This window comes from Trifolium pratense, linkage group LG4 (genome assembly GCF_020283565.1).
Source record: "Trifolium pratense cultivar HEN17-A07 linkage group LG4, ARS_RC_1.1, whole genome shotgun sequence".
Taxonomy (NCBI): Eukaryota; Viridiplantae; Streptophyta; class Magnoliopsida; order Fabales; family Fabaceae; genus Trifolium; species Trifolium pratense.
The window spans coordinates 53,243,332-53,315,420 of NC_060062.1; the positions used below are offsets into that span (position 1 = coordinate 53,243,332).

At 32.1% G+C, this 72,089-nt stretch overlaps 3 protein-coding genes and 1 pseudogene across 6 annotated transcripts; 1 reads left to right on the top strand and 3 right to left on the bottom strand.

Annotated features, from left to right (window-relative positions):
* Positions 1-5,132: 5,132 nt before the first annotated feature.
* LOC123924449 (inorganic pyrophosphatase TTM2-like) lies at positions 5,133-14,639 on the bottom strand. Of its 3 annotated transcripts, none has more exons than XM_045977342.1 (13): positions 14,410-14,639; positions 13,365-13,490; positions 12,917-13,274; positions 12,188-12,302; positions 11,753-11,948; positions 11,543-11,656; positions 11,270-11,443; positions 10,947-11,141; positions 8,789-8,902; positions 8,598-8,719; positions 8,339-8,465; positions 7,934-8,206; positions 5,134-5,896 (listed from the first exon to the last, which is right to left on the bottom strand). In XM_045977342.1, exons 3-13 carry the CDS (start codon positions 13,272-13,274, stop codon positions 5,717-5,719), a joined length of 1,968 nt encoding a protein of 655 aa, XP_045833298.1. In that variant the 5' UTR covers positions 13,365-13,490; positions 14,410-14,639; the 3' UTR covers positions 5,134-5,716. The 3 variants fall into 3 exon arrangements, with proteins under 3 accessions (XP_045833299.1, XP_045833298.1, XP_045833297.1); XM_045977341.1 differs by having other exon boundaries at positions 13,365-13,496; XM_045977343.1 differs by lacking the exons at positions 13,365-13,490; positions 14,410-14,639 and adding an exon at positions 12,609-12,657 and having other exon boundaries at positions 5,133-5,896; positions 12,917-13,095.
* A 3,927-nt stretch (positions 14,640-18,566) lies between these two features.
* Positions 18,567-24,860, bottom strand: LOC123924450 (ASC1-like protein). The gene is made up of 7 exons (XM_045977344.1): positions 24,386-24,860; positions 23,069-23,298; positions 22,768-22,923; positions 22,210-22,395; positions 20,133-20,317; positions 19,586-19,649; positions 18,567-19,031 (listed from the first exon to the last, which is right to left on the bottom strand). Exons 1-6 carry the CDS (start codon positions 24,527-24,529, stop codon positions 19,624-19,626), a joined length of 927 nt encoding a protein of 308 aa, XP_045833300.1. The 5' UTR covers positions 24,530-24,860; the 3' UTR covers positions 18,567-19,031; positions 19,586-19,623.
* Positions 24,861-29,168: 4,308 nt separating this feature from the next.
* Positions 29,169-58,049, top strand: LOC123924451 (protein PHYLLO, chloroplastic). 2 transcript variants are annotated; one of them, XM_045977346.1, is made up of 27 exons: positions 29,169-29,600; positions 30,563-30,771; positions 31,288-31,405; positions 31,621-31,737; positions 39,072-39,161; positions 40,603-40,662; positions 40,753-40,821; positions 41,571-41,675; positions 41,755-41,949; positions 43,879-43,977; positions 45,057-45,623; positions 45,764-45,988; positions 46,254-46,556; positions 47,661-47,728; positions 48,622-48,780; positions 50,654-50,779; positions 50,864-50,995; positions 51,117-51,234; positions 51,973-52,128; positions 53,277-53,519; positions 53,639-53,806; positions 53,945-54,088; positions 55,187-55,648; positions 56,757-57,050; positions 57,129-57,286; positions 57,400-57,507; positions 57,610-58,049. In XM_045977346.1, exons 1-27 carry the CDS (start codon positions 29,250-29,252, stop codon positions 57,854-57,856), a joined length of 5,091 nt encoding a protein of 1,696 aa, XP_045833302.1. In that variant the 5' UTR covers positions 29,169-29,249; the 3' UTR covers positions 57,857-58,049. The 2 variants fall into 2 exon arrangements, with proteins under 2 accessions (XP_045833302.1, XP_045833303.1); XM_045977347.1 differs by lacking the exons at positions 29,169-29,600; positions 30,563-30,771; positions 31,288-31,405; positions 31,621-31,737 and having other exon boundaries at positions 39,072-39,187.
* A 14,036-nt stretch (positions 58,050-72,085) lies between these two features.
* The window catches only part of LOC123922897, a 5,085-nt pseudogene continuing 5,081 nt past the window's right edge, over positions 72,086-72,089 (bottom strand).

A 72,089-nucleotide genomic window follows, 5' to 3' on the forward strand; every position in this document is an offset into this window, starting at 1 on the left:
CGTTTTCAACCATCAGATATAACTAATGGTCAAGATCTGCTAAAATTTAAAAGGAGAACATGTAAAATTGTCCACTTCTTATTGTATCTCTTTCTCTTCTTGTACCCCGGTAACTTCAATATTTTCATTCTACTGCGGACACAAACTGTGAACGCCCAAACCACTGACACCGACTATTCACACCACCGACCGCGACCACCACCACCGGAGAATCTTATGGATATTTTGTTAGTATTGAAATCAAATGGATATTATTAATCGTTATTACTTATAGTGCCATTGGTTATGATAAAATGATAATTCATGGATTCAAATCTTTATTCAAATGGCAGAACATTTTTTAATGATTCTATCATGTAATATTGACGGTATCTATATTTCTCTGTTCGTGAAATGAAACAATTATTTTTGGAAACCGTTTGAGTTGTTTTCAATGGTGGTGTGAATAGTCGGTGTTGGTGGTTTGGGTGTTCACCGGTGTCGGTGGTAGTTTGGAAATGTTGAAGTACAATGCTAGAGGTTACTGAGGTATGAAGAAGAAGAGAAGGCAACAAGATCCTGTGCGAACAATTTTACATATTACCCTTTTTAATTTTAGCATATTTTGACCATTGATTATATCTGATGGTTGTAAATAATTTTTTTTTACTCTCTCACCGGTGAGGGACCTATTTGCTCCCTCACCCTAGCATTCACCATATATATATATATATATATATGTGTGTGTGTGTGTGATGGGATGGTTAGGGAAAAAAATAAATCTAGGAGTAGGTGGTATTATAGCCCATATTTCTTTTATTGAATATTTAATGCATATGTAATTAAATATATATAGTTTTGCGGATGAAAAGTACAAATGTTTAGTTGGCCTAGTGGTAAGTTAATGGAGTTTTATATGTGGGTTGTGTGTTCAATTCCTTCCAGCAACATTTGGCAATTTTTGTGACATTTTAATTCGAATATAAACCGGTCCGGTTTAGCGCGGGCTACACGGTTCACCGGTTTAACCGTAGACCCGGCCGGGTCACCTCGGGTTTCTCTTGTTCAATTGCTTAACCGGTTCTGCATGTTACTTGATCCGTCCACCTGTCCGGTTCCCGACCGGACCGGTCGGTCTGGTCCGGTTTTTAAAACTATGGTACAGATGACCATTGTGATGACATTCTATTCTTTGATACTTAAACTAAAGAAGAGATATCCGACTTTAATAAAAGACTAACTAACCACCTAATTAACAAATTAACTAACTTATTGAAACTCTAACCAACTATCATTACTCTTAAGTCTTAACATATATTAATGATGGCGCAAAAAAGAAAATGAAGTTGTTAAGATGAACCAAATTAACTATGCAATACTCATTTCCATAATTAAAATTGAAATGAGTATTGGATAGTTTAAATGAAGTTGTCAAGAGGAATGTTCCAAAGTAGTAAATGTTAACTGTAAAGGTAACAGTGTAATAAATCAAAAACGTAAAAGACTTAACTATTACGTGAAAAATTTAATGGGTCTAACTATTACAAACGCGAAACTTAAAAGATACATTTGACTTTTTTTTCTTCATTAATTCTGAAGTCAAGCTTTGAAAATAGAAATTGATTCACCGATGACAAATCTGGAGATATTTGATCAACGTGACATACTATATTGAGCTACGTCACCTTGACAAATCTTGTAACACTGCACTAAATGAAATTTTTTTTGGCAAACATTATAACAAATCTCACATTTGTTGTAGTAATGCTCGTTTAATAATTGTATTATATCTTGTCTTAATTCGGTATTTGGTAAGAGAACAAAGTCAAAAAAAATCCAGGCTACATATATAGGCTTGTTTTAGGTGTGTGTGTGTATATATATATATATATATATATATATATATATATATATATATATATATATATATATATATATATATACTTGTTAAAAAGTACACTACCTTTTCGACAATTTATTTATTTATTTTGATAAATGATTTTTGTACAACCAAATTTAATTAGACAATTTTTGCAACAATTTTTTAAATAGTTATTGTTGTTCAAATATGTGGTTAATTATGTTTAGTAAATAGTAACGGAAATATGAGATGCCAAAAATCATTGACCACCAATGCAACTTTATTAACCACGACTTTTTTTTACCGTAACAACATTAACTCATTTCGTTCATCAAAATAGTTTCAATACATGATGATATATAATCAAAATCTTGGCGACTAGCAAAGGGCAACACCGCTCTTGCTAACAAGTGAGCAACATTGTTGGCTTGTCTCTCCTGATAAAACTTATCCTAAAGTTTTGTAATAAACGTAAAGAAGCTTTGCACACGGCTAACATAGCACCAAATTATGTATGTAGATTTAGTTTACCACTAATGTCATCTACCACTAGTTTGCAATCTAGTAAGAACATTAGCAAAGCCTAAATTTCATAACCAAGAAATAGCCGCTTTCAATCTCATGCCTCTGCTTCGTATGGAAGTGGATTGCCATAACTCCATGTTGTTTGAGCACGGATGAAATTTCTTTTGTCATGTCTTAAACACATTCAGGCACCGAAACAGTTTTGCTCCTTAAATATCGGCGCGTCAACATTACATTTAAGCATACATTGCACCGGAAGTGTCCATATTACCTGTACATATGATGCACTAGCGCTAACACTTCTTTCCTCCCCTGGAACATTTATATATTAACCACGACTTGGAGTGTGGTTAACCATAATTTTTATATGTTCAATTTTTTGATGTCGTTATGCTATTAATTAAAAAGAAAAAAAAATCAAATTGCATAAATTATTTGTTACTACTTCTTTATCTTTTAACATTATATTCTAAAAAAATAATTCAAGTATATTGACAAAAAAAAACCCAAGAAGTATTGTCAAGTTAGAGATCAAATTTGAATACTCTTGAATGTGAATTTTATTTTAAATTTATAATAAATTTAGGGGGTGTATTGGATTAGGATTTTGACGGACAATTTTAACAAAAAAAATCTTGAAGATTTTAAAAGATTTTATAGGATTGTATAGACTTTTAAGACTTTTTAAAATACTTTTTTGCAATCAGGATTTTCCAATTTGGATTTTAAAAGACTTTAATGGATTTTATAATACAGATTTTTAAGATTTCAACTGACTTTATGAATTTTTAATATTGAAAAAAACTTTCCATTCTAGGTGAAAAAGAAAAAGAAGTGAATGAAAAAAAAATTAAGGTTGCCACACCAATGACTAAACCAGTTGAATGATAATTAACGTGAAAAAAAAACAAGTACATCCCTTCCTTTGATTTGGAGATACAGGGAAAAAAAAATTATGAATGGATCATAGATTCATAATATATAAGAAAGAAAGAAAGAAAAACAACAATAAATTGAAAAAATTAAAATCGATCATAGATTCATAATGTATAAGAAAGAAAGAAAACAACAATGAATTGAAAAAATTAAAATCGATGGGCAATAATATATATAAACAATATTGAGTACACTTGTATGCATGTCCATTGTCATTCAAAAGAAATCACCATGAAGAATTTTGAAAGAGATTGAACGGGAGTTGATGGTGAAAAGAAAATCAGAATATTGATAATGTTCTATTCTGTAGATAGAAAAAAAAAAAGTCTTGAAATATTATAAAAAGTCTCATGGGTTTTGGTGAGATTGTTGGAGGAGTGTTTTGTGTGTATTTTCAACTAAAAAGTCCATCAAAATCCATTGCAAAGAAGAATCCATCAAAATCCATAGACTTTTGAATACCAATAGACATTTTAAAAGTGGTAAGAAATCTCAATTGAATACCAACAGATTTTGTTGCCTTGAAAAAAAAATCTTAATTGTCTTAATTGAATACCACAAGATTTATTTAACTTTTCTAAAAGTCTTGATTGAATACCACAAAATTTTTTTATCATAAAAAAGTCTTTTAAAATCCTATGAAATCCTAATCCAATACACCACCCTTAAATGTTGCAAATTTTAATTAAAGAAACGATGAAAACATATACCATAACATTTATTTGTTTTAATATTAAAGGAATGATGAAAACACAATTTCTATGCATTAAATATGACTTAAATGTGATAATATATAATCTTGCTTGTGTGATCTAACTCATTAGTCATGAAAGGACCAAAACTATATAAAGTGTTCCTCAAGTTCATTCTTGGTATATCACATGAAGAGGGGTAAGAAAACTTGGTTTATGGTCAAACCTATTGAAAAACTTAGCTTTGAAGGATACTTGAAAGGGACAAAACTTTCTTGAATTAGTTGTGAGAAGTTAGAAATAAAGAAATGTTAAAGGCTCTAACTTGGATCCTACTTGAAGACTTCAAAACTTTTGACTAATGTCTAATCTTCAAAACTTTGACTAATGACTCATTGCCAGCCCTACCGAAATTAAACTTTTTTTTTAACAAACACCGAAATTAAACATTTTAAACCCCATATTATTTCACAAATAAATTTGCTCCGATGCTCCACTTTTTCCATCTTCATTTCTTGAATACAAATAATGTTATGATTTTTCAGTACAAATAAATTTCTGAATTTCTTTCTTCTTTGCTGCCCCTAACCCCTTCACATTATGTTGAAGTAGTAGTGAACTGCGTATTAACTCAAATCTCATGTTGCTGTATTATTAAGGATTTTAAGGATCTTCTTATTAATTTAGATAGAGCTAATGTAGTTTATATTTCGCATAGTTTAAATTTTGAAGCTCATAATATGGTTATTTTTCTAATCAAATTTGTTTACCATAAAAAAAAATGATATTATTGAGAACATCTAACATAGACAAATTGTGTAATCACATGTATGCATCAAATAGATCAAAGAATGTGTTTGTTGTCAAAGATAGCATGCACCAATATTGGCAGTTTCAAAATGTGACTTTTATTATCTACAAATTCTAACACAACTAACAGAAATGTCGAAATTATTAGGTCGAACGTCATGACCGGGATTCGAACCCCGGTCTCTCCACTTATGTGTGTAAGTTTCCGGTGAAGCCATTTCATCTATCTAAAAAAAAAATGTGACTTTTATTTAAAATTGGAAGTGGAACTCTCCTTATTTTTCAAAGAAAATGTGTATTATTATTTGAGCTTTTTTGTGACACCTTTTTATCCCCAGAAATATTTTTACAACATTGAAATCATGTAGACTTAGCAAATGAAAGGCGAGTCATCATTAGGAGTGAAAATGGACCAGACCGATGGACCGAGTTAGGTTTTGCAAAGCTCAAGCCTAATCTGGTTTTGTCATATTTATAGCATAATATTAACAATCAATATTGACAACAATTAGCACATGTAACAGCCCAGGCCCCACCACCTTAGGTGGTCCCAGCACTGTCACCTCACGATCTTCTCCACCCCCCTTTCTAGTGGAGTTTTTGCCTTCCGTTGAAATTGAACCATGTACCCTGGGGTTCAAGTACGTGTTCAATCCATTCCCACTATCAATTGGGCTACGTAGCTGTGTGTCACTATTGGCTGAAGAGATGGGTGTCACTATTGGTTATTCTTGGAATTCTTGATGAAGCAGATTTTGGTTCTGAGCTTATAGTTTATCTATGATTTTATCCTAGAAACTATTTATAATTCATGTTTTGCTAAAAAATGCATTCTACATAATCTGAAATGTCATGAAATAGAAGAAAAACAGACTAGCCTATATAGCATTGATTATATTTACAAAAATGAATTTCAGGTTGACAAACCCTTCATTAAGAAGATCCCCAAACAACCAATAGCCACTGCCACCATTACACTTTTCCTGTTGGTTCTTGTTTGATGATACTTCTCTTCCAAATTTCCACAGAAAAGATTATTCAAATTGTCTAACTGATTCATTATCTGACGTTGACCCTGTGCAATATCTGATATCTGAAACCAATAAAATCAATGAACAACTAATGCAGCATCATTATGCAACCATGTAATTCATAAAGGTTATATAAATTTATTAGGTGACACAAACAAGCACATGCTATATTGAACATTGCTATAAGACAAGAACAAATTCTCTTTTGAGAGAACAAGGTACATAAAAATCTAGCCTACATAAGCTTAGTTGATTTATTTATGGGTCATGATAACTAGTGCCCCGGGGCACTAGTTAAGGATACAAAAGGGGTAAATTTTGCATATGAAAACAACACTTTTTATATTTTACAAGCATTGACTATACAAGTTGTGTTAACCACTTATTTTAATTGTATTAACCACTTAGAAATTGTTGCAAAAGTTGTCAAATTTTAGTCATAAAGTAATACAACTAATTTACTTATTGTTTAATCATAATATTAAGATACTTATGGCACAACCAATTATAGATGTTAGTATGTTGGAGCCGGCAGCTGAAATTTGGCTTCTAATAATAATACGAAACACAACTGTCACTAAAGTTGAACAAGAAAATAATGTAGCATGAACAATAATTGTATGAAGAAATATAAATTTCTAAAGAAGAAATATTAATAATATTATAAGAGAAAGCTCACTATGTTACACTTCATTACTTGTATTGTTGTTGTTATCATGAACAAAGCCATGCTTAGTTTATATAGTGTTCTATATGCGATAAATTCAGAGAACAAAATTCCACGTAAATGTAAGCCTCCAACTTTGTTTCTTTCTTATTATTACTCCTTGGAGTAATTTGCATTTCTATTTTACTTATTTCCATATTTAGCTTTTATGGAAATAAGTTAATGCACGAGGATATGACACATGCACCTTAGGCATGTCAGAAAAGGGTCTATCATTGCTCAGTGGGAAAGGTTTGTGAAAAACATGAAGAAACCATGCATGGAATTTTGTGAACATTGTGTGTATGGCAAAGCACATCACTTGAAGTTTTCTAAAAGCAAACACAAAATCAGAGGATTGTTAGACTATGTGCATACAGATGTTTGGAGATTGATGTTACAAGCTACAGTGGCACTATCTACTACAGAGGTCGAGTACATGGCCATAACAGAAGGAGTGAAGGAAGCATTGTGGTTATGGGGTCTTCTAGATAATTTGGGGATTAAGCAAGAATATGTGGATCTGAGTTGTGATAGCCAAAGTGCGATTCACTTGGTTAAGAATCAGGGTCATCATGCTCGCACCAAGCATATCGATGTAAGATATCATTTTGTACGGAATATTTTGTAGGAAGGTCATATTTCTCTTACGAAGGTACACACCGATGAGAATCCGGCAGACATGTTAACCAAGGTTGTGTCAGGTAGTAAGTTCCAACACTGCTTGAACTTGCTTAGCATTATTCCATATTCGTCCAAAATTTGAATATTTCAAATTATGAACGAGGTGGAGAAAAGCTAAATATGGAAATAAGTAAAATAGAAATGCATATTACTCCAAGGAGTAATAATAGGAAATAAACAAAGTTGGAGCTTACATTTACATGAAATTTTGTTCTCTGATATATAGCATGACTTTGTTCATAATAACAACAACAATACAAGTAACAAAGTGTAACATAGTGAGCTTTCTCTTATAATATACTAATCTTTCTTCTTTAGAAATTTATATTTCTTCATACAATTATTGTTATGCTACAGTATTTTCTTGTTCAACTTTAGTGAGAGTTGTGTTTCATATTAGAAGCCAAGTTTCCGCTGCCAGCTCCCACATAGTAATTGAGAGAAAATTGACATGTCACACATGGTGGAAAAACCATCTAATATCCCTTCTCAGGAACACAACACTAAAGATGATACTAGAAATATGAAGCATCGACACTCCTCGGATTAGGCGTGTCTCAGTGTCGGACACACGGCGGTGTCCTACACCAACACATATGATTACAATGAATTATGTCACTTTCTGAAATTATTATGGTGTCAAAGTGTCACTGTTGTGTCTAATGTCTGTGTCAGTGCTTCATAGAGTAGAATCTGAAAAGACACATACCTCGTTTCTTAAAGGTGACTCCTTAGCTAATTGTGATGGCAATGAGGGATTTGACATAATAGATCCATTTAGGGAACCATTACTCAAACTAGTAATGAGGCAAGAGGTGGGAACAGAACCATCATAGGACTCAGCTTGCAGGTCCATATTTTGTTGACTTGGAGATTTTTCCTTGATGGTTAACTTTGTGTTCAGCTCTTCAATACGATTTGTAAACTCGTCCATTCTATCATGCAGGGATGAAATTTGTTCTGAAAGCTGAGTAATGGAACCCTGCCAAGTACCAAACTATTATGAAAATGCAGCTAAGAATCAAACAAATCATTGTTGAATAGACTGCTAGAAAGTAATATTTGAATTAAGAAAATTTTACAATTACAATTGCTAAAAAGTAAATGAACTTACTTGATTTTCTTGTTTTGTTTCAGAATCTGAATTATTATTTTCATGAAGTCCTCGATTGTTTGAAACGAATTCAGTTACTTTGGATTCATTCTCATCTTTTTTATTTGTACTTGAATGCGATGTATCACTGTTGAAAATTCACAATGGCCTTATTATTTGTTAAATGCAGAAGAAAAAAAATTTAGTATATACAAGATATTCTTATACCTTCTTAAAGTATAAGATTGAAAGTTATCAAGTATATATGGAAAATATTAACCTTCTTATACGTTTATGTCTAATGGGAACCCCGTCATTAGAGGTTCTAAAAAATGCTGCTTTGGGACTTGTTACCAAATCCTCATTAAGGTTGAGCTTAGTCTTTAAATCATCTGGCATGGCCTGTGTGAAATAGTTAGAAAGAGAATGATGATAAGGGACTAGATACTAGAAGACTAGAATATTTCATACCATTACAAGCTTTTCAAGTTGAATCTGCTCAATGTAGGTACGGGGAACGTACGAACCTTCCAAATCCAATTGTTGTGCTATGTATGTTACAACTAATCGATCTTTTCCCTGTACCTGTTTAATTACGCAACGTGTTATCAACCAAAAGGAAATAGATATACAAGTCAAAGAATAAATAAAAGCACAAACTGTGAAACCTGAAAGATGATATACATTGTTTTAAATTGCAAATCACACCATGTGATGCGGAAACTTTTGTAACCGCATCACGCCACCATTGCAATTTTTAAATCGCGAAATTTTCCTCAGCATAACGCTAAAAAGGTTCAAACAGAGATGGTGCAATGGCAGACTGGACCACAACAGTTTTTAAAGTCCTCATTGAAATTGTTCTTCATTCTTTCTCTATCATTCTTTAGTAGATTTAGAGGTGATTTGAAAATTTTAAGGGGACTTTAAGATCATAATGAGCTAATGATGAAGAAAGAATGTGTATTTGGTTTGACAAAAGTAGCCAATAATCTAACTGATATCAGATGAGCTTATTGCTAATGACGGATAAACTCGACAATTGAATTTGAACCGTCAGGTCAAACAAGCTAATGGCAGAAAAACATTTAGGGTCTGTTTGGTTAGGGGGTTTTGGAGGGGAGGGGAGGTGAGGGAATATTTTATATTTTATGTGTTTGGTTCATTTTTTGGAGGGGAGGGGAGGGAAGAGGAGGGGAGCAAAATACCTCCTAAACTCATTTTTTGCATTCCCCCAAATTAGGGGGATTTGGAGGGGAGGGGAGGAGGGGAGGTAAAATATGTTACTTAAATTTTTATTACATTTACAAAATTATCCTCAATCTTATTTTATAATTCCAAAATCAGCCTTATTATTTCTCTATATCATTTACTCCTATTTAGTGTACTGTTCTCTTATGATACAGTGCAACCTCATTCTTTTTGTTGTTAACGTAACTAGTATCCTTCCTTTTATGCAATTTTTTTTTATCAATACCTGCAAAAAAATTTACTATACGTACAGTAGTACTTGTTACGATATATACCAGTAATTATTAGAATGGTTGAGCTGCAATTCCTTTGCCTCTTTTTGTTATGATATGTTTATGTTTTTTCTTGTTTGTTTTTGTTTTATATTTTTTTCTATTTCTTTGAATTATAAACTATTTTGACGCAGTACGGAAGCGCTAGGTTAGCAAAACGCTAAACCTAATGGATAAAGACAAGCCGCAAACACAAACTTGTCAGAATAGGGTTTCGGAGTCCACCGAAAGAGTAATTTGGAATCCACCAAATTTGAGAAAAATCTCTGAATTTTTATTGAATCAAAAGGTTGCCTTCAAGGCTACAATAGTTTACCTTAAATAGGAGTGGAAAATAAAAATAACAAATCTCCTAAAAGATTGTAAAAGAAAATAACAAACCTAACTAAATAAAAATAATAAATCTACCTAAAATATAAAAATAACTAATCTATGTGAAATATAAAAATAAGAAATCTACCTATAATATAATAAAACTAAATCTATCTAAAATAATAATTACTAAAGAAACCCTCCTACATCATATTTTGTAGATGAATCGTCAAAATAAAAAATTGCTATCAACTGATAATTTGATTTGCAGAGGTTTTGTGTCAATTGAGTGTTCGTATTTAATTATTTTTTAAGTGAATAACTTTAAAATTATAAGATTATTTATAAAGTGAATAATTTTAAAACTATAAGACTTTTGTAAAATAATAAGGATAAAAAAGTAATTTAGTTTTAAAATCCCTCCCCTCCCCTTCTGAAACCAAACATACATGCAATTAAAATCTCTCCCCTCCCCTCCCCTTCAGTCTTTTGAACCAAACATATAAATAATTAAACTCCCTCCCCTCCCCTTTATTAAAATCCCTCCCCTCCCCTCCCCTCCCCTCCCCTCCATTGAACCAAACAGACCCTTATATGATTGTTTTATACAAATTAGAGTTTTTAGGCATTATTTATTTTATATACATATCACTTTTAAACAAATGATGCTAAACCATATAAAAGATACATGGAATTGCATCTAAACACCAAATCCAAAACAACAGAAAATTTCAAACAAATGAAAATCTCAGTAAATCATTTGATAGTAGTAAATAGACAAACACCAACATTACCTGAACATAATGTCGATTTAGTTGCTCAAGCCAATCAAGTTTAACACAAACCCTATCATCAGATAAGACATGACTGCTTCTTTTAAGGATAGTTGCTATTGTGTATCCAAGGGCCATTAGTCCACCAAGAAGACGCACACTGACCGCGAAAGTAATTCTTGGTGATATGACAAATGGATCATCAGTCACCCATTCCTTGAAGTACAAGCCATCATTAGTTTACACAAGGCAACAAGTCCCATTCTCGGCTTTTTGGATTTTAACATTTTAAAAATAAAAAAAAATAAAAATAAAAAAAGGAACCAGAACTTGATGAGGCAAACCTCAAACATGAGACTGTATTTCCCATCCTTATTTCGCATCCGTAAATATGATTGACAGCTCTCCGGATCTTCACCGGGTGGTAAAAGATATATGTCATAAGTTTGCTCAGTTGTTTCCTCAAAATCTTGGGAGATAACGGCTTTAATTTGATCCGCTGTTACGTTCCTGGTTGACTAGAACAAATTACAGCATTGATCACTAACAAGCATCAGAGATAACAGGAATTTTTATATTTGTGTACTTACAATAATGTTATCTGAGAACTAACTAACCTTTAATATGTAAGTAGGGCTTTGGAATCCAAAAAATGGATTAAACTTGTTGGTTATTTTTACGTGTGCTGTTTGGAGATCTGGCTCAATATAAGCCTTGTACATTGGATATACCTGCAGAAGAATAAATTGATAAATTCTGTAAAAACAAAATACTTTCCAAAATATCTTTTTATATAGCAATGAAGCGAATAAAAATAAAGCATGCACCGTCTCTGATATTTGATGGATAATTTCTTGAGGTTCTTGACCAGCACGTTGTATATCACGTATAACTCGTTTAACAAGGTCAAGATGAACACCGCCTGTTACAGATACTCGAAGGTCTAGTAGAGGTCGCAATCTCTCACTCAAAGCATAAATGCCCTCTATAATCACAACGCGAGAGCTCGGCACTTCAACCGTCCTGGAAATAAGATACATTGCAATCTAAAATTGAAGGAATAGCCTAGAATTTGCCTAATAAATTAAGCAATAGCAAAATACAGAAACACAACACACCAGTCCAATTCAAAAGTTTTTTCCTACTATTTTGTTTTTGTAGACTTGCATATCTTTGCATTACCTCTGACAAAATTAGTCAATGCTTTTTTATTTAATTAATGAAAAATATGCCAAAGTATTCAGAGGTATCTTAGGATTAACCTGTATCCTGTACGTGAACTGGATTTGAAATCGTACACAGGAACTTCAACTGGCTTTCCTGCCTTTAAATCATGTACATTTCTGAGCAACGTTTCATAGTCTGTTAGGCGAGGGTCTGCTCAAAGAGATATATTATCAATAACAACATTGCGAAAATATCATAGTAATAGTCAAAGTATGAAATGAAAGTGATTCACAGATATGTCATTCTGCGGATCAGGTATTGTTATCTTCCCAACAACATACTAACTTGATCAATTGAGAGCTAATGTAGGAACTTTCTCATATTAATTTAATCAAAATTTCACCACCACGGAAAATTTTGCTAATACAATTTTCTTATAACGTTGTTTCAACCAAATTAAAGCATCTTAGTCTAAGTTCCAGATTAAGAAGACTAGAAGCTTAACCATAAAAATACCAATTCCATCACTGTACTGAAGTTTTGGCACAGAATATAGGATGAAAATCTGCAAAATGAGATTGACATAAGTGTAGGCTCCCCACAAAATCTTTAGTCTCAGAAGCAAAAGGTTTTATTATCGAGTTTAAGTGTTCAACATGCATAACATGATTTACATTGCACTAATTTCACTCACTGTAAATATAAATCAGCAGTTTCCATAAGCATGTACTTTTTTATGCATTCAGTTAGACTATGCCTTCTGATAGTGCACTACAAAAAGAATGCTAGAGCATGACATAAAAGAAGATAACATAATGATTTACCATCGAAGTTTCCATCGACAATTCTACTAGAATCATTGTAATTGTCCATTGAAATGACCGCAACGTCAGGCATGGAGTTGAATATCTTTTCAGAAAACACAGTCTTTCCAGCCCCTGAAGGACCCCCCACCCCTATTAATATCATTCCATCATTTTTCTGGATCAACAGTTGGCATGCATGAAACACTATAAAAAAACCATTCTCAAATGATAGTTTGCTTTGGATTGGAGCAACCTCGTAGCGTTCACAGTCTTTCCTTTTAACCAAATGAACTTGCTCTTTTAAGCGATCAAGATGTTTTTGTTGTGAATCATCTCCAAAGGTTTCTTGTGCCATTGAAGGAATACTGATTTCCATCTAAACAAACCCACACACACACAAAACAAATACAACTAGTCTCAGAAAAATGCATTATACTCCACAAAAATCAACAAGAAAATGACTTACTAATATAGTGAAAGGAATTTGGATCCTCGGCTGCCGATATCTCTGCAGCTATGTCTGCAGCTTCATTGTTGGCTATTGTCTGCAGCTAAGGTGATGCAAAAGTTTCCATCCTTGGGTCAACACTTCCTAAAACTAGAGATTCATCAATATATGAAATAACAAAGTAATTTGTAAGACAACAATATAAAGTGTCGATTAACCTGTCCATATGATCCATAAGTACTATAAGTTATGTAAGTAATGACTAATTATAGAAAGTTTGGTTTTGATCAATATATCAAGAAGCACTTTTGAAAAAACAAATATTAAAATTGAACTTCACAATAACTATGAATAGCTTAAACAAAAGCTGCTTTTCAATTGTCATGAGCTTTATCATTTGACTTATACACAAACATCTTATATGCAACATTACCCAAAATCTTAAACAATACCTATACAAGACATAAAATGTAATGAAAATAAAAAATTTGATTCAAGGAGAAACAATCTAACTACAATAACAGCAATAGTGCACAGAAAAAGGGAAGGGACAAAACCCTGAAATGAAGTCCCACAAATCAAAGGCCACATTATGAAGCATCAACCAGACACGACACTGACACATTGACACTGGTAAAAAAATTTAAAAAATTGAATTAATTGATCGTAATCACATGTGCCTGTGTTGGATACCAACACGTGTCAGACACCAGACACACCTTCCATCCAAAGTGTCGGTGCTACAGAAGCCGCCACACACAATAGTTCTAAATTATTGTCTGGATGACAATTACAATTGTGGCCGCAATTGTGATCACATCGGTCACATTTTACTGCAAGATCAAGATTCGCAGTGTAAAAGCAGCCACGACCACAACCGCAATTTTGAACTGTGCCATACACCACAATAACATACTAACATCAACATCATGTAATGAAAATTTTGAAACTTTAACCAAATCATAGAGAAGTTAATGTGAATAAAAACAGATCCAACAAAGAAAATTGGTGATTAATTATAAAAAAAATAAAAATAAAAAAAAAAATAAAAAAAAAAACTAACCTCAATGAACAGTGAGCATTAAAGAATTGTGATGAATCTGCGTAAGATCAAAGGAGAGAACATTCTACGGATCATGATTCAAAATCCAAACTTCTTAGGACAATTTTGATAATTTTAAAGCAGTTATTATGCTATGAAGCTTTTTTACGTCTATGTAGTTGTGGAGGTTTGCATGCATCTAAGTCGTATTGAATAATTCATAAGGTGAACAACAGGGTGTAAGTGTAACATAACAGTCTCCAAACCGTTCATCCTAGCTATATTTACCGGAACTATGACTAAATATTAATTTACTTATCAAGATAAAAAAATATATATAATTTTTTTTTGTCAGTTGTGTAGTAGCTCGAGAATCAACTTAGTTGAATAAGTGAAGTGTCCGGAATTCGAACCTCGACGCTTATACATATAGTTTGATATATCTGTCAGCTAAACAAAGCTCTTAATTGTATCTTGTGGCCAAAATATTGGTTGAACTCTAACCCCCAAGCTTTACTTTTAATATTTTAGAAAAACAAAAACAAATAGAAAATTTCTCCTCCCAATTTTCTCAAAATCTTTTTTCTTGTATTTTGCATTAAACAATATTGTTTCATTTTCAGCATTAATTTTTGAAATTTAATTATTTAAAGCAAAGCAAAAAAATATTAAGATTAGTGATAGGTGAATATATTTTTATCTACATATATTGATTTTTGTTTACATATAGCTAGGGGTGTGCATGGTTTAAAAACCACACCACACCATATTTATGGTTTTGGTTTATATCCAAAACCATTTTAATGAAAAATTGGTTATTTTGCAAAACTAATTTGGATATGATTTATAATTGGTTCGGAACCAATTTATAACCGGTTTATAATAAAAAATAGGTTACTTATTTATAACCGATTCATCTTAAATTTTATTTTATTTTTTATTTTTTATTTTTTTTTAAAAATGCATTATTATAACTTTTAATTCCTATATATTTAAACTTTTTTTTTTACAATAATTAAGCCAATATTTTTTTTGTTTAATTGATTAAAAGAACATACTAGTATTTAATAATTATTGTTTATAGAAAAAACATAATTTTTCTTTAATTTTATGAATTATTGGTTTATAATGAATTCATAAGAGTTTTTTTTCTAAGCCCAACATATTTCAAACTAAGCCCAAAAAAACAGATTTTTTTAAGCCCAAAATAATTAAAATATAGATTTTTTTTTAAAAAAAATCATCAAAAATCTGTTTTTTATAATTATTTTTAAAATAAATAAATTTTGTTAAATAAAAAATAATTAAATATTAAAGGGTGGTTGACGGTGGCCGGCCGCCGGAGCGCCGCCGCCAACCACCGTGCCGGCCGCCGGAGCGCCGCCGCCAACCACCGCGCCAGCCGCCGACCGCCGCCGGAAAATCGCCGTCCCCCACCGTCCGCCGCCGGAGCTCCGCCGTGCTGGCCGCCGGTTGTCCGGCGTTGACCAATTCCTCCACCACCTTATTAATTATTTATTTATTAAATTATATAATTAATTGAATTTGGAAATTTTTTTTTTTTTAAAAAAAAAAAACTATTGGGCTTTTTCCTTATTGGCCCTCAATTTAAAAACCAATTATAAAAAATTGGATAGGGTTTAGAATTGGTTTTTTTGTATTGGATTGGTTTGGTTTTTTTTTAAAATGGATTTGGTTATTAATTTTGGATATGGTTTGGTTAATGATTTGGTTAAGGTTACTTGGATTTTTTGCACACCCCTACATATAGCTGATTGGGAGAAAGGACACATTTGCTTTTGTGAAAGATAGGATATAAAAACGCATTAATTCATGGAGAGGTTGAGGTGACAGAGGAAAAAGGTTATGATTAAATCTATTTTGTAAGTTATTCCGTCAAATGTCATGATTTACTTCTACCAATATACTATAATTATGAAAATTGAACGGATAATCAACTCACTTTGGTGGAGAGGTGGGGCGAATAACAAAGGCATAAAGTGGTTAGCGTGGCATCACATGGCTTATTTGAAAGCACTTGGAGGTATGGGGTTTTTGGCTTACATCTATTTGGAACTTTATGACGAAACCGGATACATTAGTGGCAAAAATTTACTTTCCTAATTTCTCTTTTTTGATTCTCATCTTGGAAATAACCCGAGTTATATTTGGCATAGTACTCTCTCCGTCCCAAATCATAACGAAAAAAACAAATTGCACTTTTGGCTACCTGACTTACACAAACTCGCGATTTTGGCCCCCTAACTTTCGTAATAGCACTTTTGGCTTCTAACTTTAGCCCATTTGGCAAAAGGTTGGCCCCCCACGGATTTTGACCAAGCCAACATACACGTGAACAATGACTCACATGTCATACCAGCACGTCTTGCCACATATGCTGACGTGGCATATGAGTCACTGCCCATGTGGCTCCATCTCACCTAGCTACATGGTAATACTTAAAGAAAACCAACGGACTATGTGGCCGTTTACAAACTAAATGATGAAAATAACAAAAGGAAAAAATTGACAAATTGTTATAATGAAAGAGGAGATTGATGTGTGAAAAAAATGAAGAACGGTGTTAATTTATAGAATTCATCAAGGCTTGTGGTTGGTGGATGTCATTGCTATGTCGCAACCACATAGGTGACCAATCAAAATTGGCCATATGTCAAGACAGTTTGACTGCAACATGCCACTTTATTGACTGCCAACAGGTTCGTAGTTTAATGCGAACTCAATTCACATGTTATGTTTGTGAACCCATTTTAACCAGAATTTGCGTACTTACACACTCGCTACATAACCTGCAAATGAGGTAATAATGGAAGCGCAAGGAGCAAGTGAGAAGGTTGGTAGGCGCGAAAAGAAATTCTCACGTATAAACTTTCTAACACTCATCTTCAAGTTGAAGCATATATGTCATATGAACCACACTTTTATACAATGTGAAGTGTAATTTGGTTGTCACAATAAGTTATGTATCAAAGTCCTCCAAACTTTAGTTGTTGGAGTAGTTGCCTCAACATTGTAAGATTGCATGTAATCCACGTGGGTTGGCCTAGTGGTGAGAGGTAGAACCTTGGAGTGTTATCCTCTTAAGGTCTTTCAGGTTCACAGCCTTCTGGTATCATTTCTTGTGTTGGATCAATTCATATATAGCATAACTTTTACTTTAACCCCACCCCGCTGGTGTACGGTGAAACCGGTGTCCCTCAAATTTGTTGATCTTTGGATTGGATACCGAGTCTTCAAAAAAAAAATGTAAGATTGCACTTAGTTGCTTCCATAACATGTTATTCAACTTCTATATTGGATATTTGGATCTAGCAACTTTTTTTTATGTTTTTTGCTCCTCCATGAAATCGTATTTCCTTCAAATAAGAGCACAATATTCAAAAGGGGGTCTCGTATTTGATGATAATCCTGTCAAGACAACATTAGAGTAACAAGTGATTTAGGTATTACCTTTATCATCCTATCAGATTCAAAAAAAAAAATCTCTCTGAAGAATTTTTATGTGCCAAAGAATACGTACGACCACACCCAATGTTCACAATGGACATTCAGAAACTGACTTACAACACTAAATACAAATGTGATATCATCAGGTCTCGTAACAACGAGATAGTTGTGTCAATAGGACAACAATCGAGCATCATGATTTCAGTTACAATATCCAAAACATACTTCCATTGGTTAATTGCAATGCCTAAAGTAGACCAGGCAACGTCAATTCCTAAGAACTATTTGATAGGTTGCAAACAATATTATTTACCCGTAATCTCCAAAATTTGTCTCAGATTTTGTTGTTTGTATAAACCAATGTATAAAACGATTTATGCAGGAGTTCTTATTTTGATTATATTGTAGTATATATAATTGTTGCTCCATGGTGGTCCAGAGTTGTGACCACTCATTAAAACTTGCTACCTCTCATTCTGGAAGTGGTGGTTGGGAGATGAACAGTTTTCATTACTACATTGTAACATTGCAATTGCAACAACAGAAATAGAATGTGAGTGGTTAGAATTGAGATATGTTTTAGAAGCTACCACCTCACATATTCTCTGATGTCAGAAAATTTGCATGATGTGCCATATGAAGTGTCCACAAGACATGTCTAGTTTTTATTTATTTTTTGGTCAAGAGGTCTAATTTATTATATTATACTATAATAAATAAACATTTTCTTCTTTTAATAAATTAGAATAAAGAATAAAATCCTAAAGTCAACATTTAAGTTTAACAAGACCAGTAAAATTTGTGCAAATCGAGGACAACAATTTTGTTCTCCAATGTGGAAACCAAGGATAACATTTGTGCAAGAAATAGTGTACATTAATGGTCACATTCCTTCAAACTTGTGAAATTTTGAATTGAATATTGAAGGATAAATATTCAAGCAAGTCAAACCATTATAACAAAATGGCATGCAGCAGACCTGAACTTCTGGTGGTGCTGCATACACCAATAATTTAGAAGATTCAAAATTCTCTTCATTTGCTCCTCTTTAAATCAGCTCCGTAGTCTATTCTCGAATCGGTATAAATACAATTCCCTCCAATTTGAATGAACATTTGAAAATGATTAACATTGTGGCCAAAGGCACATAAAACGTTTGGAGCTAACCATTTCATCTGCAAGAAATAAAACCACACAGCATTTCCCTTAAGGACGGTGAAAAAGGCCATTAAACATAATTGACTTCAAACAATTGCAGTTGTATATCGTTTTGAATTTCTCTATCTTAATACCTAACAAACATGAATTTATATAATATCTTAGGCTTCCAATGCTAATGTACCATAATGTAATGCTAGCACAAAAGATTATACAAAGGGATGAAACAGGAATTGAAAACGAGATTGGCAAAGGCTTAAACCGTTTTCTTTCTGAAGTTTCTATCTAAGCTTCAATTGTTAAAAATAGTGGTGTAAATAAATTTATAACTTTTAGTTTATAGTTAAAATAGTTATGGGAAATTTGACCTATTTTTAACAAAATATGGACAATTTGACATTACCAGCAATTCAAAAATGCATTCGTAAAAAGAGGAATGAAACTACCTAACTCCTTACATACTCTTTTGAACACACTATTGGGTGACATTTTCTTAATTGATAGGACCCACATGAATTTTACTCATTAACAAAAATTGTACTGAAAAGAGTGATGGCAACATTTTCTTCACCTTTGCCTTAAGATTACATAATGCTTTTGCTTTCCTACTCAATCTTCGTGTTCATCTTCTGAATCTGCATAAAGAGAATGCAACAGTTTATGATCACATAACAAGTTAAAGAAATTGTGTTAAGCAGTACACAACTAGCTTCTTGGTTTAAATTTTTTACAAACTAAAGCCAATATTGTAACTGCAACAACTTCTGATTGATTGAATAAAACAGAATCAATTTCTGATTCTTTGATAAGCACATCGAAGGGATTATGTCACAAAGATGTCCTAACATCATATTCTTTTGTCAATTAGTAACTTCAATCCCCATTGAGCGAGGGAATTAAATCAAAAGACTATAAATAACCCAAGCATAAGTCAACCTACACTTTGAATCCAGATTCCAGATTAAGTTGGCAATAACTCGAGCCAGAACTTCTACAATCATGATACATCATTACATTCTCTATTTATTTAAAATACTATGCATAGGGAATATGATTTTCAGAAGTTTTCTCACTTCATCAAAAGGTTGACTAGTAAGCCAGGCACACATTCAACTTACCAGATCGAACATCTTCACTAAGTTTTCCTCTGGCTTGGATTTGTTTAACAAGCATCCGGTATATCAACACCCACCAATAAATATGCAGAACCAGCAAGCAGTATAGAAGACTATTGAACATATAATAATATATTGGACCCTCCACTTTGTGTTTATCCTTATCCAAGGTGAGCAGAACTTCGTAGCTGGCAAAAAAAGAGAAGAAAGTAAAACACTTGAACAGAAAATGCTATATCATATATGAACAAAGGACAGATCTAGAATTACTACTTATATTGAATTGTCAAATTTTGGTTGACGAAAACAAGTTTTTTTATGAGAAAAAGGAATATGCACCTACATTGTAAAATAATTGTACACTGTCAACCAATAACAATTATGTATTCTGCCATGTCACCCCACTTTCTTGATGTGACATGAAAAATTGAATCATTCTTATTGACTATCAGTGCAAAATTAATTTACACTGATGGTGCATATCCTTTAAATTCTTTTTTTATTATGCTTAATATAAGATTCAGGATTTACTTAGAAACATTCCCATGAGGACAAATTTTATTTTATAATTCTGCTCAGACAAAACATCTAGCATTACCTCAATGAAAGTCTCCGTATGTTTTCAGATGAATTCTATGTCAAAGTAAAACAATGAAAACTAGTAACCACAGTCCTATATGTCTTTATCCTTGATTTTTCACATGTCTAATAATGGGCAGTATAAAAAGGAGAGCATGAATGGATTGATTGACATGTTTTTTTAGAATAAAACAATTTGGACCATGGGATCAACCAATCAAACAAGTTGTGCAGGCCATTTTGTCTTTATCAATAAACCCCAAGGCCATTTACACTCAAAATTTGAATTTCTGGAGACAACTCTGGCAGAGACAGGGAAAGAAATATAAAAATAATAATGCAATGGCCCAGATGTAAATCTAATGATCCAGGCAGATGCGAGCGCGGCTCTGTTTCTTTAACTTTTTATGCATGTCAGGTAACAGAACTTCTCGTGTGAAAATTGTGCCTTTATCTTTTCTTAAACATTATATAGGTAGGTCTCTACCCAAAATTTACGAATATTTACGGAGAGACAAAATTTTCACCATGAGCTAATTAAGTGAAAATCTCACATGAGAGGATCCATCCATTCACAAGTAGTATATTAACACTACTTCTTAAAACAGTTCAAATGAGAATCTCAATGGGACATACATATGTCATAAGAACCAAGGGTATACAACACTACTTCTTAAATGAAACAAGGCCAGGAAGACAATGCCAAAAACTGATAAAAACCTATAGTGAAACTAACAATACCAATAAAATGGCTTCACAATTTTCCTAAAACATAAATCAATTTTCTTTCAGGTACTTATTGCGATTGGAAAGTTTTCACCGAGTATCTTTTATTTTTCATAACAAAGCATGCATGATTTGACAGGGATGAATACCGTAACTGCTCTACAAAATTACAGTACATTGAACCATTGTTGTACCCTAAATCTAATACATACTATTAATCACTAATAGTAATAAGCTTCTCCAAGCACTTGATTTGTGATAAAGGCACTAATATACATTAATATAACCATTATGAAGAAAATTTGAGGTAAGATCGTCAACCAAGTCTTATCCCACTAAGTGGGGTCAGCTACATGGATCAAACACCTCGATAACATTCTATGATATATCATACCATATCCTTATGCAACTCATTAATCTCTAGATATTTCTTAATAGTTCCTCTTATAGTTTTTCTAGGTCTTCCTCTGCCTCTAGTGATTTGACTACCCTCCATCTGATCTACTCTCCTTACTACAGAATCTATTCTCCTTAGAGGTAAGATATAAAAGAAAAATTAGAGGGGTGGAATACTAAACCAGTACAGCTGCCATCATCCTTTCAGAATGTATAACAGTAATTTTTTTCACTTTCATTAAGTATATAATAATGTATGGAGGACATCATATATTTATTGACCAAGAATATAAGAATCCACATAACAAAAAGGTAAAGACCAGAAAATATAATAGAAGGCAGATATAAAATGTAAATTGGGAAATGAACTACTCCAAACCTTGTACTCCAAAGAATCCAGAATGGGTAGTAAATGAGGCGCAATATGACCCAAGATAAAACAAATAGAATAAAAGCCGTGCTAGCCGTTGTTTCAGCGCCACTGTATTTGGACATTTTCCCTATCTCGAGAAACACATCACTGGCATCATGAATTGCTAAAACAACTGATCCAACACGAGCAAACCTGAATGTATTAAACATAGAAAAGAAACACAATGTTGTAATAGAAAACTATTGAAGCAAAATATATATATATTCAAATAAATAGAACTACACAGCATTAGGTCCAGAGTTCTTTCACTCTCTCATGTGTATGTGTGCCCTTGCATGTGTGTCTCCGTTGGTTAGAAAGAAAAGAAATCAAATTTTAAAATTGTGTTTTACTTTTACCTTTTGTTTTCTATTAAGACCCAGCAAGTTAATAAAATTCATTATAGTACATAACTCATAACCTATGAGGTCAACTGGCACATTCAAATCTTTAAATAAGGAGTACCATAAAAATCACAGGAAAAACTTGGATGACAAGACATACTGAAGTCAATGAAAAACATACCTAAAAATGTAAGACAACACAATGAGAATGACGGTAGCAACGTGGTGACTCATGGAAACCCCAAAGTCAGAGCGCCTTGTTTCCCAAAATATTAAAGCGAAAATGGAGTATGAATAAAATCCAGCAGTATACATATAGACTGCCTTCAATTTCAACCTGAAACGTCAAAAGGACACTACTAATATATCAACAAGCTTAACATTAATAGAAAATTCATATAAAGGAAAAATGATAACAAATTATAGATTAACATTGCAACTGAATTGCCACATTAGTTGGACGTGTAAAGAAATAAGCTTACTTAATCTTTTGATCTGGCCAGACCTGACTCCCCGGCCCTACCCAAAAATATCTTGTATTGGTAAACCAAGGTTCATCATAAGTTACAGACAGAGCAAGAACCTCTGCTGAAAGATAATAAATACATTTCCAGGCTGATTCCTTAAATTTATTAATCCTCTTTCTTCTATCATCTGTCTGGTAGTCCAACTTCCCATTCTCCTTTCCGAAAATCGATCTTCTTGCAAATTTCTGCAAATTTCATTCCTTCAGGTTGACTATACATAACCACAAAAAATTCTAAAGAAAATCATAAATTAAGAATGACCATAGCCCATCAAAGGGTAATTTTGGCATCACAAAAGTTTGATAACAAAGCAACCCAAGGCTTTAAGAAAAAAAAAACTATTAGATTTGCAAAAGGTAAGTACAAGATAGAACAACACATGACAAACTTTTTAAGGTATTGAACAACTTGTTGTCTTGTACGATGTTTGGTGGACAAATGTTAGCGTTTTAGAGAAAAAGGTGGTTTAGTGAGGGACAAGAATTTCAATTTTTGTCCAGTCTCTTACCCCCCAATATTTCCAGACCCAATAACAGTTTTAAAATCAAACATAGTACAAATGGAATTGTCAAGTCCTGACCCTTATTTTTTAGCAGATCAAACCCACCCTAAATATAGGTTTTTTTTATAAAATTCCATCCATAGAGGAAAATAAAAGTGGAAAAAAGTTGACATTATTACCCAGAACTACTACAATATGACTTAAATGTAGCACCCAGATAATGCATTACATTTAAAAGTTAAAACTAGAAAAATAGTAAGTACTTGCTACACTATAGAAAAATTGCTGAGGCAATACTTGTAGATGTAGACAGTAAGGTACAGCAACATTAAAGAGCTTTTACCAAAGTTCTCATATATTGTGTATACATAGATAAATAGATATACATATAAAGTTGATGCTACTATAATAACAACCTTTTTAATGATAGAAAAAGGTATCATAAATGCATGAAAACTTTACAATAAATTCACCACCTCTATTTCGTACATTACTCAACAAATTCACAAGCACTCTCACTCTGAATCAGGTGTAATATAAAGAAAACAACGTGTCAGAAACTAACTATCACTTATACATATACATATATAGTAAATAAAAAGGCACTGTACTATAGTCTTCGAATATATATATTAATTAAAATTATAAAAAAAAAAAAAACAGAAAACAGAAAACGTATCAGAAACAAACATGAATGCATTGAAGAATATCCAATAATAATTGATAATTAGGGATTAAGAAAATCTAAAAAAGAGATTAGAATCGAGTACCTCGAAAAGCAATCTATCGAGAAGGAAGCGAATGGAAGGGAAGAAGAGAGCGAAGAAAGGGAGAAGGTATAAATCTTCATAAGCAGGGTAAGATTCATGGTGAAAGTCAATGGAATTGAATCGGTCAATCCAATAATCCATCATAATTAATTATGAGTGTTGAGAAATTTTCTCGGGAAAGAGAAGGAAAATTAGAATGAATCGGAATCTGGTTAATTAGAAGAAGAAGAAGAAGAAGAATAAAATGAAGATGATTGCAGAAGAAAATAGAAAGAAGAGAGAAAATAATAGTAGAAAAGTGTGAGACTCTGGAAAATTAAAAAAAGGATAAAAAAAAACAGAAAAAAAGTGGGGAAGATTAGAGATGAATCGTTGAAAGGAATCGAAAAGGTTTTGTGTCCTGTTTGTTTATGCGGTGTGTTTTTTTTATTTATTTGTGCGCGTTGATAATGATGATTCCCTTTTTTGTTTGTTATAGTTTTTTTTTTTTGGAAAGGCTTTTGTTTGTTATAGTTATTATAAGATTATAAGATAAGATAACTTAAATATCACATTCATCGTTGTATGTACACATTTTTTTGTTTTAGTTTTTGTATAATTTTTAAAAAAAAATCAAATGTTCTTGGGTGTGTAAATTTTTTTTATTTTCGTGTCTGTCGTTAAAAACTGATTACGTTTGTAGTTAATTGATAATTTTGTTGATTTTCGTCTTTTTCGTTAAAAAATGACTGCATTTATAGTTTTTTTTTTTGACAAAACTGCATTTATAGTTAATTTATATTGTTAGGGACGAAAATCAACAAGATATACATATCTAGGAGCATTTTAAAAAAAATGATACAAGAACTAAATAAAAAAAAGTGTGTAAATACAAAAATGAATGTAATATTTAAGTCTTATAATATTTGTGAGGTTTATTTTTAGCTTTACTAGTTTACCCTTTTATTTTACTACTAGATGCAAGTTGATTTAGTTGACAGCGGATTGAGATACATAGGTACATCACCACACATGAATGTGTGAGAATGAGAGACACTGAGATACAACAAACAGTTGGATTTATGTCAATTCAATTTTTAATTGTGAACTAACTAAGTATGTACAAATAATGATTGAACTAAATAAGTCAATGTATAAATTCAACACTAAAATAATCGCTTTATATGCTCACACAAATTACTAGATATTCAATCAGTGCGTTTAACGGGCTTCATTAAAATGATTTTTAAGAAAATTTTATTAGTAATAACAATTTTGATAAATATATTTTTTTTTTAAGTACAGTTAATAAAATATTTTTAACTATTTTATTTCGTCAGAGATAGATAAAAAATTACTTTTGACACAGACAATTATTTTACTCTTCAAAAAATTATTTATTTGTTGTTTATTTTAATATATTTTTAGGTTTTAGAAAAAGAAAATAGTCAATTATAAATAATAGGTATTATCAAAATTTTATTCTAACTTTAGTTATGAAATTATTTGTTTTAAAAAAAATAAATGAAATCACTCAAATAAAAAAAAAATTAAACAACTTTCAAATATATCATTCAAAACATTTTATGATGATAACTTCTATATTATTTGGTGTAATGGTAAGAAGACATACATGTCTTAGAACGCGAGGTAAATATAAATCCGCTCTTTGAGCTATAAAGTATTTCATGTGATCACATTGTTTTTAGTAAAAACAATTGCTACCTTCGCCACAAATAAGTTGTTTTAACCATTTCACACAAACTAAAAAATGTAGTTAATTTTGTATAGAAAAGTATAATCAAGAGTTATATTACAAAAATGTTATTCATTACAATTATATAAAAAGTTGCTATAAATATATGTTATATAAATTATTATTTAATTATATCAATTTATGTTTAACACTATCAAAGGTATCAGTCTGCACATTGTTGTATTTATATCTAACTAGCGGGCCAGGCACGCGCCTGCCTGTGTCTAACTTATGTACCCAAAAAAAAAAAAAAGATACGCCTTATATTATGGTGAGTTTGTTAATAAAAGATTTTTGTTGCTACTAAAAAAAAACAAGGGTAATGTTGGTATTATGAAAATTCTACCCCAAAACTCATGTATTCATTTTATATATTATAGTATAGAGAATAGATATAGATGAAAAAACCATAAAAAAAAAAGAGAGAAAGTTAAGGGCAATTATGGAATAATTAAAAAACCATAAAGGAAGTTAAGGGCAAAATGGACAAAAAAAATTCAGCCCAAACTCCCTTATCCCCTTTATATATTGTTATAGATGTTGTTGCAAATCGATAGTTGTTGTATTTTAATATAACGTTATTGCGTAATTTTGATGTGATGTGTTTGTGGCATCACAAATCACAATTATCAAATCCAGAACAAACAACTCTAAATCCATTCAAAACTAAATTTAAAATAAAGACACCTCTAAAACATAATTACCAAAGTTAAAAAATACATAATCATCAAATCCTAGTGCACAAATCCAAGTAAAAAAATTACAAAGAAAAATCTGAAAAAGGGTCTTATATTTAAGGATAGAGGTGGTAGTTGTTGACGAATAATGAATTGGTCTAAGTGGTAAGGGTCTTGACCGTTTAAGCAAGTGGTCAGGGGTTCGATTCTTGACTTCTGCGTATGGAAAGAATTCGGTTGGGAGGGGAAGAATCCACCTTATGTGTCTCACCGATTCCTCGACTGAGATTAGTTATCACTAACGGTGGTGAAAAGTTTCTACCTATATCACAACAACTCAAAAATAATATATTTATTAGTGGTGTAGTTTTTCTTTTTGAGTGAGCCTAATCAAACCACATCATCAAAAATACACCAAACTACATAATCACTACATCATCAAAGTTGTCGGGAGTCTACTGTTTTTGTCTAAATTCTCCTCTACGTCCTAGGAGTTGACGCCTTGTTTGATACAAGAACGTGGGATGAACAAAACCTAGAAGTCATTTCATAGTACAATGGTAGTGAGAATACATTGAACACATACTTAACTCCAAGGTACGTGGTTCAATTCGCACGAAAAGCAAAAACTCCACTAATGAGGGGTAGAGAAGATCGTGAGGTACAATGCCGAGATTGACTACTAAATATGTCGAAAAGGGACCCGAACTATTACACAAAGAGGAATAAAAAAGGTAGAGAACTTTGTTGAAGTAAGAATTGAACAAATTTGTTGAAGTAGGGTTGAAAAGCGCAAAGGAGAAAGAAGGTGAAACCCTCGCAGTAAATGTAACTGAACATAGGAGTTACGATTCAGTTCCTATATCAGGAAACTTCGATAAACGTTTCCTGAAATCAAACGAGCGGTAAGGTTTCCCGAATTTTTCAAAACTTCAGTTGTATTTTTCAAAATTATATAGGGGCAAAAAATGAATATTGAGGGGATAAAAGAAACACGGGAAAGAGAAATTTTCTTAATTTATTATCAAATTAGATTATAACTACCAAATAATTTCAACATATTATTCATAAGCTTCGTAAAATATAAATTAGAGATAATTTAATGCACTTAAACTAATTAAAATTATTGCGTAAAAAAAAATTAAAATTATAATACGTTTTAGTTAAAAAAAATTTAAATTATATATAGTAAAAAAAACTAATTAAAATTATTATATATATATCAATATTTAAATCTCGTCCACAAATCCTAACTTAACCGACAGAAATGCCGAAATTGTTAGTGTTGTATCGGATACCATGACTGATTACTCCGACTAAAAAGTAAAAAAAAGACTTAAATGCAGTTTTGATCCCCCTATTTTGAATTTTTTGAAGTTTTGGTCCCCTATTTCAAAAACCAACTTTTTAGTCCCCTATTTTAGATTTTTTGTACTTTTGGTCCCCCACTTCATTTTGAATCAATTTTCATGATGTGGCAGATGACACATGGAAACTACAATTACACGTGACATTATTGTTTATTTTATTTCAATAAATCATTTTATTAAAATTTATTTTGATTAATAAAATATTAAATAAATAAATAAATTAAAAGAGATTAATCCTAAATATCCCTAATTTTCCCAGATTTCTTCATCTACGATCATCATCTCATCTCAAATCTAGATTTCTTTCTCATCCCATCTTCAAAATTAGGGAATGTTTTGTTGAGTTGGTTTTCATTCATGTTAGGAGTTTTATGCTATGAGGAAAGTTATAGAACAAATAAATTTGGACGGTAAATAGGTAATTTTATTGATATTGGGAAACAATGAACGATTTCCTAATTGAAAAACATGGAAAAATTTCTTGTTGACATTAGTGAGATTTTTGGTTACGAGGAGTTAAGTGGAAGAAATGGAGAAAGATTTTGGTGGGGTTGGTGATGAAGTTGAATAAATTTAGATTTTTTTTTGTTGATAGACGAATAAATTTGGATTTGGAGATGAGAAAATGAACACAACTATGATGGTGAAGAATTATAGGAAAATTAGGGATTAATTTCTTTTAATTTATTTATTTAATATTTTATTAATCAAAATAATTATTTTTTTACTGTAATCAAAATAATTTTTAATAATATGATTTATTGAAATAAAATAAATAATAATGCCACATGTAATTGTAGTGTCCATGTGTCATCTACCTACCCATCATGAAAATTGACTCAAAATGAAGTAGGGGACCAAAAGTACAAAAAATCTTAAATAGGGGAACTAAAAAGTTGATTTTTGAAATAAGGGACTAAAACTTCAAAAAATTCAAAATATGAAGATCAAAATTGCATTTAAACAAAAAAAAAATAAAATCAAAAGCAACCACCACCACATACATTTCACACTAAAAAAAAAAAAACATTCGACACTCATTTTCTCACTGTTTCCTTATCTTCTTCCCTCCAAATCTAATCATGTATTTTCCGGTACCGGCGCTCCGATCCTCAACCCTCTACAACGGTTCACTCTTTCTCATTTTCCCACATTCAAATTCCTCCACTTCTTCTCCTTCTCCTTCACCTTTGGGGATTGGACTCACCCGAACAGTACTTCCGAGAGTTCATGTTGCTGGAGGAGTAAGATTCGACGCGTCACTTCCTCTAAACGACGACGTTGAAGATTATCAAGTCATTTTCGAGCACTGCGTTACGCGGACTTTGCCTCCTGCTCTTACATTGGATGATGGACTTCAGAAATTGAAGGAAGCTCTTGAAATGTTGAAGCTTGCACCGCCGAGTTGTTCTAGTGGATTCCTTAGGTTTCAGGTATCTCTTCCTATTCATGTCTAAGCTGTTTTGTGCCAATGTGGAATCAATAACTACAATACTTGAAACTCTAAGTGGTAAGGGTCTTGGCCTTTATGTGGTCGGGGGTTCGATTCTTGACTCCTGTGTATGTGTATGTAAAGAAAAGAATTCGGTTGGGATGGGGAGAACTCACCTCGTGTGCCCCACCGGTTCCCCGACTGAGATTAGTTATCACTAACGGTGGTGAAAACTTCGTACTATATCACGGTAACTCAAAAATAATATATTTGTTAGTGGTGTAAGTTTCTTTTTGAGTGAACCCTCCCGTTCCTAAAGAAAAGGGCCTGGTAATGCGGAGTTCAGCCAGGAGAGGTAAGTAAAGCCTGCGAATAATTGTTCCTTCCAAGAATCGAACTCAGGTTCTCCCGATTGATTCGTCCTAAGGGAGCTTATTAACCACTTCACTTGAGTGAGCCCAATCACTTGGTTTAAAATTTAACTGTGAAGAGTTGAATCTTTTGCGATGTGTTGAGATACAAATACAATAACTAAGAGTATCTTATGATATCTTTGGATCATAGTAGGGCATCTTACTTTATTTCCTAGGATTAATGTCTAATCTTAGAGAATATATATTAAATTAAATGATCTCTTAGTTTCTAATTTTCCTATTTTTTAGTATCCTGGATCTATGTATCCCTATAGATAGGAATCAGTGTGTACTCTTTTGCATCAAACTCTTATCAAGTTACTATCAAGTTATTATCAATATTATTATAAAATAAAAAAGTTATTATCAATATTATTTAAGCTCCTATTATCCCTATTCTCCAAAACCCCAAAACTTCAAAATGAAGTCAAATAATGAAATGAATATTCTATAGTATGCTTTGAGTTCGTGAAAATCAGCTGAAAGCTGGGGAAAAATATATTAGAATGATGATATTCTCTTACCTGGACTTGTGTGCTTGATTGTTTAGGTGATGGTGCCTCCGAGTCCGAAGGCATTGAGTTGGTTTTGCTGTCAACCGGAGTCATCAGGAGTGTATCCTCTGATTTTTATATCCAAAAACATGGACAATCCCACGTGTAAGTCACTGTATGTGAATGGAAGCCGTGGAGTTTTTGGCATTGGTGCTGCTGTTTCTTTTGTAAACTCTTCCTCCAGAAACAAGAGTTTGATCAATAGGTCAGTTACTTCAACCGAATTTTTGTTCCTTTTGGATCTGTCTTTTGACTCTTTTCACCCTGGCCATGATGGCTGGAGATTCAAGTTAATATTTATTGATTCTTTGTGGAAATGATGAGGAGACATATGGCTATAAGAATTATAATGTGAGTGGAGGGCACAACAGTAAAATAATGTTTGGTTGGGGTAAAATAGAGGGGAGTGAAGGGATTATTTTAAAATTTGTTTGGTTTCTTTTTGGAGGGGATTATATCCTAACTTGGTTTTGGCTCCTCTTGTATATTGGAGAATTTGGAGGGGAGAGAAGGCGAGTTTATAAAATTTTAAATGCATTGGATCTTAGCAGAACTTGAGTTGTTGTTCCTGCCGTAGTATCAGTGGATCATGGAAACATTTATGTATTTAAAAAGGTGCCATGGAACTTCATTTATAAGTTAGTTGTGATGGTATGGTATCTGGTGATACTTGAAATTTTACATATTTTGCACTAACCAAAGAATGAATTTATTTCTGCAGATACATCTCAACTGATTCTACCAATATAGTAGCTTATGGTTTTATGGATGTTAATCTAGATAATGATTCAATTTCCATGAATCATGAGGATGGTTGTTTTAGCTTTTTCATCCCCCAGGTATAGTTTTATCAGTATTATATAGCCTTTATATTAATGTGAATTGTTGACTATATATTCTTTTATTCTTCCTGTTGTATTTCATTCTAATAATTATTTAGCAGGTATTTTTATCATCACCACAGTTATAATAATGTTTGATGGTCTCATAACTGACATTTAAACCTTACCAAAAAAAAAAACTGACATTTAAACTGTAATTTTTGTCATGACAGGTTGAGTTAGATGAGATGGAAAGTGTTTCTATTCTGACTATGACACTTGCATGGGATAACTTTTCTCTTTCTAATTTTGGAAAAGCTCTTCATTTGCTCGAAGTTTCTCTAAACCAGGTGCTTGCAATGCTTTCATTATATATTTTAGTTTGTGTTTGGTTAATTTTTATATAGCAGCGTTAAGAGATATTGATAGGTAACAGTAACATCATTAATTAGTTAGTTAGTGGGTTACTGAGAGTTAGTTAGAAAGTAGTTGATATTGTTATAAATAACAATAAGGAGAGATTATAGAGGTTACCTTTTGTTTTGGAAAGGAATTTTGAGTGGGTGAGCATCACATCTCTAAAATACTTGGAATGTAATAGAGTTTACTTCTATCTATAAATTTTGATTTAGTTCCAATCAGTTATTACTTATTATTAGTGTTATGAGTTATCACTGAATTATATGAAATCATACTTGGTCCAAATGTTCTTGTACCACAGTCCCACACATAGTTGTCAGCCGCAGCATGGAGCAGCTGACCCTAGTTATGCTATGGTGGAACTGGGACCATAATAAATACTAAAAATTTATAGACCTGCAATCAGAGATAAAAAAACAGATGAAAAAGTTATTCACACTATGGACTTGAAGTATGCAAGAAGGTAGGATATTAAAAAAAGTGACCACAAAATAGAAGCTGAGCTTGACATCCACTAAACACTGTGATGCTGGAAAGCAACGAGCTTATAGAAAATCATTTGAGTTGACCAGGAATAATCAAAGATTTCAAACCAGGCATGGGGTGACTGCCTAAAGTTTCTAAACCCACATAATGCCCTCCTTAACTTGCAAAATTGTTATTTCCTCATTTTGAGTCTTAACCTATGGGATCTCAATTTAGAATACACACCTCCTCCTATAAGTTTCCATGAAGACAGACATTTTTGACATCTAATTAGTTCAATTCCAACACAAAGTGAGCAAAAAGAGAGTGAAACTCACACCTTGTCATCTTTGCTATTAGCTGACATAATCAATACCATATGCCGTGGTATACCCTTTTGCCACTAATCTTGCTTAATATCAATCAAGAGACTATTCAACATATATTAGTACATATACTTCTGCATTCACAGGTTTGTTGTATGGTGGTTTCTCAAAAATCTTCTATGGGTGTGTTTGGTAAGTTCAATAAGCTAGCTTATAGCTTATTGGACTAGCTTATAAGCTTGTTTGAAAAAAATAAAAGTGTTTGGTAAAAAGCTTTTCTCACGATCTTATAGCTTTTTTTGAGATGCTATTTCAAGTAGCGTTTGAGCTTATAGCTTTTTACAGTTTTTTCCATTTTTAACCTTTAATTTAATTTTATTATTTTTTATATAAAAAAAAACTACCCACTAAAAAAAAAACTACCCACTACATATAAATGTCCTTTTATGTCTTTTCAGCTATCAGCTATGTTGAAAAATATTTAGTTTCCTAGTTTGTTATTTCTAGGAGATTCTAAGCTTATCTATTATTTCCTTTTATGTTTGTACTCTTCCTATTTAAACCAGCCTTGAGCTGAGGAATAACACACAACAATATTCTCTTATTATTTTCTACATGGTATCGAGAGCTCCCGATTTTGGGGGTCTCGCTTCCGCAAAACCCTAGCCGCCGTCGTGTTTACAATCCGACCACGACAATTGATTTTGTGCGACACTGTTCACCCATGGTACTGTTCATACAGCGACACTGTTCACCAACCGCACTGTTCACACGTACTGTTCACGGAATTAATGTCCATGTGTACTGTTCACCGGTGTTACTTTTTTCTTTGCTGCTTCCGGTACTACTTGGCTAAGATTATTAATTATGACGTTTTTTTATTCTCGACGACGATCATCCACTTTCAAATACCGTCGTGAATGCAAATATTGTCATCGTTTGGGACATACTATTTTTCAATGTTGGAAATTACATGGTCTTCCGCGACCTTCAAATCGGAAGAACAAAGGTGAAGGTGATGGTCATACATTCCAAGCCAGTAATTCTGATCAAGAGCAACAATCTTCTTCAATTCAGCTTTCATTCACGATGGAACAACTAGACAGACTGTACAAAATTCTTGAATCTAACACTCCTTCTGGCTCTGTTGCCCCAAAAGGTACTTCTGCCCTTTTTAGTGTCATTCCCAGTCGTGCTTGGATAGTAGATTCGGGTGCAAGTGATCACATGACAGGTGATTCTACTCTGTTTTCTTCTTATAGTCCATGTGCAGGTAACCATAAAATAAAAATTGCAGATGGATCCTTTTCAGCCATTGCGGGTAAAGGTTCGATTGTGTTGTCTCCAAGTCTAACCCTTAAAGATGTTCTTCATGTCCCAAATCTATCTTGTAGTCTCATGTCTGTCAGTAAATTAGCCCAAGATAGAAATTGTCAAACTAATTTTTTCCGTACTCATTGTGTTTTTCAGGATTTGAACTCGGGGAATGGAGGACTCTACTACTTCGACATTGAACCTGAATCACAACTACCTTCCAAACCAATAAGTTCATGCTTTGAATCCTTTTTAGTTCTGAATAATAATAATGATGATGTTATGTTATGGCATTCACGATTAGGTCATCCTAGTTTTCCTTATTTAAAACACTTATTTCCCGAGTTATTTCGTAATAAGGATTTGTCTTTGTTTAAATGTGAAGCATGTGAATTTGCAAAACATCATCGTTCTCATTTTCCATTACAGCCCTACAAACCATCAAAACCTTTTTCTGTTATTCACAGTGATGTTTGGGGCCCTAACCGAACGAGTACACTTTCTCATAAAAAATGGTCTATCACATTTATAGATGATCACTCAAGAGTTTGTTGGGTGTACTTGTTAAAGGGGAAATCTGACGTTTGTCAGGCCGTAAAAGATTTTGTTAAAATGGTGCAAAATCAATTTCAAACAAATATTCAAGTATTTAGAAGTGATAACGGCAAAGAATATTTTAACACAATGTTGAGTGATTTTTTTCGTGAAAATGGAATTGTGCATCAAAGTTCATGTCCTAACACTCCCCAACAAAATGGAGTTGCAGAAAGAAAAAATAGACACTTGTTGGAGGTGGCTAGAGCTTTACTTTTCGCAAGTAAAGTACCAAATTATTTGTGGGGTGAAGCAGTTTTAACTGCTGCATACTTAATTAACAGAGTGCCCTCCAAAGTTCTTAATTTTCAAACTCCAATTCATATTTTCAAAGAATGTTTTCCTAATGATCGTGTTTCAAACGATTTGACCTTAAAAATCTTTGGTTGCACTGCATTTGTTCATGAACATAAGAATATTAGCAAACTCGAACCGCGTGCTATAAAATGTGTTTTTGTTGGGTATTCTCCAACCCAGAAGGGATATAAATGTTTTGATCCAAAAAACCAGAAAATGTTTGTCACCATGGATGTTACATTCTTTGAAAACAAACCTTTTTTTGACACGCATCTTCAAGGGGGGAATTTAAATGAAGATTCGTTTCAAACTGAGGACATGAGTTTTTTTAATAATTTATCTTTGCCGATATCACAAAGTTCTAAGACTTATACTTCGGTACCAACGAAAAATGGCCATGATTCTTTATCTAATCCTACTCCTGTTATGAGTAGTGAACTTGGTGAATCCGAGCCTAAATTTTCTCATGAAGAAAACAATGAGAATCTTGAAAACGATGATAATGGTGATCTAATTGAAATGCCACAAAATAATGAGTCATATAAAGATAATAGGTTTGAAGCAGGAAACAATACTTGGAAAGGAAAGGTTTTTGTGAAAAAGAATCACAAAGAAAGTGATGAGTCCACATCTCAACACTGTCATGAATCTGAACCGGGGGATGATCAACTTCCTAAAAAAAGAAAAGGTAAGTCTATCTCTGTTTCTGAGAGTCGTATTTTGTATCCTGATATCGATGATCCTGTGGCTGTTAGAAAACCTGTTAGATCTTGCACTAAATACCCATTGTCCAATTTTATATCATATTCAAATTTGTCTTCTTCTTTTTCTGCCTTCACCTCTAAATTGTCTAGTGTAGAGATTCCAAAAAATGTACAGGTTGCTCTAGAAGTTCCAAAGTGGAGGGAAGCTGTACTTGAGGAGATGAAAGCTCTTGAAAAGAACAAAACCTGGAGTGTTATGACACGACCGGATGGCAAGAAGACGGTTGGATGCAAATGGGTGTTTACTGTGAAGTATAATTCAGATGGGTCAATCGAAAGGTACAAGGCTCGATTGGTGGCTAAGGGTTTTACTCAAACCTATGGTATAGACTACTCAGAGACTTTTGCTCCTGTTGCAAAATTGAACACTGTCAGAATTCTCTTGTCTGTTGCTGCTAACTTAGATTGGCCCCTACATCAGTTGGATGTTAAGAATGCTTTTCTCAATGGTGATTTAGAAGAAGAAGTATATATGGACATTCCACCTGGCTTTGAAGACATGTTTGGATCAAATGTATGCAAACTAAATAAGTCTTTGTATGGATTAAAGCAGTCTCCTAGAGCTTGGTTTGAAAAATTCACTTATTCCATGAAGAAACAAGGGTACATTTAGGGGTGTGCATGGTTTGGAAACCACACCACACCACACCTAATTGGTGGTTTTGGTTCTAAACCAAAACCATTTCAATAACAAACCGGTTATTTTTTAAAACTAATTTGGATTTGGTTATTAACCGGATCGAACCAATTTATAACCGGTTTGTAATAAAATTTAAGTTATTCACATGATCCAATTTTAAATAGGTTTTTTACTTAAACTAATTTTTTTTATTAGTTGATTAAAAAAAATAGATTTATTAATTATTTTAAAAACATAATTTTTCATTAATTTTATGATTGAATTGGTTTATAATCAACCCACAAAATATTTTTTTTAAACCCAAATTATTTTTTACTTAGCCGAAAACTTATTTTTTATATTGTTTTAAAAATATTTTTTATTATTTAAAAAAAGAGTAATTTTTAAAATTAAAAAATCTGATTTTTAAATAAAAAAAAAACTAATAAATAGGAAAAAAATTAAAATACTAAATTTTTGAAAAACTAAAAACATTAAAAACTGATTTTTTAATTATTTTAAAAAAAAACTGAATTTTTTAATTATTTTTAAAAATTAAAAAATTAAAAACTGATTTTTTTCATTATTTTTAAAATAATTATTAAAAATCTAATTTTTAAAATAAAATAATATTAAAATAGTATGGGTGGTTTGTGGTGGTCGGCCGCCGGAGCACTACCGCCGGCCGCCGGAGCACCACCACCAGCCGTCGGAGCACCACCACCGGAGCACCACCACCGGCCGCCGGAGCAACACCGACCGACCGCCGTGAAAGTCGCCGGAGGACCGCCGCTCGCCGCCGTCCGCCGCCGCACCGGCCGCCGGTGGTCCGGCGTTGACCACCGGTTGACCACCGGTCCTCCACCCCTCTTTTAATTAATTATTTTATTATATAATAAAGAATTTTAAAAAATTGAAGATTGGGCCTGAATTAGCTATTGGGCCTAAATTTTCAAACCAATTCCAAACCAAATTACAAAATGTGGTTATGGTTTATAATTGGTGTTTTTTTATTGGAGTGGTGTGGTTTTTTTTTTAAATGGATTTTGCAAACTAAAATTGGATATGGATTGGTTAGTAATTTGGTTAAGGATAACCAAATTTTTTGCACACCCCTAGGTACATTCAAGGACAAGCTGACCACACCTTGTTCACAAAGTTCTCCCAAGATGGAAAAATTGCTGTCCTAATTGTTTATGTTGATGATATCGTCCTTACTGGAGATGATATAGTTGAAATGGCAAGAGTAAAAGAGAAATTAGCATTAGACTTTGAAATCAAGGACCTGGGATCCATGAGATATTTTCTTGGTATGGAGGTTGCTCGATCAAAAGATGGTATTGTAGTTTCCCAACAAAAATACATTCTAGATTTATTGAAAGAAACAGGAATGAGTGGATGTCGACCAGCAGATACTCCCATGGATCCTAATGCAAAACTTTGGGAAGAAGGTAGTGTTCCTGTTGATACTGGAAGGTACCAGAGATTGGTTGGGAAACTGATTTATTTGTCACACACTAGACCTGACATTGCTTTCTCGGTTAGTGTAGTAAGTCAGTTTATGCATTCTCCTTTTGAGGAACATCTTGAGGCAGTCTATAGGATACTGCGATATTTGAAAGCAAATCCTGGAAAGGGATTATTTTTTAAGAAGACTAGTGAAAGAAATGTGTCTATCTTTACCGATGCTGATTGGGCAGGTTCGATTACTGATAGAAGATCAACCTCTGGATATTGTGCCTATGTTTGGGGTAATCTTGTGACATGGAGGAGCAAGAAACAAGGAGTTGTAGCAAGAAGTAGTGCAGAAGCTGAGTTTAGAGCTATGGCTCAAAGTATATGTGAAGGATTATGGATCCACAGAGTCCTAGAAGAGCTTAAGATGAAAATTGAGCTTCCATTGAAATTATACTCTGACAGTAAAGCCGCTATTAGCATAGCTCATAACCCAGTTCAACATGACAGAACCAAGCATATTGAGATCGATCGACATTTCATAAAAGAGAAGTTAGATGCCGGAATCATATGTCTACCTTTTGTAACTTCGAGTCAGCAAACTGCAGATATCTTAACCAAAAGTTTGGCAAGACCCACCTTTGAGCATTTGATCAGCAAGTTGGGCATGACAAATATCTATGCACCAACTTGAGGGGGGGGTGTTGGAAAATATTTAGTTTCCTAGTTTGTTATTTCTAGGAGATTCTAAGCTTATCTATTATTTCCTTTTATGTTTGTACTCTTCCTATTTAAACCAGCCTTGAGCTGAGGAATAACACACAACAGTATTCTCTTATTATTTTTCTACAAGCTATAATCTAGCTTTTCAACTATCAGCTAGCTTATCAGCTATAAGCTAGCTTATAGCATAATTTTACCAAACAGAGCCTATGTTTTACTTCTTTTCTAGTACTCTCATCTCCTCATTCATGGATTGAACTAGTTTCTTATCTGTTTATCCTTGTAAAGTCCAGTGAATATTGTACTATTAGGATCCTTGTAAATTCTAGTGAATAATAAACTTTGGGTGCTGCGAGGAGAGATTTTTATAACAAAAGCTGTGTCTGAACGGTATTTTATAATAACTGGTTGAACAGCCCCCCCCACCACCACAACCACCACCATATGAGTCAGGACCCATCAGTTGGAAAAGAAAGGCTTTGGTGAATTCAAACAAGTAGAATCTCCTAGATCAGGAGCTCTTATATCAAGTTTTAAGGAAATTTGGAATGTATCATTTTGTAGCTGATTCCATGTACATTGGGTATTTACACAATTTAAATTAATACTCATAATTAGTTTTCTTGAGTTATGGTGAACTACAAGGAGTAGATGTCCTAATATAGTAACTTGTATGTGTGCGTGATATTATATGTCATTTGGTGCAGGTCATATGTTATTCTAGTGTGGGGAAATCCAAATGTGTAAGAGCTGCCCTCAGAAAACTCAATTTGGTAGAAGATAGATCTATTCCAAGGGTATAAGCTCATTTCTTTCATAATATGTAAGTTTTACTTGAAACAACCAGTTAATATTTTGTTTATCATGTTAATCTTCTGGATTTTCTTTTTCATGGGTTGTAACATCTTGTTAAACGCTAATGCTTAGAAGCAATTTTCTTAATCTTTGTACTTTTTGTTTGCATAAATTTGATTATTGAGTATTTCAGCTATAAGATATTTATATTTTTGTTTTGCTTGTTAAAAAAAAAAGATATTGATATATTTTGGGAAAAAAAAATAGTCACATTATTATTTTGCCCATGGGCATCCATACCATCAAAAGGGTTGAAATTTTTGTAGAGGAGTTGTATTCCTCTATATATCCTTCCTTTCATTCAATTTTTGGAAAGTTGGAATGTAGTTCATTAAACTGTTTTGGGTGTTTTTCCTTTATTTATTGCTTTGCTATGTCTTTCAAATTATATATTTGGATGATTCTCTGGTTCAAATAGTTGTTTATAGTAACAAAAGTATTAGTGTTGTACACGTTTCTTATTATGACATATGTTTAATTGTTGAAGTTACGGGTTTAAGATAAAAGTAGGAGAGATATAGTAAGAACTTCGAATATTATTGATAATAACTTGATATTGACATGATATAAAAACTAAACACTAATTTCATTGTTTTTTTGAAGACTCGGAAACACTAATCTCTATTTATAAGGATACAAAACTCTTAATCCTAAATAAACAGTGAAGTTAGGAAACAAATCATGATAATAACTAGGTAATCTAGAAACTAATCCTAGGTGATAATCCTAGACATTCTAGGATTAGAAATTGATCCTAACAGATAAATTATGATACTCTAACATAATATCTATGATACTCTAAGATGTTTCATAGATTTTACAATTATTAATTGATACTTTTGGTACAACTTCAATACGATTGGGATATAGCTCCAAAGGCTTATCTTTAATCATCTTGTACAACCTTGGTTTTTATCATGTTGTGAGTGGATTTGACTATTGGAGTGCATACTACTCTTTTATTCATTCTTTGAAGAGAAACAAAACTGATACAAAAAAGGTAGAAAATTCTATTTATGTGCATGGCAACCTTTGAGTTTTATCTAGGAAAGATATAGGATATACTGAAGGAGAGATAAAACATTGGGATATTATTGGAGGTGCACATGGTTCACTTGATAATGGTGGTTGACTTATCTAATTGATAGAGTTGCCTCTCAGTGATGAGAACGGGGAAGAGGAAAATGACACAATTGGCATTTGATAATAAATAGTAGACAATTCAATAGAGTAATGACTTCTTTTAAATTGGACTAACGACAATTTGTGTGACATTCTAACAATAGATGAGGGAAGCATATTGTACCTTGTCGTATTAAGCATCTAGTATTTGTAAATTTTGTTGACTTCATTGCTTGCTGCCTTGTCTGAATTAATTGCTAGGTCTACATGAACACTGTTGCACTGGGAGGAAGAGAAAGTGTGAGCAACATAATAGAACTGGTATCATATTTTTCTCACATTTTCCATCTGCATGTTTCTGTGATCCTCTGGATGATGAACAAATTTTAATTTTGATCACCTCTATTGCAGAAAGAGTCTCCATCTTCTAGTCAATTTTGTGCCAGGCTTTCAGCTACACTCACTGTTTCAAATAACATGGTACATTTATTTGAAGTATTAATTGTATATCTGCCAAAAATAAATTGAAAAAGACATTCCTGCTTTGGTGATCGAGAATAATTTTAATTTATGTTAGAAATAATATAAAACCATGGATATGGCTCTATCCTAACACCTTAAGGTTTTGGAATAATCGGTTATTTGACATGGTATCAGAGCCTCTATGACTAAGTGGTCTAGAGTTCGATTCCCGCTCCCCTCACTTTCTAATTAAAAAGTGGAATTTAAGCATATGGTAGGTGGGCCTATGCATTATCCACGCTTCAAGCCCAAGTGAGCTCTTGCGTGAGGGGGCGTGTTAGAAATAATATAAAACCATTGATATGGCTCTATCCTAACACCTTAAGGTTTTGGGATAATCGGTTATTTGACAATTTATCTGGCCTTTCCTGAGATATACTAAATAAGCAATGACGGCAAGCCCGAAGAAAGAAAGGTCGACAAGCCAGAATATGGCTGCAGTACAAGAAATATACTTATTTCTGATTGTATGCATTTAAGTTCTGTTGTGAAGACATTTCTTCTCTTGATTCTTTAACTAATACTATATCATATGCTAAAAATCATGCACCTTTGCACTTTCTCTTGGAAAAAAATATGTTTACCAATGATATGTTGGATTTATTTTTTATTCTATCATGAAGTGGATTGAGGATTTGTCTTAATAACACTAGAATGACTAAACTTTGCTGAAGTTTGTCTGTGTAATGTCTCACTTTTATTATCAGTTGGATCGTGCCACCGAATTTTCGCACTCACTGATTGAAAGTGCCAATATCAATGCTGTTTGGGCATCACTTTTAGTTGAAGAATGTGCAAGACTTGGTTTGACGGTGAGATGATGCTAAATGAATATAAATCTGCTGTTCCCCTTTAAATGCATGATTCTGATTTCTTCTTTTTTCTCTCTAGTATTTTTGTGTTGCACCTGGATCTAGATCTTCCCCACTTGCTGTTGCTGCTGCAAGTCACCAATTAATTACTTGCATTTCATGTTTTGATGAACGTTCACTTGCATTTCATGCTGTTGGATATGGAAGAGGTTCTCACATTCCAGCAGTAGTCATAACATCATCAGGCACTGCAGTTTCAAACCTTCTTCCAGCTGTGAGTTCCGTTATATTGATTTTTCAGTTGACAGAATTGTCTTTCATCTTGAATGCATGATAACTTACGGGTCATGTTAACTAGTGCCTGGAAACCAAAAAAAGAAAATTTTGTATTGAAAATAGCATTTTTTTATACTTTTTGAAAGTTGAGTACACAAGTTTCAAGATAGTTTTACTATGTTTAGTTCCTTAACAAGTACCTATGGGAACTTGTTAGCATTTTCCATAATTATTAATTCTAATGAATCAATTTGTTGTTGTTCCGCGAGCTACCGCCAATAGTTATTGAGATGGGCAAATATTTACTGAATTGGTTGAGAAATCCCTCAGCACAATGAACTATATATATATACACAAGGTTTACAATTTGATATTGGGAACTATATTATTAAGGAAATGTAAGGAGACTTACTATATCACAGCTATAAAAACAAATATATATGACACTATATAGGAGACACTTTCCAACACTTCTGTTATGGATTTTATGGTTTTTTCCCACTTAGTTTTTACATTTGCCAGAAATACTGTAAGTAAGTTAATTATGGGATGATTCTATGTAATTATGGTAATTAGGGTGTTTAATTCCATATCAACTTGAGATATCGGAAAAAAGTAGTCCTTATAGGGATTGGGCAATTCTCACCTCTTGAGCTAGTTTTCGATGTTGAGTTAGGTTTATGTAGTCAATAGCCGCCACAACGGCCCCCAGGAGCTACACGAGACTGCGTAGCATTGCAGTTTTGACGAGCCGAAGTAGCACTGCAATTAGTGCCCGTAGCAGCCTCTATAGTGAAGTCCATGTGTAAACCTATTAGGCTCTCATTTACAGTCATCCCCTCTTTTTTCTTTTTAGAATTTTTGGTCATTTTGATGTAAAATCCTAAATGACAAAAAAATTGGGCTCTATGTCTCCTCTCTTCTCATTTGTTTTCTTCTTCTCCGAAACAGTCAAACACAGTTTGTCTCCTCTCCCTTTTGGGACTATACGGTGATCGTTCGTTCAATTTTTGGTGGCCTTCCTTTTGTGTGCAGGTTGTTATGTTCTGCGCAGGCTCTCCATCTGTTCAGGCTATTTTGAATGGAAGGTGCTGTTCCTATGTTCTGCCAATGTACCTTGTTTGTATTCTGACACCGAAACATTAGGTCATCCCTTTTCTGTTCTATCTTGCCACTGAGACACTCAATATGGCATCATTCCAGTCCCAACCAAATCCTTAAAGCAGTGGTCAATCTTTCAAGCCTTGGAGGCTAAAACTTATTTGCTTGATATTGGTGTTGAATATTGGTAACAAGAACTTTGATTGTTAATTATCTACATGTCTTCAGTTTTGTGTGTAGTTTTGAGATTTTTATGTACATTATAGTATAAATTTTTGCATTATTTCCCTAAACTTAGACACAGCAGCCGCAGCGCTACTTGCTATACCACCATAGCCTTTTTTGGATTTGGTCCTATGCTCTGCTAATCGAGATTGACTGCATTGAGTTAGGCCTAAAACTCAAATTCTAAGATGCTATTCGAGCATATCCTAGATCTATTATTGGGCCACCTATATTTGTCGGTGCTCTAGATATATAATCGTAGGTGTATAGGTTGTTGTTATTGGACAACCTTCTTTTGTCCATGCTTTAGATGTTCAGTCTTGAGTATGAGGAGGTGTGTTGAGATACCACATCCAGTGTGAGACTAACAATTAGCATAAGCGTAAATCCCTGTATTTATGAATGTGTATATAATATTCTTCTGTGTTTATTTCAGACACATGGGTTCCATAACATGTCTCTCATGCTCATCTCTGTTTACTTCTCATCGACTTTTACTTTCATCAACTCTAATTGTAACATGTATTCACCTGAGAGATATGTAGCTCAAGATAGTTGAAATACAAATATTATTTTGACCACTTAGTAATAAAATGGTCAGGTTGTGGAGGCAAGTCAAGATTTTGTGCCGCTTATTTTACTTACAGCAGATCGACCTCCAGAGCTGCTGGATTGTGGGGCAAATCAAGCAATTGATCAGGTTAGAGCTATTGATGCTCTTATATATTGTGTTTCATTGCAAGATTATATTATTATTTTATTTGGTTCACCAGTGATTATACTTATATATGATGCTGAATTAGGGGGTCAATGGAGATGCGAGATCTCCAAGATGCATTTATTTTCTCAAACCGGGATAAATTTGTGTTTAGTTTCTAATTTGCTATAATTTATATTTCAAAAGACATTATCCTCCCTTTATACTTTAGTATATAATGTTTGATCTCAAATTGGTTTCTGGAATGCTTTTTCTTCCAGGAAGTGAAATGCACTTCTCTGCTTGTGAACCATAGATTGAGGATAGATAATAAAGGCATCTGAAATAACTTGTTGCTTTAACCTCAATTCAGTGATTTTTTTTTTTTTATATAACTTCTCAATTATTAACGTTGACGTGTTCTTATGTTTCTCTTTTCTTCTTGGTTTGTGCTAAAGATTTATTATAACAAAACTATTCATCTGTCTCATCCAGTAGCTTAAGCTTTTGCTCTAGTGGTTCATGACATGGTATCAGAGCTTTTATGACCAATTAATCTAGAGTTTGATGCTTGGCAATTCTGTAGATAAATAAATAGTTGAATTTCAGCACATGGTAGCTTGCCAATTGTTCAATGCTTCTAGTCCAAAGGACTCTTATGTGGGGGCCATGTTAGTTACATGATGTAAAAGCCATCCATGTGTGACTTATTGGCTTAAACTTTTGGGATAGATAGTTCATGACAGTTTGTATCGAATACTATCTATTGGCTTTATTTATTTAGAAGGTTATAAAAAAAGAATGTTCATGCAGTTTTTCGGAGAACATTATCCTTTTATTGATGGTAATCTTAAAGTGGAAACAATTTTACCAAGAATACGTCTTGGCATTTTCTTTTATTTTTATTTATAAAGGAGAATAATTGATGCTTAGATGCATGGGGCTCCTACAATGGGGTTTGGGGATGGATAGTAAGATGTAAAAACATAATTCACTGTTGTATCTGCTGCATTAACTTTGACAAGATTATATTATGCAGTTGTTCCTTGTTACTCAAGCTATACAGTTATTTTGTGCATCAGGTGAACCATTTTGGTTCTTTTGTAAGATTTTTCTTTAATCTCCCTGCACCCACAGACCAGATTCCTGCAAAGATAGTACTTACTACTGTTGATTCTGCTGTACATCGGGCAACTTCTTCTCCATGTGGGCCTGTGCATATTAACTGCCCTTTCAGAGAGCCTTTGGAAAGCAGTCCCCTCAGATGGTTGTCAAGTTGTTTAAAGGGATTAGACTTCTGGATGACTAATTCTGACCCATTTACCAAGTATATTCATATGCAACTGTCTCATACATGTACAAATGCTCCTGGCGAAATGATTGGTGTTTTAAATCTGATTCAAAGAGCCAACAATGGTCTTCTACTATTTGGTGCAATCCATTCAGAGGATGAGATGTGGGCTGCTCTGCTTTTGGCTAAACACCTCCAGTGGCCTGTTGTAGCAGATATCTTGTCAGGGTTGCGGTTGAGAAAGCTTTTAACCTCTTTCTCTGATATTGAAAGAAATTTTATATTTGTTGATAATCTTGATCATGCTCTTCTCTCAGATTCTGTCAAGGGCTGGTTGAAGATTGATGTAGTTATTCAGGTATCACATATTCATGGATCTTTTTGAGCTCTCAATGTATTTCCTTCAATAATTTTCTTAATATTTCTTTCTGTTTTTTCTCACATACATTTTCGGCCCATACTACTTGTTTATGTCCTGCATTTTGTTTTTTGGTCCAGATAGGAGGCAGGATAACCAGCAAAAGAATCTGTCAAATTCTTGAGGAATGTGCTCCTTTTTCATATATCATGGTTGACAAACATCCATTTCGTCATGATCCATCACACATTGTTACGCATCGGATACAAACTACTATTTTTGATTTTGTGGGGTGTTTACTTAAGGCTACTGTTTCACATTCAAGGAGCACGTGGAGCAGTTCCCTACAGTTGTTGAGTAAAATGGTATTTAAGCCAATTAATGGAAGTTTGCTTTTTGTTGTGATAATGTTGACAATTTTTTACTTTTTACATATAATCCTGATATATTCTTGTAGTAACCTGTCTAGTTCTATACTATCACATAAAAATATTTCTACTAGAGCCACTATTTATTAAAATGTTGTCGGAATGACGTTCTGTCGAGGTTCTGTTTGGCCGTTAATTTTGCCTTGATATTGGATAGAGCTAAAGCCATTTTCTTTAAACTTTCTCAGAAATTTTAATGCAGGTTGAATGGCAGATACAATTTCAAATCACTGCTGAGTCCTCCCTTACCGAACCTTATGTTGCAAATGTGACGTCAGAAGCTCTATCCCCTGAATCTGCTCTTTTTCTTGGTAACAGTATGCCTATTCGTGATGCAGATATGTATGGACGTAGTTGGCCCATACACAGTCATAGTGTTGCGTCTCTTATGCTAAATTCAGACATACCAATTACCTCGATGAGGGTGGCTGCTAACAGGGGGGCTAGTGGTATTGATGGGTTACTTAGCACGGCCGTTGGTTTTGCTGTAGGATGCAACAAAAAGGTAACCACTTATATTTTCCTAAACACTCATTTTACGTATATTAGCTGCTGGTTGCTGTAATTAATAGTCTTTTGGAGGACTATTTTGTTAGTTTAAAATAGGTATTTTTTATAATAAAGAGAGGATTCTCGATTGACTCGTGTCTCTTACACAAGGAAATAGTAAGTTTGGTGTATGTCCTTTGCCGAAGAATTATTTTTCTATAAAATAAAAAGCCAATCAGGAGCAGAGGATTGGTTATTGTCATTGAGGACAGCATGAGAAATATGAGCAGGTGGGTAAACCTTGTAACATATCTGTGAACATTGCAAGTCAGTTAGGCAATATATGAAGGCTGGGTTAGAGAGAAGTTAAGCAAGAGTTAAGTGGGATTGGATGGGAATTGGAGTTACAGGTCTCAAGAATGAGCTGACTTTTCTTTTCCTCTTTTTTGTTTCTGTCAGTTATGTTTTAGTTTTTGTTTCTTTTCCTCTTTTCCTCTTCTTCTATCAAGTAATGTGATTTAACAGGTTCAATATGGTTTTCAAACTTGAAAGATTATGCAAACTCTTGGAGCATGTGTTGACTTGATTCATGGACTTGTAATCTAATACAAAAATACTATTTAAGAAACCTATCTATAGAAAGAGAGTAGTGGCCCAGTGGGCCTCATTTATATTACTAGGCTGAGTAAGTAATACACAAGGATATGTTGGCCAAGTCCATATACTCAAGACTAAATCCTAATGATTCTTATTATAATAACTCTTAACATTCACCCTCAAGCTAGAGCATAGATATTTATCATGCCCAACTTGTTACAAATAAATTCCCTACACACCTATTTCAAGGCCTTTGAAAACAAATCTGCTAGTTGCCACCTGCTAGCTTAATTATCAAAAACATTAGCAGTTTAGTTCTCATATAGTTACATATTGTGAGTTATAAAAAGCATGCTTGTATGTTTTTAAGAAGACCTATTTCCTATCAACTCCATGATCCATCTATCAGTGTCATAGAACTTTTATCTATAAAAATTGTTTAACCGTTTATATTTTTCTTCAGTATTATACCATTTCTTACTTTATCTTCTTAACATTACTTTTATTTCATAATTTCATTCAGGTGTTCTGTGTAATTGGAGATATTTCATTACTGCATGATACAAACGGTCTGGCAATTCTGAACCAGCGGTAGGAAATTATCTTTAGCAAGTTATCTCTTAGTACTTTTTATATTGGCTTAAATATATTGTTGTTCCCTAAGCTCGCAATCACTTACACAAGTGCTTATGACTCACTCAGGGCCCGTTTGGCCTACCTTTTTTTCCTCTTCTTTTTACTTAAAAGTAAGAAGTTAGGCCAAACAACAATTTCTAAAAGCTATAGTAAAAAAAAAAAGTTTCTATATTTTAGAAAAAATAATAATATATTATCAAATATATCTTTTAACCCTATTATAATAAAAAACAACAACTTTTAACATTTTTTTTTATAAAAAAAGTTAAGATTTACCAAACAATTTTAACTTTAGTTAAAAAGCTATTATTTCTAGCTTTATGATTAAAAGAGCTTCTACACCTAAAAAAAGCTAGGCCAAACGGGCCCTTACACAAGTACTTATGACATAAGATAAATCCAAATAAGCTCTTTAAATATACAGAATATGAAAATGAAAAAATCGTATAGGAGACAAACCGTTGAATGATTGCTAGCTTAAATATACAGAATTGTTTAATAGTATTGACAATGAAAAAATCATACATTTTTAAAAATATGAAAATGAAAAAAGGGAAATTGTCATTGGTAGAAGCTTTGGTATTTTGGATTTTCTGTAAAAATATTGTGGACTATTTCTTGCCACTATGAAATGATTTTCTTGGATCCATCATTGGGTTTAATGTAATTTTTTAGGGATACGATGATTGCAAATTGTATGAAAAGTTGTGTTCAGAGATAAAATTGAAAGTCTGATTTTTATTCATACAAGATTTATTATTGTTTTTGGTGTATTTATTTTGAATACAGCTATATATTTCCACTTGCATGATTGCTCGATAATATTCTAAAAATATATCAACTTTTAGGAAATTGCGGAAACCAATGACTATTCTTGTGGTTAATAACCATGGAGGTGCAATTTTCAGTGTTCTTCCTTTGGCAGATAAAGTTGACCACAGTATAATGCATCAATACTTCTACACTTCTCATAACATTTCTATTCGTGAGCTATGCTTGGCACATAGGTACTGATTTAAATATTTGGCAGAAATCGTATGAAAATGATTTTGTATACTGGGGCATATCCTTCTCTTAATTTGCATTCTAATTTATGTAATTAGTGCCACTAAGTTCTATATTTCATTTGTTTGGGTAGGAAAAGCAGAAGTCTTAAGATAGAATATTATAATGTATTTATTTTTCCCTTGTGCGGTTGTCGTGAGTGGAAGCAAAGCGTGGTAATGATCTTTATACCCACAAAGAAGGGTTTGTATGATCTTTCCGATTTGGTCCATAAAACGTACTGGTAATGAATTGTTACATCATAATTTGTAGAAATAATAGCTGTAGACTGTAAAATGTAATCATTATATTTGTGATACTCTTAATAAGTTCTGACTTTGGTTTAGGGATGGCAATGGGTAGGGTATGGGTAGGGTACTATAGTACCCATCCCCATACCCGCAGATTGAAAAAATACCCGTACCCATCCCCATACCCGCGTGGGTAATAACTTTTGCCCCCGTCCCCATACCCTATGGGTACCTAGGTACCCATACCCGTACCCGTTACCCGCATTTTTACTAAAAATAAATTGATCAATTATAAAATATCATATAATTTTAATAGAATTAAAAAAATTTCAAAGATTTTAATATTGACTAATAAAAATTATAAACAAAATTATTACTAACCTTATGTTAAAGTTCATATTTATGTTAAATATTCACATTATTTTTATATTATGTTATAAATAAACATTTTTATTAAAAATATGTAATAGTTTAGTAGAGTTGTATTGTTTTAAATTGATTTATATATATATATATAGAGTCAGGATCCGTTGACACCAACTAGTTTGACACCAAATGTTACACCTCTCAATAACGTTTTAACCGATATAAATTTTATAAAATCCACCGTTGGATTGAAAGTTTACATCATATAGATCATTTGTGTAAAATTTCAGACAAATCCAAAACCATTTGATATGCTATTGAGACACATAAAGATTAACGGCATTTAAAAAAATACAAAAACCGTTAATTTTGATGTATCTCAATAACATATCAAATGATTTTGGATTTATTTGAAATTTTACACAAATGATCTATATGATGTAAACTTTCAATCCAACGGTGGATTTTATAAAATTTATATCGGTTAAAACGTTATTGAAAGGTGTAACATTTGGTGTCAAACTAGTTGGTGTCAACGGATCCTGACTCATATATATATATATATATATATATATATATATATATATATATATATATATATATATATATATATATATATATTATAATATAATAATATAAATAAAATAAATAAATATATATTATGCGGGTATGGGGCGGGGTGGGTACTAAGGTACCCGTACCCGCACCCATATCCGTTCATTTTTGCGGGTAATTACCCATACCCGTGCCCGTACCCAAAATGCGGGTTTTTACCCTACCCGTTGTGGGTAATTTTTGCGGGTACCCTCTGGGTATGGGTCAAATTGCCATCCCTACTTTGGTTAGATCATTGTACTGGACAACACTTGATAAGTTAGAGCAGAGGGATGCTTTATTTGGAGGAACGAACTTAGTTGGAAACAAAAACCTAGGATCAAGTAGGTTATTTATTTTTCCTTCCATACAGTTGCAACTGATAGAAGAAGAAAGCGAAATTGATCCTATGTTGTTACTGAATTGGGGATAGTGCAACTTATATCATTAGACCCTACTCTAACCTTAATTCTGAAGAAATTTCTAGGATGGGAGGTTTGTTATTGAATCAGAGCTAGTACTAGTGAAATTATTCGTTTCTACTCTAACCAATGATTTCTTATATTCAAAGTCCATGCTGAGCCATTCCTATCTTTTCCTGAGGAAAAATTCAATAAACTTGCAGTGTCAAACATTTACATGTGAAGACAAAGGCGGAACTCGAAGAAGCTCTGTATGTAGCTCAACATGAAAATATGGATTGTATGGTTGAAATTGAGAGTTCCATTGATGCCAATGCCAATTTTCACAGGTTGATAAAGGTCATGTTTTTTTAAGATTCTGTCGAGTTCATGAAATATCACCTCTATGCTGACACCTTTATATTTTGACTCAGTATTTTGAAAAAAAATGCTTCCCAAACTGCACAAGACACCATAAGATTCCTCTCGGTTCCTTTCAATCAATGCTCTGTAAAAGATGAGTTCTGTTTATACAAAATTCATAAAATACAGTGTTCAAAATATAGGTGAGTTTTCATCTTATGCAGAGACTCCATCTAATCCCCTTTTAATTATTTCAGGATTTGATGGTAATATTTATTTCCTTTGATTCTTTTCCTTGGATTGTATGCATTGATTCTGTGGCAGATTTGCACTAAGTGCCCCATCAACATCAGCATCTGTTGTTGATAATTGTAAAGAATTTTATAGAGAAGGATTTATTTTATCTTTAATTCTTGAAGATGGAAGTGTTGGTTTTGGGGAGGTTAGTATCAGATTGTTGTACATATTTCATTTCTGGTTTTACTTCAATGTTTTTGCTTAAGTACGTAATAGGTAGGTAGAAATAGCTATGGGGCACTGTTAGTATTTTACAAGCCATTTTAATGGTTTGTATGAATGTGGGCTGTGAAGAATACTAGAGACAAGAAAAGAACATAAAATCTTAGAATCTGATTTAAAAGATGTATTTTAATTTCAAAACTGTCACATTGATTTCATTCTGTTTTCAAATATTTGTATATAAAAAAAATGAAAACAAAGAACAAAGTGAAAATAAGGTGACAATTTCGTAATTCAAAGTGAAGACAAAAAATGTTTTCTCACCAAACATGACCTACTTGTTTCTAAACAAACTAATGAAAGACAAAGACAATATAGCCCAGCCAATGTGACTTGAGGATCTTTCTACTCGATTCTTAAGCTGTGAAACAAAAATACAATAAATTTATATTGTATAATGAGTGCTGACAGCATTTTTTGTGGAGTTACACAATGATCTTCTGAGGAGAATAAGCGATCCACTAATTAGGAGTGATTTATTGCTATCCACTCAAACTGAATTAACCAAATAGGTGGGTAGTTGTGGCCTCTCGATTTTGAATTATTTTTCTTTGTCTCTGTATGTAACGATTATTTTTTTATCGAATTCCTTTTTCATTTTCCTGTAAATTTTTTTAAACTCTCTGCCACTACCTGTTGATATATTATTGGTATCAAGCAGGTTGCACCTCTTGAGATCCATAAGGAAAATCTTGTGGATGCTGAATATCAACTCAGGTTTCTTATCCATGCCATGGAACAAGTTGATATTAGTAGCTTGGTCTCTCTATTGAAGGGTTCATTCTCATATTGGATATGGAATGAGTTGGGCATCTTGGTAAGCTTTCTAATCTACATTATTTAGGCAAGGGATAGAGATATTCTAAATTAAAACCATTCATGAACTTGTATAAAGAGATCTAACTTGGAAAAAACTGAGAATCACTATTACTGAATATTTTGAGACCGAATGAGATGCTTACAAAGTTGAGATTCTGCCATACTAATCTACGGACCTGAAATCTGGATGATAGGCTGGTAGTGAGTTGTTGAGTAAGGATTGTTGGTGGTTGTTCATGGTGGTACCCCATTGTGAAGGAGTAGGTGGTTCCTGCACGCACTCCGACGATCAAGTCAACAGGCACCGAAGGTGAGAGGTATATTTAGGGTTAGATATGACATACCTAACCTAGCCTTTTAGGCAGGTTTATATAGGAGAAGAGTTAGGGTTTGTAGGCACCTAGAACATTCTCCTGGGCACCTGTGATTGGGACATGTGCTGTCTGATGGCAGGGCAGTATGATCACGTGGTCCAGTGTCCCTGTCAAGCGGTAATCGTCTGTTTTCAGGGCGTGTCTACTGTACGGTCCGTTTTGCTAAGTGTGCATCCGGTAACCCGGTCCAGTTTGCAGATGGGCCTTGGCCCAATCCGAAATCCGAAACAGTACCAATTACAATGCTAGCAAGATGCCAAGATCTTGAAATCTTTCTGGAGGAAGTACTTTCTTGAACATATCTACCAATTGAACATGTATTCTGCTAACCTTCCCTCTATCCAATTTGTCTAATGAAGTGTCATTCTATCTTAATATGTTCATTCCTATCATGTTAAACCAAATTATGAGAAATGCTGTAAGGTCGTATGTTGTCACAAAGAAGCCTCATATGATTTTCATATTTAATTCTAAGAGCATCCGATATAATCTTCAACTACTAACCAAGATTCCTTATGTCATATCTCGTAATTTAGCTTGCACAATCGACTAAGCCTCCATATTTTATTTATTGCTACTACTAATTGCAAATACAAATAATATTGGCCTGTTTTGAAATTGTATTAATACAGATTTGAGTAGAAAACTTTCATTAATGAAAACCTCTTGACATTTAAGGTTAAATGTTAGGTCAACTGCTTCCTTGATAGTAGCATATCAAATTGTTAGAAACAGAATCAACATATTCTTTACGTTGTTGTCTGTCATGCAGCCATCTTCTATTTTTCCCAGTGTCAGATGTGGTTTGGAAATGGCTATCCTCAATGCCATAGCCAATTCAAAAGGCTCCAACTTGTTGGACATACTCCATCCATCAACAAATGAGAACAACAAATGTGAAAAGTCATTAGAAGTTCAGATTTGTGCGCTACTTGATTCAAATGAATCTGCAGCTGAAGTAGCTAATGTTGCTGCCGCATTAGTCAAGGAAGGATTTTCTGCAATTAAGCTGAAGGTGAGCCAGTCTCATTGTTTGGTTGCTGATGGATATAATTTCATCTCTCTTCTACATTTTATAGAACAACTGTTGGGGAAGATAGAACGCCAATAGGTTAAAATTCTATACAATTGTAGGTTGCACGTGACCGTGATCCAGTGCAAGATGGCATGTTTGTACAAGAAGTAAGAAAGAAAGTTGGTTGCCAGATTATCATCCGCGTAGATGCAAATCGAAACTGGACTTTTGAGGAAGCTATGAAATTTGCCTCTTTGGCTAAAGATTGTAACCTGCAGTATATTGAGGTAGACTAAGGAAATAAAACATTTTCCATAATTCCTGATTTACAAATGCGTACTTTCTTTATACTCTCCACTAATTTATTTCTTAATAAAGCATGTATGCGACTCAATTAAAACTTGATTCCAATATCCCCTTTGCAGGAACCTGTTCAAGACGAAGATGATATTCTCAAGTTCTGTGAAGAAAGTGGATTACCTGTTGCCCTAGATGAAACCATAGATAAAATTCAAGAAAATCCCCTGGAAAAGCTAGTGAAGTTTACTCATCCTGGAATAGTTGCTGTTGTAAGTAAATAAGAATCTCCATCGGATATTATGGACACAAGACATATAGACACAAATTTAGCCACACACATAAATTAAAAGAGATATTCTTGCATAGGCACAAGACATATAGACACAAATTTAGCCACACACATAAATTAAAAAAATTAAAAGAAAAATAAAATGGTCACATCAATCAATACCACTTTAATTATTTTTTCTTTAATTTTTATTTATTGTTGTGATTGTGCCTAAATTAAATTTATTTGTGCTTGTGCCTATGATAGAATTTCTCTTAATTCATTTGATACTGATACTATATTTGTTTCTTACAAAATCCGAATATTAAAAATTAGATTATCAAAATTAAATGCCTCTGTTCTGTAGAATTGAGATAATAATAGCCTACATGTATAACTCTGTATTCAAGGCCGAGGAAGGCTGTAGATAGATTCTTAGGATAAGTTAACCACAATAGTTTTGCTGTGCTATCCATAATCTCTAGATTTTTTTTATGCTATAGGTATTACCACAAACTAAACAATTATTATTAATAGCATGCAGACGGATAACAAAGTGCCCGTCTATCCGCTTTTCTCTAAAGAAGACCATAATTGGCCTCCACTCTGGCAAAAATTAAGCTTAAAATTGTAGACAAAATTCTATTATTATTTTTATTTCAATTTTACTATATTTTTAATTCAAATTTAAATTATAATTAGTTTAGTTTTGATTTAAAATTTAAATTAGGATTAGGTCAAATGTAAAATTAGGATAAAATTCAATTATTTTTTTTTTGGTAGAAAAAATTCAATTATTTAATTAGGTAAAGAATGATAAAATTGAAAATAAACGAATTTGAATGAAGGGTAAAACTAGAAGAAAAAAACTACACCAAAACTCGTTATCCATTTATATATAGGTATAGATTGAGCTCAAGTATTAGTAAATTAAGTGTTAATGCTGCCAATGGCTGAGCTGGAGACATGCTTTTTGCATTAATGTTTGACCATTGAGACTCCAGGCCAAAAATGCTCAATATTCAGAATGTACTGACCCCTTGTCTAATATAAAATGCTAATTCTTTGTCTTATTTAGAATTTTATATTGATTTCTTAGGTTATCAAGCCAAGTGTTGTTGGTGGATTTGAGAATGCAGCATTAATTGCACAATGGGCGCACCAACTCGGAAAGATGGCTGTTGTCAGTTCTGCATTTGAAAGCAGTTTGAGTCTGGCTGCATATACTCAATTTTCTAGTTATCTTGAAATACAGAGATTAAGTACATTTAAACTGTTCGATGTTAAAGAAGCACCTTCTGTAGCTCATGGTCTAGGAACCTATCGCTGGCTTAAAGAAGACATAACGCCTAATCCTCTTTTGATTAGTCATAATCCACGTAGTGGTTTGGTTGAAGCATCTGTGGATAATGCTAGTCGGTTGCTACGTAATTTTCAAGTCGACCAGGATGTCATCTGTCATACTATAGCTGAGGAGAAAGTTTGTCGGTACCAACTGAATGTAGAGCATAACAATTTATCTTGTTCTTTTGAAGTTATTGAGACTGGTCTCAAAACAAATGTAAGTAACAAAGTCTCTATACATATTAGTAATAGTTACATAATACTTGGAATTATCATGTCATTATATATATATATATATATATATATATATATATATATATATATATATATATATATATATATATATATATATATATTGTTAGAAGTCCCACATTGGCTAGAGATATGACATAGATAGCCTTTATAAGTGTAGTGCAAACCTCAACTCTCAAGCTAGCTTTTGTGGTTGAGATAGGCCTCTCAAATTCTAATATGGTATCAGAGCCTATCATAGATCCATTTGTTGTTTGTTGTGGAGACCTTCCATATTTGGGCCACCCGTTGTTGTTGATTCCACGTTCCAGCTTGTTCAGTTCTGGACGTGAGAGGGTGTGTTAGAAGTCCCACATTGGCTAGAGATATGACATAGATAGCCTTTATAAGTGTAGTGCAAACCTCAGCTCTCAAGCTAGCTTTTGTGGTTGAGTATAGGCCTCTCAAATTCTAATATATATATATATATATATATATATATATATATATATATATATATAATTAGTTAGTTAGTTGGTTAGTTAGTTCCACTTCCAAGTAGCTTTGGAACTTTAACACTAGGAAACAAAGTCCAGAGATATTTTATTAGTATTAGTTTACACTTTTAAGCACAAAGTCCTCTGGAACCTTCACCGACAACAGAGCGTCTCTTGAAACAAACAAACAATGTAAGATATTTATTCTAACAATTTATAGAGCATAAAATTTGTGAATAATGTGAAGTAGAATATTATAGTTGAAGTTTTTGGTTTCTTAATATGTTTCAAGAGCATAACTTACACTCTTAAATCATATAAGATGGGATAAGATAGTTAGAAACTGCAGACAAGGATGGGTGAAAACATTAGTTTTTCTATTCCTGTTATTAGACTATATTACCATATACTGCAAAAGCTTAATTTTTATATACAAGCCCAATCATGTATACTAAACGAACAAATGCTATGATGCTGTTATGAATGGAGTAGTATGGCTAGATTTAAATCCAGACTTTGTATCTTTTATGTTTTTACCTGAAATTAAAATTTGATTCCTACGCACAGATCTGACTTAGCTAGATTTGGTCAATGTAGGATACTACACTAGTATTTCTTCATGGTTTTATGGGAAGTGGTGAAGACTGGATTACTATCATGAAGACCTTTTCTGAATCAGCAAGATGCATTTCAATTGACCTTCCTGGTCATGGAAAATCAACATTACATGGTATGAAAAGTGCTACTGAGGAACCATGTTTGTCTCTGGAGATAGTTGCCGAGATATTACATAAAATAATTCATCATGTAGCACCAGAAAAAGTTACACTAGTTGGGTATTCAATGGGAGCAAGGATTGCATTGTATATGGCACTGAGATTTAGCAGTAAGGTATAATGGTGACATTCGATGTTATTGTTTTGATGTTTTTAATGGCCATTGGCAACAATTTGAACATTTATCATGCAGATAAAGGGAGCTGTGTTAATATCTGCAAGCCCTGGATTAAAAGATAAATTGGCAAGAAAAATTCGTGCAGCTAAAGATGATTCCAGAGCACGCTCTGTCATTGCACATGGTTTACAGCTTTTTCTCAGCTCCTGGTATGCAGGAGAGCTATGGAAAAGGTTACCTGTTTTATTTGTTACCTTTAGATTGCACAGTGATTTTTGCTTATCTTATTGCATTTGTATCACTTATTCCTATTGTAATGGTTTCAACTTTTTTTTTAATCAAACAGCTTAAGAAGCCATCCCCATTTCAATCGAATCATTTCCACTCGCTTGCAGCATAATGACATACAGAATCTTGCGCAGATGCTATCTGGATTAAGCATAGGAAGGCATCCGTAAGCTAATTAGCCTTTAACTAACTGTTCATTCCTTAGCTTTGGATTTTCATCTGTGCCGTGAATCATCTTCGACTTTCTTGATATTTCTCTGCATGACAGGCCTTTGTGGGACGATTTGCCGAATTGTAGAGTACCGCTTCTTATCATACACGGAGAGAAGGATAAGAAATTTAAGAAAATTGCTGAAGCAATGATGAATACGATATGCTCTGGCTTGAGAAGTAAAGTTGAAGAAGTGAATGACGTACATGAGGTTGTTGAGATTCCTAACTGTGGGCATGCTGCTCATTTGGAGAATCCTCTTCCTGTCATTGAAGCCTTGAGACAATTCATGTCAAAACTATAGAAGATATGCTGTTCAGTAGGTGGATTAATTTATAACAATTATGTCCCCTAAACATGTATAATTTTTCTTATGTTACCAATTCTTTTTTATATAAATGTTCTTAACTAGTTACCGTGTAAGGAAGGACTAAGTATTTGATAATAAGGAATACTCAGGTTTCTCATAATTCAGACATTGCATTGCTTTCGGATGACTATAGTTCATAATTCTATAAGAAATTCGATAAGAAATGGAGTACATATATTTATGGAAAATGTAAACTAGTGTATCCGAGATACTAGTTTTTTTTTACTAAAAAAATATATTCATTCATTCAAATTGAAAATACATAAATCATTACAAAATTAAGATTGCTAAAAACTGAAAAAGGTGAATTTACAAACAAACTCGCAGCACCTAAGTTAATAGCATACAACATCATGAAAGTACCTATAAAAGTAACCGGAATATTTATACTCCCTGATCTGCAACGTTGACGTCCAAGTCTTCATCAGATCTGTAATGAGTTGATGTAATTATGTCAATTTGAATCAACGAAACATCGTATTAAAATGAAAAACCAACAAACGTAAAAAACAAAAAACGAAGAAGCAAATCTATGTGAATAATCACTTATTTAAATGAAAAGAAAAACAAAAACAATTTAGAGGGTTGATTTTGGATCAAAAATTGACCCTAAAACCAACTCTCCTTAGTGGATGAACAAAAAAATAAACTAGGGTTTAGGGGGAGGGGGTGGCTGCTGCGTGAGAAGAAGGTGAACCATGAGATATTTTGATGTTTGAATTTCTCTGAGATACTAGTTAAAATACTAAAATTATCTTGGAACTTTAGTAGTCAATATTTTTAAGCTTAAATGTAGTTTTGGTCCCCTATTTTATAAAATGTGCAATTTTAGTCTCCCTATTTTGTTATGTACAATTTTGGTCTCCTATTTTGAAAAATGAGCAATTTTGGTCCCCTTATTTTTTCTTGCACAATTTTAGTCCCTCTATTTTAAAAAATTAAAGACATTTGATCCCCCAATTTTTATTTATCCTTCAATTTTGATGATGACACATTCTTTAAATGAAATGTCATATGATACATGCTTATTGGGCTACCACGTTATATTTAATTTTTTTTATTATTTAAATTATATTTTAATATTTCTTAAATTAAAAACATAATTAGAAAACATAAACTAAGAAATTAAAATTAAATTAAAAGTGTGTGTTTCTTCTTCTTCATCATGTTCTTCCTAAACATAAGCATGTATCGTGCGCCACGTCATTTAAATAATATCGTTTTCAATGCAAATTCCATGCTCAAAGAGTATATAATATTTCATCGATAGACATAAGATATAACAATTAGTAGATCTAAGCAAGGTACAACAATATTTGCCCAATGCTTGTATTTTGGAAATTTACAATTGATTAAATTAGTTGAGCTAAGTGTTAAGGAATTTGAGGTCCAGAGTTCGAGTCATGACAATGAGAAATATTAACATATATAACATTGTAAATATACTAACAATTTACCATTAAAAAAACAAAAATAGATCTAAGCAAAGGTACTACAATATTTGCCCAATGCTTGTATTTTGGAAATTTAATGCTTTGGGTATATAATATTTTGCAAAATATGGTTGTGGAGAAAAGTATTATTATTCTCTACTACCAAGATCTTTTATGTTATCATCTCTATTTTTCCAAGTGTGTAAACTGGATGTGTTCATCGAATTGTGAGTTTAATAATCGGTGAACTATAAATGATAAATGATGAGGTTATTCTTTGACGATAATGATTTTTTTAAAAAAAACTAGTAATAGACCCGTGCGAACGGGTCGTAATGTTACGACGTTAATTTGTTAAGTCACCCTTTGTGATAGCAAATTAGAAGGAAAATATATATTTTACATACTAATTATGAATAAAGCATATTTTTGTCAAATATGCATTTAGTATAAAAATTTTATCGACAAATTATTTGTAATTGCAAAAAGACATAATTAGATAATACAGAAAAAAATTGTAAATAGCATGTCAATAATCATTTAAACATTAAAGAAATTGATGTTTTGGTTTATAAAATAATGAATGAGGAACTAAATATAATAAATAAAATAATGGGTAGTTAATCCGAATAACAAAAAATAATAGTTTTTTGAATAGTCAAACAAATAATAGAAAAATTAAATTAGACATCACTTAAAATTCTAATAAACATATGTTAACAAATAATGCATATTACTTGATTCAATTAATGACATCAAACATACAAAAAAAAAAAAAAAAGATTAATAGGCTTCTTCATTGACACGGCTGGTAATATTATGCTGTTAAATTTCAAAGTCACAATTGGGATAGGTTACTAAATAAATAAACTGTTTGGTTTGGACACTAATTTATAATATAAATTAAGCATAATATAATGAAATATTTATTCATTACATCATATTTTATAAGATAATAGATAATTGATAGTACGACAGTCATTGAATTAGCTTAACTAAAACAACATTATTTTCATAATAGTGATTACATATGAACTTCAATTGATTTACAGGCTGAATGTTGTTAAGTTGACAAAAATATCTCCATCCTTCTCCAAACTTGACGGTCAAATTTTGTTCATATGACACCATAAGTCTACAAATAACAATGTTACCTAATGGTCCACAAAGTTTAAATTCAGAATAATTAGTCTGGGAGATGAGATAATGTCCAAAACGCTGGGAAAGGACCTGTAAATTTAAATTCAATACTCTTTCATTAAAATGTTGCAAATAATTAGTTAAATTTTATGTTTTTTTTGAAAAATAGAATACTCACAAATTCAGATATGATGTTGTTTTCGTCGGGCACAATTTGACAATATTCATGATCATAGGAAGTTGCTCTACTCATGCTATGATAAGATGGAAGAAGACTTCTGGAAGGTCTGCCTGATGAAATTATCATTAGGAAAGAACTTTCTCCAAAGTAGAAAAGTGTAAGTTTTTTAATGTCAGGCCAATTATAATGGTTTCTTAATTCTGTCCAGCCATTGGTTAGACGTGGTAGGATTGTGGAACCATTGAAATTAACATTGTGACAAACACCTTCATCATCAAAGAACTTCCACTGATTACTGATCTCATTGAAGAAGTTAACTAAAAAAAAAGGATCCACTTCTCCATATATCTGTATTCAGATTAATACTCACATCACAATTGTGTTTTGAAGCATGAAAAAAATAACGAGTTAAAATCGAACCTGATTTGGAGCATGAACTGTAACAAACATTCCTTTAGGACTTCCTTGCAAGATAGGAGGCCATCTTGATGCCATTGAATTTGAGATGTTATGAATGATTCATTGTGGAACATTATAAGTTGATTCACTTTATAGACATAGTTTAATATAATATATTTTAATTTTATGATAGGATTAGCTGTATTTTGTCTTCTTTAAAGGATATGACAATAGATAAAAAGTTTGAAAGGATGTTACAAATGTGATGTGAGTATCAATAAAAAGTAGTGTCTGTCTTTTTTTCCTTACAAAACAGACATTTCATGTGCTGATTATTTGTGTCTTACTCTTTTGTCAATAGCATGTTAAGAATATTTGATCAATTAAGTAATATATGATGTAACATATCAATGGCATTTGAGTACAACTCTATTGATTAGGTTAAATTGTAGTACAAATATGATATTGTAGCATAGCATGTGAAGATAATGATTATATATTAGCATAACATATTAATACCAAACATGATTAACACAATCAAAATAGTAGAAATAACTTAGTCCTTACATACATGTAAAATTGCAGTTCAACTGATGCAACATATTAAATAATTCATGATAGTTAAAGGTCTATAACAATGTTATCACTAAATAAAAGTCATACAAACACATGACATACAACTTGAACAACATTGAAACCTGAGTTTTGTTTTTGCAGCTGCAACATATCACAAATTACTAAGTAGAACTGATAGCTTGGTTAGTGTTTGAACGCACAATGTCAATGTGAAGAATGTTTGATCCCCTCTCAAGTTCAAAAATCAATCGGTCCCCTTGATTCAGACTATTAGCCAACGCCCAGGTATACCATCCTTTAGTTAAGTATTTCTCAACAATCTTTTTGTTTTTCTTCTTCTTGTTCTTTCTTTGGTAAGTCTTAACAGTGCACCTAATTCCACTCATTTTATGTGGAGTGTCTATGAATACACATTCCTTGTCACTCAATACAAACTGAGAAATTTTAGGTGGAATGTGCTATAAGAAAAAAAAAAAAACTAATCATAAAGTTTTTAAATCAAAATAAATGATATTAAAATAAGTAAATGATTGTATCAAAATAATAAAGAGTTATGTATTTGCTTACCAAGACTTGAGGTTTAGTCCTGCAAGCACATGCCTTACTTACCATGACTTCCCATTTATACATATTTTGATCATTAACTTCTTCATTCTCATCAATGTCATCTTCAGTTACATTCTCATATGAATGCACATATGACTCAGGACTTGAAATAATATAGCAATCTGAATCCGAATCATGACCTAATAAATCAATAATGTCTTCATTATTGATCAGAGTCATGTTAAATAGATTGTCATTAATCTGATAGTTGAGAATTACTGGAGTTGGTTCATGAAAGGAAAAGACAGTTGAAGCAACTCTTCCAGAAGTAATGTAACAGTTAGAATCTTTCAAGCATAAACTTATCTGAACTTCATTTCTGTTTGGATGTTTAATCCAACCGTATGACTGTTTCTGAAGTTGATGAATCCAAGCAGCTTTAATTTAGGACAAATTTGGATTCTTTCCTACATGTATAACAGATAAAATTGATGATGAATAATGCTGATTTGATAAATAATTATCATATGATGTTCAAAGTATAGGCTGAAATTACCTTTTTAGGATAAATCATGGTTTTGAATGATTTTGTTTTTTGTCTTTCAACCACAGCTCTTGTTAATTTGACACTGGAAACATGTAAATTCAGTAGTCTGTAACAGCACACTTATCCAATGTATTGTTTTCTAACTTTATCTAGTATAGTAAAGACATGGATATAATTATGATTAAATAAATATACAAATCGATATATCATGACAGGAAAGTATGTCAAAAACAACAAATAACAAATCGGATAGAAACACAATATTCTAAATGAATATTCGCGATATTCTAAATAACAAATCGGATAGAAACACAATATTCTAACATGATTTTTAAACACAAAATTGAATATTCGCAATCTAAAGTACAGGTTTAAATGAAACCCTAATTTCGTAAATGAATGCAATGAATGTAAACGTTGATATGGAATTGGTATCGAAATCCAGAATATCATTAAATCGAAACATGAAATGAAAAGAAATTCTAACCATTTTGAGGAAGAATCGGCCATTTTAGAGGATGAAGCATGATCACGCGCCATGAATTAGAAGCTTCTCAGAGATGATAACGATAGCTCAATTTGTGGTTGTTGTTTATTGTTAAATGTTAAAAGTAATGTTTTGGGTTTTATCAGATATGGAAAGATTTGAAGAATAAATTAATTCGTATGGTTTACTGGGTCCACCAACATAGATACTCCCTCCGGTCCTTATTATAAGGAACACTTTGAAAAAATCACACAGACCAATGAAGCACATTTAACATAGTTATTTTCATTTAATACTGTTATAAATTTTAATTTATTCCATGTATACCCTTATTTAATTACTCTTTATTCAAGTAACTTACTTATTTTTAAATTCTCTCTCATAATAAATAAGGGCATAAGTGAAATTAAACATTTAAAACATTTGAAAATTGGTCAAAGTTTCTTATAAAAAGGAACAAATTTTTTGCCCTAAGTGTTCCTTATAAAAAGGACCGGAGGGAGTATATCAATATCTTTTTTAAAAGATACTTATAATATTAAAAAAACAAATATGAATTGTTTTATATATAATAGTAATTTTGGAAATGTAGTATTTAAATTAGGAAAAAAATGAAATTAGTATTATATGCATACAAATAAAACAAATCATAAAAATAAATGAGGACTTGAAAATATTCATTTATACCCCAAATATAGATATAAAATTGTCAAGTGTCTATTTTAGAAAATTACTAAATTATAACCGGATCATAATATATAATATGGGAGTCAATAAAATGACAAAAAACTTAGTAGTAAAAAATAGAAAAGAACTATTAAAAAAACATATTATATAAGTTGAGATTAATGATTGCTATTTAAAAAAATTTGGTCCTAATGAGATCAAAAGTTTTTTTGGTATATGAGGATCTAAACAAAATATATGGGTCTAATTTGACAGCATGTTTTTAGATCATTGTGGTGTATATATTTAGCAAAGTTTTTTATTTGGAATTTCGCACCATTTTATTATAGTTCGGGGATCAATTATGGTATCAACTGTTGCAGCCATATGGATATATCGTTTGTGATGGAAGTTTTACCTCATCTATTTTAATTAAATCGGAATTTACCCCCATATTTCACTAATAAGGCGGTAATATTGAATTGTTTTTATCTGATTTTAATACTTATTCAAAATTTCTAAAATAATATGTCGACAAATGTAGACTTGTGTATTTTTTATGAATATCTATAAATTTTGTTACATTAGAATTTTCATGAATTAATTATTGTGAATGTAAATATTGAATAATAGTAAAATATCATTGGGATTAAAGAACAAATATCAACGAAAAAATCTTCGTAACGTACGCCGTTAATTTTTGTTAGTCACACTTTCGGATACCAGATTAACAATAAAAATAAATGAATATACAATCTAATTAAATATAATTGTTCGACAACTTGTTTTTAAAAGGTTCAACATATCAATAGATAGTACATAAGTCAAATATACAAAGGATGTCAATAATATTTTATCAATGAAGCGATAGATGATGTAATATAATTGTATTGATTGAAGCATTGGAATCAACTTAGATTCATAATAATTGTTATATAGTGCCAAAACATATGCATAACTTAGATAAGTATGAAATTTGAAATTAAGCAGCCAACATATTACCCAAACCATCATAGGTAAGGTTTTGTAACAATGTAAATGCATCATAAAACTGATACAAAATATAGGACATACAACTTGAATACCAATTAAGGTTTAATTTGTTTAACTGACATACATTACAAATTACTAATTAGATGACATACAACTAAGTAAAATTCATTGTTAATGTTGGCACATAGAACTTCAGATTACATTGATCATGTGCTAAATTCAACAGAACTTCAAATACAATTTGAAGTAACATACAACATGTAAACAATTGTCACTCATCTCAAGTTCCCTAATATGGTCATTGTTATTTTCGAACAATGTCAACGTGAAGAATATTTGATCCCCTCTCAAGTTCAAAATTCAACTTGTCTCCTTGATTTATACTATTAGCCAAAACCCATGTATACCATCCTTTGGTCAAATATTTCTCTACAATCTTTCTTTTCTTCTTATCCTTGCTCTTTCTTTCATAAGTTTTAATGGTGCACCTAATCTCACTCATTTTATGGGGAGTATCTATGAATAGGTACTCCTTGCCATTCAGCACTAATTCAGCAGTTTTAGGTGGTATGTGCTATAACATTGAAAAAATAACTAATGATAATCTTATTAAATCGAAAGCTATGATATTAAATAACAGAATTTTATGTTTTAATGGTAAAAAGAAGAGTTTTGAAGTTGCTTACCAAAACTTGTGATTTCGTCCTTCTTGCATATGCTTTACTCACAATGAGCTCCCATTTATAAAGACTTTTATCATTTATTTCCTCATTCTCATCAATCTGAGGTTCAGGGATAGTCTCATATGAATGAGCAGATCTTTCAGGACTCGATACAATAAAGCAATCAGAGTCATTATCATTGTCTTCATTGTTTTTAAGAGTCATGGTAAAAAGATTGTCATCAATTTCATAGTTGAGAATGACTGGTGTGGGTTTTTGAAAGTAAAAGACATTTGAAGCAATTCTTCCAGAGGTAAAATAACAATTAGCATCTTCCAAACATAAACTTATCTGAACTACATTCATATTTGGATGTCTAATCCATCCATATGACTGTTTTTGAAGTTCATGAATCCAAGCCACTTTAAATTTGGGACAAATTTGTACTCTTTCCTATATGTTGACAGATAAAATTTATGATAACTAAATTATATATTGTATGATGAGAAATAATTTGAAATATGATGGTCATAGTTTAATTTGATGATACCTTTTTTGGATAAATCATGGTGTGAAATGACTTTGTTTTCTCTATTTCAGACACATCTCTTGTCAATTTCAAACTGTAAATATGTAATGGAAACAGTTGGCAATAGTTAAATTGATAAAATGTATTATTTGAAAACTATAAAGACATTGATATGTTAAGTTGTTATATGAATTTTAAAATCAAGGTAATATAAGGAAAATATGTGAAAACCCTAAAATAATAATTTGATCCTTTACACATCTTAAGTTTTAATGAAAGTATTGGATATGGTAATGTAACATACAGGTTTGGTTTTTGATCAACAATTAGTGCCTTTTCAACAGTTTCATCATGACCCGCAGCTTGAAGCTCTTGTGCAGGGTAATGTTTTTTAAGTCCATCCTGAAAATATAATTAGATGTCACAAAATATTAAAATTGGAAAACCTAATTTCTATTGTCCCAGCAGAAAATGAAAATGTAAAAGTGTACTTTACCAATACTCCGGTTGATTCAAGGGATTGGTGATCAGATGATTCAATCAAACTCAATGAAAATATGTTGTTCTTAATTTGATATTGTAGACGCACTTTTGTTGGTCTTAGAATTCCTAATTTGTAGGAAACCTCATATCCATACATAACCTTTTCATTATTATTGAATTCAAAATTAACACGTACCGATCGATCATTCCATACGATCCTACCATAATCAAGTCGATGGAGTTCTCTTTCCCATTGTTCATAAAAAGCAATTGGAATTTGAATGTTTCTCTAAATTTAACATAAAGCTAAGTTATAAAATGTTCATATTTGCATTACATCAATAAATTTAAATGTAGATTATATAAAAATACAATATACCTCAAATGGATTAATTATTGTTACAAATGATGTTGCCCTATTCCGATTATCAACACTTCCAATTATCGTCATTTCAAAGACATTGTTAAGGATTTGATAATCCAACATAACTTTGGTGGGTTGCTTAAAACCAAACCTTTCAGCCACGTAATGTGCGTAATACATAAAACAATCGTCATCGGTTAAACACAAATGAACTGTTGAGGATTTTTGATTTGTTCTTATCTGGGCATCTTGTTTTTTTCAGAATATCACCTTTCCATGATTCAAAAAAATCTCTTGGTATTTCAATTTTTCCCTAAAGTTGACATGAATTATTGATTATAGAAATACATGAAAAAATATTAAAAGCAAAGTATGTAAATTTATTGATATACCTCATCAGGGAAAATAATCGTTTCAAATCTGGTGTTTCTTTTCAAATCAAATCTGATACCACAGTTCATCATCATCAGGAAACAAATTATGACCGTAACATATACAAAATGAAATATATCGCAGCAACAGATCTATCAAATTATGACTGTAAAGCAATTTCCGACCAAAAAAATGGAAAAGAATGAAGTATTTGAAGCATGCATTTGTAGATTCATATGCGTAAAAAACTGAAATTAGTTGATAAAGTTAAGATTTTTACTTTTTTGAAGAAGATTCCATGGAAGATCTTAATGGCTGGGTCAGTTCTTGAATATGGTGTTCGAAGATCCAATGGTAGGAGATGAAGGAACAAAGCGATTTTGGCGTGTAGATAGTTAATGAGCTTTCTGAATCCTGTTTGTCCGTTTCTTGAAAAGGTAATATTTACAGGAATATAATTGTTTGATATGGATAAAGACAAATTGATATGTTTGGTAAAATAAATGAAAACATTATTTAACTGATATTTTCTATATTATTTTGGCAAATGCTCTATTGGGTCCACAGTATGTTAAAAATATTTTAATATAAGGCCCCATTAAGATATCAGCTGGTTGACTTAAATAATTTTTTTTGTATATTAAAGCAACAACATGTGACCTAACAAATATATAATAAATTAAAAACATTATAAATCGATAATGTTCTTGAAAATAAATAAAAAAAAAAAAACAAAATTAGATTAATTTAACTGAGAAAGTATACTACATTTAATTCAAAATTTTGTAATAATATATTATAATACTATATATTTAATTTATCAATGGCCTTTTTATTATTTATTTTTTACTATAATAGTTTGTATAGTTAAATAAATTACTTTTACCTGGATGGAAATTTTGTTTTTCAAATGTTATTGAGTTTGTAAAACAATTTCCATCATTATCGAAGGATTAGATATAAATTATTATTTCATTATAAATTAGTATATCATTTGGAAGGTGTATGGTCATAAAAGCTCCTATAATTTCACCATCGAAGACATTTTGAATTGAAGGCATTGTTTGAAGAATTAAAATTTCCAAGTGGTGTTCATGAATTTCTAATATTGAATGGTTTATATAATTGAAAAAGGAATATTGTATCAAAATCTGAAAAGCTATAAGATTCACTTATTGATGACACATTACATTTAAAATTCACACACTTATGACAATGATAGGACAACACAAAATAGTACATCACCATTATTTGTTATTTCTAATAATGTTCAATGAGTAATAGTTATATATCCAATATTGAGCAAAAAAAAGTTGATTTGGCTGGTATAACTTTGCAGAGGCAACTATCATAGCATGTGAACTCATATTTTTCACTTTTCATAAGGAAATATAATAGATTAACTATAACATCACCATCAAAGTCATATATTTAATTGTTAATTTTAAAGTACAATGACATCCAATATTAAAATTGAAACATATATAATTTTTGGATCAAATTCATACGATACATCATTGTTCTTGTCCAAATTACAATTACAAAACATAGTAGTACAAATCCTTGTAACTCAAAATTAGCAACATATTAGCACAAATTGATGTTCAACATATACTCTTAATAAAACCACAGTTAAGTTAAGTCAATAAGGGGACATTCAAAATTCATCATTGGCAATGTGAATCATCAATCTTGATGGGGGTTGGTCAAGTTTGAAAATCAATTTTTGACCAATCTTGAGATTGTTCTTCTTTTGAAATCCACACCATTCCTTAGCTATGTACTTTTCAAATTCATGCCTGTCTGATGTAATAATATTGCAAGTACAATTTTTCAAATCATTTTTTTTAATTTGAAGCATGGTTGTAGTTACTTCTTTGGGCAAGGCAAATCTAGCTATATATCTTGGTAGGTGCTTCAATTGAAACAAATCAAATCAGTGTTTCAAATTGATAAATCATCAAAAATTAATTTAAGTTTGATTAAAATTCAGTAGTATATATAGGTTTCTTACCAGCACTTGAGTTTTCTTTTTTCTAGCCATTGCTTTGGTTACAAATTTTTCCCATTCATATTGTCCAACTTGATTTATCTTCACCTTAATTGATGATTTTCTAGGTATTGCAGGTGATTTCATTGATTTCATATCTGCAGGAAGGCCACTTGATTGTAGGTTTGGTTGAATTATTGTAAAATTCTGCAACGATGCACCAACTAATGATCAGCAAAATATTGGATACAATAAGAAAATGAGGCCACATAATAATACAAACCAACCAGCCTGTACAAATTTTGGGAATTAACAAAGAGGTTTAATCAAAAGTTTGAATACAAAAATTTAGGGATTAAACAATTTTACATATAACGAATTGTAGACCTAAGGTGTTGATTGAATTTAAAAAAACTATACTGATTAATTATTGATCTGGTTTTGATTTGTTTTGTTTAACTTAATTATTTCTCAATTTTCTATATAAAATGCAGGCAATCTTAATTATTTATGCATAAGCACCTAAATCAAAACTAATTGTTCATACATATGATAAACCAAAAAGTTTGTTATAACTGGCCAAATTAACTGATTACTGTAATTAACTAAAATCATACCAGCATTTTTGATCTGGTTGTCCTTGGTGTAACTGCAGTTATGTCTTTCTGATGTTTCCTCTTCAACAGCAGCTTAGAGTCATTAGTTTGCACGTTATGACAATTTAAATTAATAAAAAATTAGTAATCTATACCATTTACTATTGTAATCAAAAGATAAATCAACTAAGGTTAAAATGATTTTATAAAATCATACCAGCATTTTTGATCTGGTTCTCCTTGATGTATCTGCAATTATGTCCTTCTGAAGTTTCCTCTTCAACGGCAGCTTAGATTCATTCTTTTGCACCTTATGACAATTTAAATTAATAAAACATTAGTCATTTATACCATTTACCATTGAATTCAATAGATAAATCAAGTAAGTAAAAAATGATATTTTAAAATATTGTGTTAAATAAACTAATATGGCTATTTAATTAAAAGCATACCAAAACTTTTGAGGTTGTAGGCTTAATTGTAACTTGATTTTTCTGCTTAAGTTTTGAATAATTTTGACTTTGTTGAACTTTAACTCTTCTGCGCCTTTCATAATCAGCACGGTTCTTTCTACGCCTTTCATAATCAGCACGGTTCTTGCCAGCATCTGATTCATCATCAGTAGAGTTGATTTGAATAATTTCAATTTGTTGATTATTGTCATTCATCCTGGGTAGGGTTTTCATATAGAAAGTGTTTTTGTCAATAGCATACTCCAATTTGACTTTAGTTGGTTCAACAAAACGGAATGCTTTTGCAACATCACGACCAGAACTTAGTGAATTCTGAGTCTCAGATACATGAAAAATGACCAAAATACCGAAATGAGGTCCTACGATCCAACCATATGAGTGCTTTCCAATTTCAGTATTCCATGCTTTACAAAACTCTCGAGGAATAGGAATCATAGCCTTTATTATTTTAAAAAAAAAAGATAATTAATAATCCACTTTGAGTTAATTGAAATCAAATATGGAAAATAAAGGAAAAATACCTCATTTGGGTCAATTACAGTTTCGAATGTTTTTGTTTGTTTTTTTAGATCTGAAGATGAGTTGAAAATCCCAGGATTGATCATAACAAAATGAACAGCATCAGGGAATAGATGAAACAAACAATAACTAAAACAAAAAAACCATAACAGCATCATAGATTAATTGAACCAAACAAATCTGTATTTCAAATACTAAACTTTAATAAACTTATATACTAAAGTGTTTTCATGAATTTAAGTCAAAATATTGAAGAAAACAACATAGATGTATACATGGAATGATTATTAAAGTAGCGAAGATTGAAAAAATCATACCTTTTGGATGAAGACGCCATTGATATGAGGAAACGAAGGTTTCAATTTTTTGTGATTTGGTTAGGGTTTGGAGGATGTTAGTTGTTGGAATAAATAATATTATAAAATGTCCTTTCTTATGTTTATAGTGGTCCAAATGGGAAGCATCTGGAACTAATGTGTGGTAATTGTTCGTAGAAATTGTGTGGTCCAAACTTGATAAAGTGCTTATTTGTATCTATATATATAAAGCTTTTAAAGTTATATGTTTAATGTTTAACTGGGCCCAAAATTGATTTTGTTCATAACAACCTCAGTCAAATTTAATATTTGAACTGTATATGTATGATTTTTGATAATGATTGTTTGTGGTCCTTTTTTTTTTTTCATCATTTTCTTATTTTACATGTACAATATAAAATCAAATATATATCTAACATTAAAATTAAAATTTGGCATATAATATTTAATTTAATAATAACATATAATTAAGTTAACAATAATATATAAATGAAAATATGATTTTGGTTAAAAACTATAAAATATGGCACGGTGTGGACACTTTGTAATGAATAAATAGTGAAAATTAATCTTCCACCATGACAAATTTGTAAGTTTTTCGCATGTTACATTTTAAACCGGGGCTCTAAATACTCGGGACCGGCCCTGTGTACTTATTAAAATCAGATAAAACTTATAATTCGACAAATTTCGCCTTGTAAGTATTTTTTTGAATATTTATGAACGCAACTTAAATAAATTTATAAACATATATGCTAATTCTAAACAAACTTGGATATGAAATTACATATTCATTTCAAATTAATGCTATAAATAATGCTTGCAACATGTTTCAAAAAGTTAATGAATAAAGTATACACCTGAATTACAATCCTAAAACATAGCAATCATCAA

Coding starts and splice junctions, on each gene's coding strand:
- LOC123924449 (XM_045977342.1), bottom strand. CDS start 13,274: ATGGAAATCAGTATTCCTTCAATGGCACAAGAAACCTTTGGAGATGAT. Junction 11,444..11,542: donor GCCCTACTTACATATTAAAG/GTTAGTTAGTTC, acceptor AATTTGTTCTAG/TCAACCAGGAACGTAACAGC. Junction 8,207..8,338: donor AAACAAAACAAGAAAATCAA/GTAAGTTCATTT, acceptor GGTACTTGGCAG/GGTTCCATTACTCAGCTTTC.
- LOC123924450 (XM_045977344.1), bottom strand. CDS start 24,529: ATGATGGATTATTGGATTGACCGATTCAATTCCATTGACTTTCACCAT. Junction 22,396..22,767: donor GTGTTGTCTTACATTTTTAG/GTATGTTTTTCA, acceptor TAATACATTCAG/GTTTGCTCGTGTTGGATCAG. Junction 19,650..20,132: donor TAGTGAAGATGTTCGATCTG/GTAAGTTGAATG, acceptor CTCTTTATGCAG/ATTCAGAAGATGAACACGAA.
- LOC123924451 (XM_045977346.1), top strand. CDS start 29,250: ATGTATTTTCCGGTACCGGCGCTCCGATCCTCAACCCTCTACAACGGT. Junction 29,601..30,562: donor GTGGATTCCTTAGGTTTCAG/GTATCTCTTCCT, acceptor TTGATTGTTTAG/GTGATGGTGCCTCCGAGTCC. Junction 39,162..40,602: donor AAGATAGATCTATTCCAAGG/GTATAAGCTCAT, acceptor ATTAATTGCTAG/GTCTACATGAACACTGTTGC.